General features: G+C 33.9%; 1 protein-coding gene across 1 annotated transcript; it reads right to left on the bottom strand.

The window, feature by feature from the left end:
- Window positions 1-11448: 11448 nt before the first annotated feature.
- LOC129219055 (G1/S-specific cyclin-D3-like) lies at window positions 11449-42230 on the bottom strand. The gene is made up of 4 exons (XM_054853375.1): window positions 42195-42230; window positions 38650-38809; window positions 19126-19271; window positions 11449-11586 (listed from the first exon to the last, which is right to left on the bottom strand). The coding sequence occupies exons 1-4, from the start codon at window positions 42228-42230 to the stop codon at window positions 11449-11451; spliced, it is 480 nt and encodes a 159-aa protein (XP_054709350.1).
- Window positions 42231-72089: the final 29859 nt, after the last annotated feature.

Consider the following 72089-nt stretch of genomic DNA (forward strand, 5'->3'; position numbering starts at 1 on the left):
TTGAAAAGTTTCAAAATTCTAATGTCTTATGATTGATGATGAGTTTTATTCTATAAAATGAAAATGTTTGTTTATAGAAGGTATACTGTAGATCACAACAGTATTGTAGTTAGCTAGTCCTTTACACTGCCACTTTCAAAAATTTTATATCCTAGTCTGTGTGGAACAGGTGTATTTGTGATAATATATAATAATTTAGCCAAGTAAAATATAGGTTAGTTCTGATGCTGGATTGATTACATCATATATGGTGTGATAAGATTTGAAGAGTATATGAAATGAGTTAAGTCTTAGAACTAAGGAATGTGTATCTCCATTAACAAATTTATTAATTTTAGTTTTAATTTTATTTATTTGCCATTTAAATATGGATTTTGTTTATCATTGAGAAACTTCCAATATACTAATTTGTTTGACAGATATATACACCCAAACCTGTTTTGTGTGATTTTTTTTTGTGCGGTCCATGAAAATTTCACACAAATTGGGACTGAATAACCTATCTTTAAAACAAGTGATTAATAGTGTAATTTTGAGCGATTTTGTTTATGCGGTCCCTATCTACCACACAAAAACAGGTTTGAGTGTATAGTATAAGCCTGATTTAATGATTATTAAGAGACTAGAAAAATTATCGTCAAATCAAGGATATCATTAAATCAAGGAGCATAGACATTCAATGAAGTCAAATCCGGACCAGTGAAATGTATCATTAAATTGAGGAAATACTTAAATCAAAGTTATACTGTTGTTTATTTACTGTTTTAAGTCATTCTCAATGTATGCCTCAGAAAGTTTGGTAATTATACTGACACATTACGTGGGGTGTGGGAAAATAACTATTGTTAGTTTTAAGTTCAAATGCTATGCAAAACATTTGAGTGTGTAGGTGCACAAAATGTATTCATCTTCATGAAATTTGGTTTAACTTTACAATCCTATTCAAACTTTGTTTACAAACCTATTTGAGCTGTGATGTATTTTTCTTCTACTTTCTCTTTTTCTTGTTATACATAAATGAAACCAAATGAAGGGCTTCGGGATTATGATAGCTCTTATTCTTTTTACGTAAATCTTTAAGTTGTGTTGAAGATTATAATATTCAAGTCATAAATATTATTCATATCAGTAATACTTAAAAGCTTAATATATTTTGCATTCCTTTTTTCTAATACTTAACATGGAGTGCCTTACGGCTTCATACCCATTATGATAGCCAAGAGGCGTGTTTGAGCTTAGGGAAAGCAGCAAAGCTTCTTCCTTCCTTATTTGTATTTTATGTATATTATTAAGTGTAAATTTTATCTAGAATTTATGTATACATGTTTTAAATCTTTGTTTATTTGTTTCTGCAGTGTTGTATGTCATTATTTGTTCATCTTTTCTATATATTAGTGGGTGATAACATGAAAACAAGTGAAGTTTTCACATTGACTACGTACTTTGGTATATATGATTACAGAGTGCGGTTAGATTATGCAAAGACAGAAAATTAGATAACTGATAATCACTTTCATAGCTTTTAGAAAGAGCAAGTAGCAAAGAAATTATTCCTTTTTAATTGGTTCAAAATTATATTAATTCAGTAGAATCTTGATTATCCAAACGTCATTTATCCAAAAATTTTGGTGTTTAATTTTATTTATTTTTTTTTTTCTTTTTTTACTCCCTTTTTTAGGCAGAAACTTTGTTAACTGAAGCTCCTTTTGAAGCAACAAAAAAATTAGCAATCCTAAAGTTTTTTAGTCTTTTGAAAATTGTTTGGGTGTAGTTGAGGTAACAGAATGAATGCAACACTCCTGAGCTAATACTATATTACATTTTATGACAAAGCTGCAAAACAAACACAATTAAAAATGCAACAAGCTAAATTTTATTTCAAACCTTTATTGAAATTCAGTATTTCAACCTTAAAATTCAGGCAACTACACAAGTGTATTTAAATATTTTAAACTTGCTATATTGCTTTTAATCATACATACTATTAAGACACAAAATTCATAAATGTACACAATCTCAACATTTAAGTATTCTCGATTATCCAGAAATTCTGGCTATTGGAAGTCAGTTGGTCCCAATTACTTTGAATAATCTGGGTATTTACATAACTAATTTTGTTAAATGAATTATGTCTAACTCCTTTGTTTTTTTCGTTACGTTCATATACACATATACACATGCCTGTATGTATGTATATGTGTTATACAGTGAACGCTGGTTAATTGAATCAGTGGTAATTGAATCAGCCTCTTTATTGAAGCAAAAGTTCAGAAACAGAACAAGCCCCAGCTTCATTGAATTAGCCGCTTTATTGAATCAGCTACTTTATGGAATTCAAACTGTTTAGAACAAACGTTATTCATATAAGCGGTGGCCACTGTACATGGTTTGATTGTGAATGGGAATTTTTAGTTCATTAAAAAACTGTAAATGTTTAAATATGTTTATTTCATTCTCATCTATTAGAGCTTATAACTGTTTCAACTAATCATATTGTGTTCAAGGTTCATGACTACATCCTTTTTCCATTGTAGACAATTGAGTTTTTGTCAAGTGATATTTTATATAAAAGATTCTTGAAAATTATTTGTGATTAATTTAAATTCTTCAAATTTCTTAATGTAAACAAAATTAAATAAAGCAACAGAAAAATCTAAACTAGAGTTGTGGCTCTGAACATGTGTGTTAGTTTGTATGTACATGCACACACTCATGTTATGTACCGTCGCCTCAGAGCAGCAGTAAGATATCTTGGTGTTATTTCTGAGATTAGATAGCTTACTGTTGCTCTGAGGCGGCGATATATACATATATTAGGGTTAAGCTTCAAGTTTTTAAAAGGAAGGACTTCTTTCTAAGCCTTATGTGTAGAAGAAAACACAAGCTTTTGTGAAGAAGAAAAAGTAGCAAATAATATTGTTTTTTTCTTTTTCTTTTTCTTTTTTTTTTTACCAACAGTCTGAAAGTTCCCAATTACCTTTTGCTTATTTGGCTGCATAAATGGAGCAGCATTAGTAACAGTGCTTAAGTGCAATCACACACTCTATCAGTATGGCATTTGATTATTTTATTGAGCAGGAGATTTTTGCCTTGGTTATTTTCAAAGAAGGGAATCCTGTTCTCAAGTGTGCTCAAAAAGTCTGAAATCTTTTGACTGAGAAAAATATAATTTCAGATTTCTTAATGAAATCATACTTTCTTTCATTTTTTTTTAAATTAACTCAAACCTTTCGTATTCATCATTGGAGAAACTTCTCCCATTAATTTTGTCTTTGTTGCTATCATTTTTCAGATATCTTTTAAGTTTCTTCATTAAATGCTTCATTACTAAATTTTTTATGTTCCGATATTTTCTCTCTGACTGAGTGGCCTACTTGTTCTAGCCTAAAGCTGCACACAGACTGTTATCTGGAGAATAATGGTTACATGAATTCAACACTTTCATTTCATTTTATTATTTATTAGTGAAGAGAACTGGAATACATTTTGTAATGAGAGACCCAGAACATTTATAGAACACCAGACAAAATTTGTAAATGCCTTTACTGAAATTACAAAGCCTCTGTATTTATGTTTCTGCAGTTATCCATCTCTGTTTGACACTTTTTCTTTTGATTTGATTTTTTTTCTTTAATAATTGATTAGTTACTGAAAAATTTATTTACATTTCATTTGGCTGTGTTTGAAATCCTGATTTAATTGTTTTTGCTTTGTAAAATGCTATATTTATTTTCTTTTAAGTGACAAAAATTTTAAAGATTTTTAATTTAATGTTCCAGTTTTAAAGATTTAAAAAAAAAAGTAACTAATTCAGAGCTTTAATCATTTGATTAGTTCTCCCTTTGAAGCTACTTTTTCTTTCTTGTGTGTTAAGTATGTGGGCAAGTCCCTGAATAACGGACTGACACTTTCAAAAGAAAACAAGAAGCATTTTGTGACATTCGTCAAAAATATAAATTACACAGAAAAACTTTTCCTGAATTATTCAATTTTTCAAGCTGAATTTAAGGGTGTAGTTGAACTGTCAAAATATATTTTTGATAATTCTAAGAAAAAATGTTTTGAGCATGGTAACTGACTGACATGCTAGGTTCAATATTTTCAGTCGGTTACCATGATTATAACAATTTTTTTAATAAATTATCCAAAATGTATTTTTGGAATTCAACTGTACCATAGAAGTTTGCTTTAAAAAATTATCCAGGGTGAAAATATCTTTTGTACAATGTACATTTTGCATTGATTGTTTCAAAATACATACAGTGTTGCTTAGAAAATATCAGTTAGTTACATATGGAATTGCTCATATGTACTGAATAAGTTAATAAACTGGCGAAGCAACACAAGGAAAACACCAATGTGATATTTATGTAGTGTAATTTGAAAACTTACATGTTCTAAAGGCTGAGTAGATTTTTGATTCTTTTTTACAATTTAAAACAAAGGTTTTTCATCAAATTTCTTCATAATTTAATTTTGTGATGATACTCTATGCATTTAGTCTTAATGTAACTGGAGAAATGTTTTTACATAAACAAAGTTTTCAAATTAGCTTATATATAATATTTTTTTCTTTTCAAAAATGTGCTTTTACTCATATAGAAGGTCTTTACCTTAACAGAATTAAATTTGTTTATACTCTGAAGTACCTTCAGGGTTTATAAATACTAAGTTTTCAGTGTCAAAAGTTGTATTCTATGCAAATGTTAATTGTGCAGTGGTAGAGCACTGTTTTCATCTCTTAATTTTTTCTCATTAGCAATGAGGAATTTATAGGAAAAAAAGTGTTTGCATTAATCACTTATTTAACCTACATTCTTCATTTTGTTAACAAAAATTAATTGCTCTGTCTTTATGCCCTTCTGTTTCAATTTGACTGAGCTTGCACACATATGCATGTATGTTTTTCTCCCATAAGTTGAACTATTGACTAATCTTGTGCTCTGATAAGGAAAACATTTTTCAATATTTAGAAAATTAAGTGCATTTAATTTTGTATGAAATATTTTTATCTGAAACCACTAGTTTTGAGTGATGCATTTTTTATATATTTTAAAGTATTCTGTGTTTCATGTAATGAAATTCAGTAAATGAGCCATGTTTTATAATCCTTTTCATATTTTACACAAAATACCTTTTTTATTGCATGGGATTTTCAATGCAAGATTTTTGAAACATAAGGCTAGAGATTGCTGTTTAAATACCCGTTCTCTTTCAAAACATGTGGTCTGTCATTTGCATATTTCTGATTGACATACTGTGATATTACTAATTTTACTAATCAAATTTTGTTCAATTTCGAAGGTGTCAATGATTAGGTGTCTCAAGTTGCTCGTCTTTAATCTGCACAAATGACAGCATTATTGATTTTTTAGTGTTGTATTTTATAGAAACACTTTAAGCATATAGTATATATAGGAGTATGTTATATTTTACATTAAATTTGAAATGGTGTGCATGTCGTTTTTATTTCTGCAGAAACATTAAAGACTTTCAGATATGAGTCATCCAGCCTTGGCATACTATGCAATTCATATGCAAATTATTATAATTTTGATTGCTTTAATTTTTTTTTTTATTTTTTATTTTTTTTTTTTTTAAGAAATGAATATTTATAATGAATGTTTGAGATAAGTTTCAGAATGTTCTAAATGCCACTTTTCAACTTGATGTCACTAGAATTAAATTATAATTTTGTTTCTAAAAATGTTCATGTCTTAGAACTGGATGGTTTTAAAACTTTTCCAAGTCATAAATGCATAATCAATATAGTTTTACGTATGTGCAATTAGTTTTCTCAGATTTGTAAGAAAACGAAGGAGTAAAGGTAATTTTTGTGTCAACTAACATTTTAAAACTTAAATTTACAATTAATTTTGCTAAACTATTCTTCATATTTAGACCCTTTTACAGTGGGTAAATATGGGAGAAAAATTAATTGCTTTTCTGTGTATCCATTGCTATACAAAATTATTTTTTCATGAAATTCAAGAAGTTTAGCCAATGCATATTCTAATCTTAAATCAGTAAACAGAAAATTCTACAAGAAATCTGACCTTAACCTAAAAGTTGGGAAGAAACTGGGAATGCAGATGGAGAATTTTCTGATATTTATAGGAAAATGAAAGAAGTTAAGCAATCGAATTACATAACCACTACCCTCCAGTATAAGACATGTAGCTTATTTTTTTTTATTGAATACTGAACAACTCAGGTCTGCAACTATTGAGGATTCTGGTCTGGCCAATATATCACTTTTAAAAGAACGTTTGTGCCACACTTTTGGGTAACTACTATAATTTGTAATATTTTGATCCTTTATGGGAAGTGTTAGTGTTACTCCAATTTTCATGGGCTACATCAAAATTCAAATTAGAAAAGGAAATTGGAGCCAGTTTCTTACTGAAATCATAAGAGAAAAATGCATTCTTGAAGAACTTTGAGAGGTTTTGCCCCCACATTTGAATTTCAGTTCATAAATTAAAAAACTAAAAAAACATGCTTTAGTAGCAAAATGAGCTAAAAAGTTAAAAATAATCTTTGGATGACAAGTATATAGAGTAATTGACTAAAAACTTAATTTTACTGTAATAAAAAAAACGTGGGGGGCTGCCTATTTACATTTCGGCATGGATAACAAGTGGAAGAAATTTAAGACAACTGATAAGAAGCCCCCCCCCCCCACGCTTTCTATTACAGTAAAATTAAGTGTTTGGTCAATTACTTTATATACTTGTCATCCAAAGATTATTTTAAACTTTTTAGTTCATTTTGCTACTAAAGCGTGTTTTTTTTAGTTTTTTAAACTATTATTTTATTTTTTACTTTTTAGTTCATTTTGTTCGTACGAATTATTATTAATGATTCACGAGGGGGGGAGGGATTACGCAGACTACGCTATAGACATTTTTAGGGGAGAGGGTATTTTAAAGTGGTCTTTTTTGGATGATTCTAATTCGGAGGAGGGGGGGACTCTTAGAAGGATGGACACCTCCAAGATTGTGGATTTACAATTCTAGTTCTTGTACTCAAATGATCAAAAATTAATTGTTTGTATTTTTTATTTCTGAAAAATATAAAGTCCTTATTACTGTTTTTTTTTTTTTTTTCAAATAAGATGTAGATACTAAATATTGCTAACACTTGCAACTCTTACATGAAATCTTTGTGCATGTGTTCAATTTTTATAATGAATGTACAGTACAACCTTGATATCTCAAATCTCTCGGGACGGGAAGAAAATTTGAAATATCGAGTTCTTGAGTCATCAAGGTTTTAAAATAATTACACTAGTAACTCTCACAATTACACACACGTACGCTATATGCATTTATATAGGTACTATGGGACAACTTTGAATTACGATCAATAAAGTAGTCTTCAATATTTTATTAGATTTGAAATTTCATAATTGTCGAAAGTGCACAGGATGAGATTTTAAAATGAACAACAATTTCAACTAGGTTTTTTCACCGAAAAATTTAAAATTTCTTATTTTATCTTCAACCAGTAACTCCACATTAAAAAGTTCTCAGCAGCCATTTTGTAGGAGTTAAAAAAGCAAAATGATGAAAATGAGGAACGCATTTTCCGTTTTCGCTTGAAAACTGATGGACGAAAAAACAACCCCTATCCTCGAAGTGGACAACAAATGCACAAAGATTCTAAACTCTGGGGGAAACACAGCACCTTCATCATACCAACACTCCCCTATTATCTTGCCCCAACCCTCTGTTCACAAAATTTCCAAGAAAAGGGATGAAAAACGTTAAGCAATTATCTCTGGAACTGGTTTTACTGCAAAAGTTGCCAAAGAAAAATGACAATTGAAACTTGCTTCTATGCAAAAACTTCAACATATCAAGGGTTTCGAAAAATAAATTTCGAGATAACTATGGAAAATACATAGGAGTTTTATAAAAAATGCTGGAGATTTTTTTTTTTTTTTTTTTTTTTGAGAGATCAAGGGTTTCGAGATAAGGAGGTTCGAGATATCAAAGTTTGACTGTATCTTAGTATTCTATTGCATTTTTTGCATCAGACATTTTGAATGCTTTCTGAACCCACAAACATACAAGTTAAGCTAATAAAAGTGTGTTAATTTGAATAAACTAATAACTTATCATTAATAAATTAATTTGATTATAGAATATTGCATTGTCATCGAGTCTGAGGTTGCATTTCAAATTTTAAAAGAATCCAATCACAAAAAGTGGGCGAACATTGAGTTGCAAGCTTATAAATTTAATATCAGTGTAGACGGGATTAGAACGACGCACGCCCAATGATTCTCGGAGGTGGACATCAGCGAAGACCGGCGCCTTAGGCCGCTCGGCCATGAACGCGCATAAAGTGGTGGAATATACTAACAGTAATAAGCCACTAGCTCTTAGTTCAAAGGAGAGTTACTCACAAGCATACAAGTGAAGCTAATAAAAGCGTGTTAAAAACCACCCAGATTCAAGTCTAACAATTTAATGAGCAATTTACACTAAGCACCTCAAGTCCTCCTTTTTTAAAAACCACAACCATAATCTGAAACCTTCTATTATCAATTAATATATAAATATAATTTAAAATATAATTTAAAATAATGCATGATGTATCCTAAACGTTATTGCTTTGCTTCGTAATTTTGCTTTACTATAGTTGTCTGAAAAACTGCACACTATTTACAAATTTATTTCTAGTTGTTTTAATACAAGTTGTATTTAGTGATTCAACAGTAATGGTCAAAAATTAATTATTAGACCTATTAATAAGCATTTAATGATGTGTATATGAATGTAGAATGGTTTCAATTGTTTGATGTTGAAGGAAACTTTAAACACATTTATTACTATGATACTATTATATTACCATGAAATATTATTAGTTTCTTGTGTGGTGAAGCATTATACATGCCTTTCAGGTTATTTAACATGTGGCGTGTGAACTATATGTACTCAATCATGTCAGGATTTTCAGATAATTTTTTAGAAATTTTATTTTATACAAATTTTGTATAAATCTTATAAGCTGTATTGAGGTTAAGGCCTGCTGAATAAATAGAGGCAATAAATAGAACAGGTGCTTTTTTTGAATGCATTTACTAGTCTTCTTTATACATATAAAGTTCTGATTGCATGCAGCAAACATAATCTGATTTATCTTCTCTATGTTAGCGCAAATTCTTTAAAAATGATGTAAAAATACCTCCCCTTAATTTTGATAAGTATTAAATTATTAAAAATGATTTTTATTATGTTTTGCACTTGTGTTTTTCTTCACGTGCAATTCATAGTTTCATGTGTCATTTTGATTCCGATCATTCTACCTCTTGTAACATCTATCAATGACAGCAATACTGTTGTTCATTGCTGTCATTGCATGCATGTTTTGTAAAGATTTTATTCTTAATTTTCACATTCTGTACAGCATTGTATGTTTCTTCTGGTGTGTTTGTAATTGTACCTGCTCCTTGTAGTTTTATATAGCACATAAAAATAAAATTACAAAAAAAAAAAAGAAATATGTGTACTGTTTTTATTTTTTTTTTAAATAAAAAAATTCTTTATAATTTATTTGCATGTAGAAAGTAAGGAATATTTTTTAGAGAACTGCAAGCAATTTAGAATGCTTATTTTCAATTGCAGCAAGTAACTCCGTTTAGCGTCATTCGTTTCGCCTTTTTTTTTAAATTATTTTTTCATGAATTAAAAGGTAAGAAAATTTTGTTTTGAATTCGGATGATAAATCTGTATATTATTTGAAAGTGATATGTGCCTTTTAAAAAGAAAATCAGTTTTCATCAAAATCATAAAACACACTAATGCTGAATTAATTCTGAAATCATTTATTGAATCAAAATCATACATAAGAATAATAGAACCACAATAAAACAAAATAAATGTAGTAAAATGAATAGAATAGCAAACAAATTATTCAAGGAATTCATACCATCATACCCAGAGATAGAATTTATAAAAGTATTTCTGGGACTTAATCATTCATCATATGACATGAAAATTGTGACAGTAACAATTTACGCAAAATGAATTATGTTTCTATAATGATAGGTATGGTGACTTACATAACTTGAATGTGAGTGCATGTTTTGTTCCCCAAAAACTGTTTTTAATTTTTAAAACTGTTGAAAGACTAGACTTTATAAAATGGGAGGGGGGGATCTAATTTTTTGTTCATGAAATGTCACTTTCCTATGTAGCTATTATGTGAAAGTTAAAGCTACTTAGAAAAGAAACTTGGAAAATTTTTTAAATCTTTTCTATTAAATATATTGCAAACGTTTTGAATTTCGTTTTAACTATTATTTGCTGAACATTGAACATAACTTGTACTGTTGTTATAAATATTTTAGTTTTTACTCTTTCTCTTTTTCTATTTGTGAAGAAAACGAAAACTTATAATTAGCTAACTTATTGTTGTTGGTTTACATCCCTAATTAAAGTTTGACTTAAATATATATATATATATATATCTATAATAATAAAATTTGAGTTTTCATATTTTTACAGTGAATAAATATTAGATATAATCAAAACAGGTAAGCAGAAACCTATGTGCTGATAATGAAGCAAAAAAACTTATTTGTGACGGAAAAATGGCAAAATGTGCTGCTGACGTATTTCGGAGTTACAAGAGCCTCTTTTTTAATGCGAAAAAGTTTTGAGCTTCGGAACAAAAGTGGCATCACTGCCGGCATACCAAAGGTCCTTCTTTTTCTGCATTAAAAAAGGGGTCCCTCGTAAGTCCGAAATACGTTTCTACAACATATTTCACGATTTTGTGCGTCACAACGTTGTTCTTTTACATTTAGTTTAACAAATGCAAAGAAACCATTAAAATACATACCCTGTCATTACTCGTTACAATAATAATAAATCTTTCTACGAATAATCCAATTTTGATTTTTCGGGAGGAATTTAAGTACAAACGTATTTTTGTCTAGCATTGCACAAATTTAAAAGAAGCAGTTTTTATTGCGAAACTTGCTTATCTCTTTTCAAAATATATAATTGCACTCTACAACCTTTTTTTTTTTCCGCCATAGTTACTAAAGTAACAATATCAATCTTTTGTCAATTTAAAAGAAAAAATACATTAGTCACAAAAAACATTCATGGCATTCAGTATTCTTTGGTCAAATGTCACACCTTGCATGTACACATTAACTTTCTAGTAAAGCTTGGCCAGAGAGAAATGGCGGATGACCTGGAAGTGAAAACATCATTTGTATTATACTATTTGTAAAAGGTAGCGTCTGCTAGAAAGTGCCGAGTAGTAAGAGGCAGGTTTTCGCTGATCCTATCTATTACAAAACAATAACAAACAACCTATTACAAATAATGTTTCCGCTTCCAGGTCATCCGCCATTTATCCGTGGTCAAGCTATAAAAGCTCATTTTTAATTAGGATGATCAACACAACAAAATTTCAAAATTTGAATCACCAGAGGGACTTCCCATCATAAGGAGCTTCAATAGTAGCTTCGTCTTCCGCTTGTTGTAGTTTTGCGGTTTCAAGTCTTATGATCTGAGTAGTGACGAACCTCTCTAAAATTTCTACTCCTTGTTCCAGCATAGCCTGAAACAAACAAATCAGATTTAGGGGCTGTCCACAAATGATGTCACACTTTTACAGGGTCGTGAAATTGTGAGTTAATGATAGGGGGGGGGGATAACAAATGATGTGACATCACGCCTTTTTTTAATAAGAATATGACAATGAAAAATATCATGACATGTGACAAGGGAGTGCGAAACTTTGACAAAGGGGTGGGGAGCTTAAAAATGTTGAAGAAAAAAAAAAGTGACATCATCTGTATATATACGGACTGCCCACCTGATCAGACCCGTCACTTAAAAACGTTCCGGGGGAGGGTTCTATCATTTTGTAAGGAAAAAACAACAAAATATATACAAAAATGCGTAATTACTTTACGTTTCTAAAATCGAGGAGGGGGGAGAGTTGCCCCCCCCCCTCCTGACTGCCCAAATGACGGAACTGCATCTGACCAGCGAAGGGTTAAAACAAATTGCATAAGAATGTGGGTTACATGAATATTGTTACATATGATTACAGTTTCTTTGATGAGGTCTTGCAATAGTTCATATTGTGCAGTAAGTTACCGACCCTAAAAACCGACTCAAGGGCTAAGGCAGAACTACATGCAATACACCAGACAATATATTGCATGTAATAAATATTGGTTCGAAAAATTGAAGAGCGGAGCACAAACTATTGAAGTCGGAGGGTAATGACTGTACCTCAGAGCCAGAAGGACATAAGACCAAAATTAGCGATTTTCCGTTTATTAGTGTATTGTATGTAGAAGTCTATTCCGCATCGAACGATGTGAACGTCCTTCTTTAAAAAAAAGAAAATCCTTTTCAATTTTTTACCAGCGATAAAAGAGCGCCTGTCTCATCCTTTTGCATAGGCCAGTAAATACAGTCAATTCGCGATAACTCGAAGTCAGATAACTCGAATATTACTATAAATCAAAGTTTTTTTCAAGTCCCTGCCCCTTTGTCTTCAATTCCATGTAATTATTCGCAATATCTCTAAGTTAACTTCCTTTCACTCGAAGTTTTTTCAAAGTTGACTCGAAATTTATTTTGAAAGAACGGGAAAAAAAGAACAAAGTGACTATGAGAGAAAAATTAATTCACCTTCACTTGCAATTCCTGCACAATAGACCTCTAAAGCAAAAGGAGCACCTGTTGAGCCAATGTGCGATAAACGAGTTACACGTGCGGAAATGAGTTAGCTTGTTTTCTTTTGTTGTACTGTACTGTTTACACTTTGCCATGTTGCTGGACTACAAATTTGCTTTTAAGCTGTCAAATCAACTGATTTTACCTTTATTCAAAGGCTGACCCGCAAGTTCAAGTTAAGATGCGCTCTTCCCCCCTCGTGCCCCTTCATTCTTTAGTTCGATCATTTGCTGATAAGTTCCTGAGAGACAGAGTGAGTTTTCTTTACTATTAAAGATGTCCAAGCAAATACTCTGTCAATGATATTAAAAGAAAAAGTGAAACTTCTAAAGCGATAGAATCCATGAATCTGAATTTGAAACGAATGAAGATGTGTATCTTTCCTGAAGCAGAATTAGCTCCATTCAAGTGATTGCAGCAGTATCGAAATCAAAGCCATGCTTTTGATTTTTTTCTCTCAACATGTTTGGTTAAACTGTGCATATTGTCCATATTGTGCTTTAAAACTTTTAAGTTCTGTAATTTTGTCTGTTATATGTACATACTAGTTCAAATAGTCCATGGTTTTTACTATTAAAATATCAAAAACCAAAACTAGCGGTAAATCGAACTTCCGATAAGTTGAAGTTTTTCGTCGGTTTTTTTAGATTCGAGTTATTGCGAGTTGACTGTAGTTCTTCCTCTTTCCTGTAAAATTATCATAATGTAACTTACGTCCTTCTGGCACGCATACATTTGAGTCCAGTGGCTAGTGAGTGGGATGAGTAAGTTAATATATTTTTTTTTTCAGACTCTGGCATAACTCAGTTTCAATACAGAGGTTTTCTTTTCTTTGTCAAAAAAATTAATGAATAACAGAGTTTTTCTAACCAATGTATTTCAGTACTTTGTTCAATTTTGAATCTTCATGTGATTTTCAAAATATATTTAAAAATCACTTTCTACTTTATTCTAACTTCAGTTCATTTCAACTCCGTAAAATATGCTCTAGTTTTAGTTTCGGATTTTGAAGGTTTTCGGTGCGATTAATTGAAGTTTGGACCATCGATACTTCATATTTGAAGCCCTTCGTTTCATGAGCATGATATCGACAGCATGGACGAAGTCATGGACCCATCAATCAGCAAATTTTCGATTCCGATGGAGTTTATAGCGTAAACAAAATTGCTGTAATGATTCGTGAACGTCTGTGTCTCTTATGTCCGATAACACTACTCTTACGGACCTGTGGCACCATGGTTTTGTTGAAACCAATAAGACACATATGAGGTACCCGCAAGTTGCCGCAGTCTACTGAAGGAAGAATTTCAAGAATATTTCTTTGGTGGCTTCGTAAAATCTGTCTACAAAACGGACACAGTAAGTAATTTCTTTTTTCAACAATTTCTGGATAAATTGTCGTATGTTCATTATTATAAATCATAACAAAAATGCGATAGTGAAATAAAGATTGGAGATAGTGTGTAACGTAAACCGAATTTAGTTATTCGGATCAATTTAAAAGCAAGCATCAGCAAAAAAAAAAAAAAAAAATCAACTGGGTGGTGAAATATGTTGATTAATAAAAAAAGTGCATATTTACGACTTGGTGGGGGGGGGGGGGATATATTAGAAAGTGAAAGATATGTCTTAACATAAATTGAAAGATTGAATTTCTATGGATTTGAAAGATGGTATGAAGAAATTTAAGCGAAAAGAAATATAATGAATAAATGAAAATCTGACGGCAGTATTCATGTAAGTTTGAATGGTTTGTTTATACGTGAATTGATTTTATATGAGGTAGGTGCCTAAATAAAAGTTAGAACCTTTAACACTTAAAAGTTTGTCAGAAAATAATGTGCTCGAAAGGAATGTGTGTGTGTATTGTTCATACTAAACTGAAAACGGCTGTTTTACTTTTTTTGATTTGTAACTTCAAATTGCTTTGTCTTATTTACATATTGAAGACAATAAAGACCTTTGCTATTGTGAGATAATGAACATTTCTTTTATAACTGATTAATCTCACTAACACTTATTTTGTAGTTATAGACAATACTTCATTTAAAAACTGAAATGCTGTGTCTGTTCTATCCAAGAATTTACTTTGGTGTAAGCCTTTTTTAGATCCTCTTAAATCCACTACCGAATTCGATCGAAATTGAGACAAATATCCCTGCATTTTGAGCAAGTAAGACAAAACCGAAACAGAAAGGAAAACGCGTTCAGCGATTGAGATGTGGCATTCATTTTAGGTTAGTGTCGTTAGCCTATAACCAGTTTGCGTCACGAATTTGATTATAAGTGTAAAGGATGCCTTGAACTTGAGAAGGTACATTAATGCTGAAATATTTCTTCCCTGATGCAAAAATAAAAAAACCCTCATCCGCTCAGCGAGAAATTCTTCTACGTTTAGTCCCCTCCCCCATTGTTTATCCCTAACTAAAACAAATTGAACATGATGTTGCAACTAGTGTTTACTTCTACCCTATCATCCCACGTAAATTTTTCTTCTAATTTCCTTAAGTTTTGTCCACCAGTGTAGACGTGTATTGTGTACTGACAAAATTTTTGAAGAAAAAAAAATTGAAAAAAATAAGCGAGTTTATGCTTTTGCTTATTACTTAAATTTTGCACTCATGAACAATTGCAAAGTACAGTAAAGTTTCATAAAAGCAATCACTAATAGGATGTAAAATACGTCGTATTTCCGTCTTCGTAAAAAATGCATTGATGACAGCACGTTCATCATCACAATGAAGAGAAGCTTATCGTTAACTTGAAACACTGTTGGTTGGTATGCATAAAAAAATAATTTAATTTTGAAGATAAAAATTATTAAATGCGTTTTTATCATCTTCCAGTTTTATGTTCTTTTGAACAAATCAGTGACTCTTTATGTGCAAAGAAAAAAAAAGTGATCCGTGGTCAGGGATCGACAAAGACTGTAAAATCTCAGGAGCCAAGAACAAATTTTAGGCGCTACGACTAACTACTTCTCAAAGATTCAGTGTAATATAGCCGGATAACGAGAGGAGGTTGGCCTAGTCGGAAACTAGGGGCCTGGCTCTTAAGGGTGACTTCAGGGGAGGGTCAAAGAGTCAGCTGACCCCCCTGTGACAATAATTTTACTATGATTATTATCAAACTTCAATACTTTAGCTCCAAAAAAATAGTACATGGAATCAATGTTAACCTCTTTTTTGCTTGGTTCTGTAAGGTATTTCTTCTCATAACGTGACCAGACTGTCGGCTTAGAGAAATATTTTTGATGAAAGTTTGAGGGAATATGATCCATAGTGCAGGTTGAAAAAAATTAGAGGGGGGATTTGAAAGGATTTTTTTTATTATTATTTGGGGGGAGGGGGTTACTCCGTAGCATATGAGGGGGGGGGGGCACCATCAACTTTAGTGGGAATGACACCCCTGCTTAACTGATATTTCTTTACTCAGGTGGTATAACACGTTGGCTATTGAAACTTGACCCCCATTACAAAAATTTCTGGATCCAACCCTTCTGGCTCTTTGGGTGACCAGGTTCGGAATCAGAGAAGTATAAATCTTACGTTTTAAGACGGGATGGGGGAGGGCGGGGACCAAACTGACAAGGAGCCCACCTTGGCTCTCTGCTGCCTGGTGCCCGGTTGGTCGGATTATGTCCGTGGAACAGAAGTCTCTATTAATGAACTTAAAAGTTAGTGTAGTGAATGGAAGGAATAAGATTGTTCAATTTTGCTCTACATAGAGCTATCTAATGTCCGTAGCACCAAACTGTTCAGCAAGCTTAAAAACTAGCGTAATAAATAACAGAGGGAGAGTGTTCACTTTTGCTCGACATGGAGCTATGTGGAGTACATAGCTTCAAACTACAAAGCAAGCTTAAAAATTAGCATTATTAAAGAAATGAATGAGATCATTTATTCGCCCCCGCTAATGGGAAAAAGGTTTCTGCAATTTACTCTTCAAAATTTCGCGTAAGTACATGCATTTGATCATAGTGTAGCTTTGAAGGCTTTCGAACATATTTAAAAGTGTTTCAAAGTATTTTGATTCTTCAGTTTGCCATTATGTACATTTGCTATCTCTATCATGCATAAATTTTACCAAAAAACAGCTATCAGCACTGGATAAGTAACAATTAAAAAACAAAATGCTTAAATTAGATGATATTTGAAACTTTAATTCAACTATTAATTTTGAATATGTGATTTTACTTGCTTGTATATTATCAGGGATCTTGTGGATTTTTAACTAAGAGATTTCTTGTTAACAATGTGATGCAATCAGTAAGTGAACGGAAATTTTAACGGTGCTGCGTGATAAACAAAACAGAAGAGCACGAAAAAGAAATTCCTTCTCCGTCTCGATTTTTTTATTATCTCATGTCAGCGTTATTGCTTGAAGCGAATGACTGAGCTTTATTCGTCACTCTAGTAATAGTAAAGAATGAATATTTCATTAGAATTAGTTTTGGCTTTTAATTTGTCGAAAAATTTCACATTGAAAAAAGTGCTTTTTTTTATTCTATACGGATATTCAAATGTCGAATCATACCTACGTATTAAAATGTTGCTCTTGATTAAAATTTTGAACGTCTATGAAACGATTTTAGTTTTCCATGATTGCAATATAATTGAGTATTTATTGTTCGTGTAAATGACTTATAAATAGTACCTACGCTCTTCATTTTCGATACGATCGTGCTGCAGTAAATGTCAATAACATACTAATATTACTGAGAAATCAAAGTGGATGAACGAAAATTAGTGCACGAACAGACAAATTAAAGTCATGAACACTTCTAAACCTTGTTCGAAAGTTGAAATGTGATCAAATGCCTTAAAGTACTTGTTTTAATCATTTTAAGAACTATTCACTGTGGAAAATGTACCAAGACGTAACTTTTATAACTCAAAACATTAAATAATAATGTACACAATTGTATCCAAGAATGCACACAACACCTGGGGGGGGGGGGCAGCAACAGGAAACAGAAAGGGTGCCAATGTTTTGCCATAGGGTTCAATTTTTATACGAATACAAATACAAAAGTGACGACCAGCAACAGGCTCTGGGTCCAGCTAGACTGGTCCTAGTCAATTTACAATCCCCAGTGAAGATCAATGGCCCTCTTAAAACTATCTACTCCATTACTCATTACCACCTCTTCCGGTAAGCTGTTCCAAGGTTCGCTACCCTGCTAAAATAATAATTTTTCCTAATATCAATGTTAGCCTGAGATTTAAATAGCTTAAAACAATGACCCCTTGTCCTGTTTTCAGTGCTAAACTTCAGCCCCATAACATCTTTCATTTTAATAAATTTAAACAACTGAATCATGTCCCCTCGGTCCCTTCTTTGCTCAAGACTGTACATTTTTAGCCTTCTAAGCCTGGAATCATAATCTAAGTGAGAAAGTCCATTTATTAGCCTTTTAGCCCACCTTTGAACCCTTTCCAATACATTAATGTCTTTCTTAAGATAAGGAGACCAAAACTGAACAGCATACTCCAAATCGGGTCCTACCAAACTTCTATATAAGGGCAGAAGAACTTCTTTAGATTTGTTTGAAATAGATCTATTGATAAACCCAAGCATCTTATTGACTTTGTTACTAGCAATGCTGCACTGTTGGCTACACTTTAAATCCTAACTTATTAAGACCTCCAGATCAGTAACTTTGTCTGCTTGACTAATGACTGAACCTTGCAAATAATAACTTGTACACTTATTTCCATGCCCTGAATGTAGCACTTGACATTTCCCAACATTAACAACCATACCCCATTTATCAGCCCACTCCGTAATATGATCTAGGTCCTCTTGCAGCTGATTTGCTTGTTCTTCATTTTCTACAGTCCCCATAACTTTGACATCATCAGCAAAACAATTCATGTTCCCAGAAATATTTTTGTGAATATCGTTCATAAAGATAATAAACAAAACAGGCCCTAACACTGATCCTTGAGGAACCCCGCTTATGACCTCACTCCAATTAGAATAATTTCCCCTTACAACTACCCTTTGTTTCCTTCCGGTCAGCCAGTTTTTTACCCAAATGAAAGTTTTCCCTCCTATTCCTATATCATCTAATTTGCTAAGTAGAGCAACATGCGGTACCTTATCGAAAGCTTTTTGAAAATCAATGTAAACAACATCTACAGGCTTCTTATTGTCCAAAGCCATGGTAACTTTGTAACTTTTCACCATGGTAACTTTTTGTAACTTTTTACATGGTAACTTTTCACCGCGGTGAACACTGGGTTAAGGGTGCCAGTTTTTCACTCGTGTTAAGGGTGCAATTTCAGCACCGTATATAGTGCCGCTGGTGAACAAGCTTTTCACCCTCGAAAAGCGACAAATGCAACCTGTAGTTTTAACAGTGCACGTAGAGAGTGGATGGAAAATAACCAAATTTACTTACCGGATTTATATCGGTCATTTCACTGATGAATGGTATAAGTTCCTTTACTTTCGGCCATTTTACCTCAATTCTAGGAAGGCCTCTTATTGCAGCCCCAATGGCGCCTACAGCCAATATTGACGGTTTCATTGAAGCAACTTCAATTTCTAAAATTAAAATATAATAAGTGAGTATAAATTAGTTGAATCAATTGGAACTTACAGTTACCAATTTCTATTGTAATTTCAAACATACGCCACGTCCCAACTAACGGTGATGATAGAGTGGACGTTCGAGAGGAGAAGAGGATTTGTACGCATTTCTCATTCCATTGGCACCAGCAACCCCCCCCCCCCCCCCCCCAGGAATTATATAAGATCTTTCTGTTTGAAATTTCTAATAACGTGTGGTTTCTTTTTTATGGAAACGAAATAATAAGGGAGCGGGGGGGCGTTATTTTTGCGTTAAAATGTCCATTTTATTGCAAGTTTAGACGGAAGCTTTAGAAGTGAATTATAAAAACAACAAAAATGCTAAATGGAGAGCGCTATTTTGCTGCAAAGTTATTGGTAACTTATCCCTAAACTAGAAACTTAGTACCGATGGTTTTTAATATACTGCTTGGTTTAAAGACGTTGCTTGTTTTGAACGTACTGCTTTGTTTCAACTCTACATCTTTTTAGAAACATATAAAGAACCTGTAGTGTTTATTTTGCTTATTTTCTAATAAGTATTCATCCGTTTTGAGCAGTTAAAATCAGATATACAACACAACATTTCTTTTTTTTTTTCTACATACAGATTGTTTAAAGTTCCAAATGAATACGTGTTACTTTTCTTCTTTTGAAATTGAAAATAAATAATAATAAGTAAAGAAAATGAAATGGGAAAACGATTTTATAAGGTTGCTATGAGCCTGGGGCAAGAAATATGCACATTTCTAGAGGAATTTCCCATAGATTTTTTTAAATATAATGCAATTTTAAAGCATAGCAGCATTAAAAATCTGATTTTTCTAGTGTAAGGTTTGACCTATTGGCGCGGGGGGGGGGGTGCAGGCCCCCTCCCGGAAAGGATAAATCAATTTAACTATTTTATAGATTATTTTTAGTTGACTTATATAACATAAAGAATTTTTACAAGTTATTTAAGAAGAACACGAAGCATACAAAGCATAGCATATTTGAATTAAAGCATATCTGTTTGTTAAAGAAGTATACTGCATGTCCGAAGATTCTACTGCTAGATGCTGTTAATAGTTTTAAAAAACTAGTTTATGTTTTCAGTTATACCTCCCCCCCCCCTCCTGCACTATTTTCGGACTTGACAGCATCCAAGTTCGTTTTCCTCATGTCCTTTTCAGGTCCTCATGTCACCTTTCAGGAAAACTTAGCAACATCCTAACTAATTTTCCTCGTGCCAATACCTTTCAGGAATACTAACTCCATTTATTGTATCACAAAAAATGAACGGAAAACCACTTGCCACCCAACGCAGTTATACCCTCCCCCCCTTCCCCTGCACCATTTTCTGGATTAGCAACATCCAAATTCGTTTTTCTCGTGCAAATACCTTTCAGAAAAACTAACTTCCATAATTGTATCAAAAAAAATCGCTCCGGAAGCAGAAATTTGACCATTTGCTGCTCCACTATAAGTGGAGTTGTTTGTTGCACCCTTGCTTTAGAATTTGCAGTTTCGCGCTTTTGCGTAAGCAGATGGTAAGCAGCTACCATTCCATTCTCAGTAGTGTCGCCATCTATAAATGCTTGTTTGAACTAACCATTACATGCTCCACAACGGTATCTCCCCCCCCCCCAGCTAACTTCTTTAATTTTTCTAATGGAAAACACAGATATTCAACCTAGTTCTTATGTTAAACATGTTTTTAAATTTATGTATGACACAGCAGTTAAAATTAGAAACTAAAAAGTCAACTCCTTAGCGTTCAGCATATGGATACATTTTGAAAAACTTTAACTTTGTTAAGAATCAACTTCGATTAGAGGAACAAAAACTTCGAACCTTAATTAGTTTCCAGAAATTTCTAATTTCGGCCAAAAAAAAAAAAAAAGATTGAAAAGTACAATTCCGCATTCTCTCATGTTGGCCCGTCATTTCGAATTTTTTAAAAGGAAAGAGGGCAAGCAATGCAAATTTAATTGGAAAAACAGAAAAAAACACGCTCACTTATGTAAAACATTAATTTTTCAAAGCCAGGGGCGGCGGAATTAACCCCCACAACCCACCACTGACCCCACTAAATGACGGATCTGCTCTCATGCATCAAGCTGCTTTTGGTTGGTATCGGGATAATCGGCTTCCTAGTTTGCAATCTGCAGTATAAATTTTTCATAAAATAATGAAAAATTTTAATTAGATACACCTTGACGATTAATACCTATTTAAAGTAATTTAGTTTTTCAAAAACCTTTAAAGAAATACAAGTTGCATTTTAAGTTTCGGTTTGATTACACTCGCAGCTTCTTCCATAACTTGCATGCAATGGCGGCAATGGGTGGGCAAGGGGGGGGGGGTGCCCCTCTTTTTTATGGTTCCATTTATTATTTAATTTTCCAATCTATGAACCAAAACTAGAAATTAAAAAAAAAAACTGTCAAAATTTTCAGATCCTAATTATTTGTTTTACTTTGTATACCTGTTTACGAAACATTACTTAGCACAAACAGTAACTTGGAGTTTATGTATTCCTTGCTTAGATATTAATAAATCCATTTTTTTGCTTTAACAAGTCACATTTGTTTAATGAAATTATTACCAAGTGTTTGTGACATCGCAAAATACTTTGGCATAAATGATGTAAGTCTAATTCATGTCTTTCTTTGGGGTGTGGGGTGTGTTGGTTTCCCAAGTGTTTCTTTGGGGAAAGTTATTGCGTACATAATCAAAATAAGTCTTAAGAAAACGTTGGATTAGATTTGCATCAAACACTACTCATACGCTCTCAAAGCCAGTCTAAGGAAAATTTTGTAATTTTTTTTCTCTTTTTTTAATCTTTCAATTTTTTTGCTGCTGCTAAAAATCCTACGGCTTTTAATGGTATCCCCCCCCCCCCCGCCCCACGTTTTTGTCCCAATCGCCACCTTAGCTTGAAGGCGGTTTAGATTAGCGGTTAATTAACGTTTTCTCTAACAATAACATCCCCCCTCCTCTTTTTAAAAATTTGTCGTGGTGAGCTCGATTGAGACACATTACACAAAAAATTTAAAACAAATACACATCCACAAAGATACTTAGATTATACTGTGCTAAAGAAAATAACATTATTTCAAAATGCTAAAAATTATATTTGGATCTAAGCAGTTCTTATTTATTTACTTATTTAAACCCCACCAATCACCACCGTACGAACCCTGGTGAGGGTTAAACCGGATGTGGTGATTGAGGGGAACAGAACAGTTCTCGAGTGACCAAGCACTCGCTGGAACAATTTGATTATACAAAATAAAACATACAAAAGCATAAAACATACATACAAAAAACAAATATACAAAAGCATAAACATTAAAATTCACAAAGTATACAAAAAAAGATATTAAATGAGAAATGAAAAAGAAGTTAAATGAGACTGGGATGGCTGGTAAATCTATACTAATAATATAAAACTGAAGAGTTTGTTTGTTTCAACGAGCTAATCCAGAAACTACCGGTTCGAATTGAAAAATTCTTTTTGTGTTTATTAGTCCATTTATTGAGGACTTACAGGCTACAAGCTTTTTTTTTTTTTTTAACATCAGATTGACCGAAATATTTGTATTTGCAAAAAAATGTTTAATTAATTGTTTAGTTCAATGAATTTCTAATAGATGGCGGGATAAGTTTAGTTCTATGAATTCCTAATAGATAGTGGGGTAAGTTAACTCATCGAGAGGGCGCTGGCCGACAGTGTCGATAGCTGCGAGGAACCATGGCGCGCGACTCAGACGCTACGCTATTTTTTTGTTTCGATATTCCGGTACATAATTTGATTTTGTAGGATTTTTCTATTGAGTTTTGTTTTCCTTTTTTCTTCAACATTTTTGTTCTTATAGTTGAAGATAGTTATTTATCCAAGTAAATATTTGATTTACCGTATGATTCAATTGTGATTGTCCTTTACAACGTTTTTATTATAGTAGTGTTTATTTGGCGAAACATTTTAAATTTCAGAAGAAAAAAAAAACCCCCGCTTCACTCGCTAAAAGGCAGGGTCACGGTAGCGTGGTTGCTTGGCGCATTAAACGATGAACTAAGTACAGTTGAAGAATTATTTTGAGTTTTAAAGCTATTGTTGATCTTTTTATGTGGCGAATAGTTTTAAATTCCAAAGATACTTGAACAGGTTTTTTGAAAAAGTGTGTACGCATTTTAGTGGAACAAAAATGATCATTTCACATCGTGAGGTGGGGGGAGGGCGTGGATTTTTTTTTTTTATATATATATTCAACGGACTTCCTTTAATCTCTTAGCATGGGCGTCACCGTGCGGGTACTGCTAGTACAATATAAACGGCAATAAAAGTTCGTTGAAAGTTACTGGGCCGGATATTTAAAGTCTTCTGCTTGTAATATGTAGGGACAATATTTTATGGATATTCTTGAGTGGAACTGGATGAGAAAGAATATGTGAAATATTTTTGGGAAAAGAAAGGTTGGAATTGTTAGTGCAGTGGGAAAGAGGTGGTATGTAATGTTTAGGAGTTCCTGGTATACAGTATACATATGATGGTGAGCTAATTTTATCTTTGAATCGGTATAGATACGAAGGAAATGGTCCGTGTGCACTAAGAAATTGTACTTCTATCGGATGTTTGTAGCGTGGCTTTAATTTAACTTTTGGCAGAAAATCATGAACTCTCCAACCAGTTTCTGCAGTGTCCCGGATTTCCTGCAAATTTTGAAGAAATTTAGACCAAAGGTGATATTTTAGGAGAGATTTAGGCAGAGGGGAACTTCATATACCAGTGAATGTGTAGGATTCATTTCTCCGGTTTTAGCTAAAAAGTTGGCTCGTTCACTGCCATAGTGGCCCATATGAGCTCTAACCCATGCTAGTTTTATGTTTGGGTGTTCTCTGCAGAGGGGAATATGGTTCCCTTGAGCTGTATAACTCGCAAAGCAGTTCTTTGCGGCTTATGTATTGTTAAACAATCAGCCATATCGAAATGCTCTAAAAGTTTTAAAACGCAATAAAAAAGCAACCTACTGAAACGCTGCGTTCCCCAAGAAAACGAAACTCAATCTATGTACTAGGATTGCTTTGCCTGTCTTACATGAGACATTTGCACAGTAGCTTTTTCCCCGAGTCAGATACGCTCACTGGGATTTGTATGCTACAGCTAGGATATATTTATAGTCGCTCCCAATGTGTATCGCTGTTTTGTCTCTATTTTTGACATTGTGTTCATTTTCGCAACCAAGTCAAATCAGGGGCCCTCCAGACTTGAATTTTAGGAGGGGGTAAATTCTCAATTTTCCCATTGAAATTCCAAATTTCCCTAATGATTAAATTCGAATGGACTAAGAGACCCTACACCGCAGTTACGCTACTACCAAAGGAAGCTACACCTCTGTCTCTTTTCTTAAGAGAAGAGACAGAAGTCATCACTAAAAGAATGCAATAACGCAATACTATCTCCAAATTTTCCAACCTGTTAGACAAAATAAGCCGAACAAGGGAAAATTTGGGGAGGTCACAGTGAACTCCCATGACTTCCCCTGGGGGCATCCATGAGTCAAATGTGCGTCTTTTTTTTTAATTTTAATTCTTCTAAACGAGGCATTTCTCCGCCGAAAATAGGTGTTATCTTGAGGATAAAAGTTTGCTCTGAAAGATTCATTTTAAAATGTTTACGCTCGGCGTATTATCGCCCCCTCTCGCTACGCCACTAATATCAACCTCAATATCAATGATGGCGATATATCAGTGACGAGCGATTCAACTTGCATCTTTTGTGATGGATTTTCTCTGGAATCACTTACAGAGGATTGTGGGTTAATAGTGTAGATTGGATAGCGGGAAAATGTTTTGATGTTGCATTGTCGGTAAATTATTTGTAGTTTCTGTGAGTTTTTTTTTACTTCAGTGAATAAATTCTTAACCATTTTGTATATTGTTTAATTCTGTAAAACTTAAATTGTTTTTCGTGACTTGATTGTTTTTCGTGACCGAAATACTTGATACTAATTTCTCCTCCTCTCTTTTTGTATACTCGTTATAGGAGTCAAAAATGAAAAAATTTTCAAACTGAAAGTAATTTCAAGTCAAAAACAAAAGAGGGTGCCCATATTTACAACGCTTCTATATATCGTCGCCTCAGAACAAGAGTAGAATATATCTTACTATTATTTCTGGGATTAGATGTCTTGATTAGACATCTTACTGTTGTTCTGAGCCAACGATATATTATATATGGGTTAATGGTGTGGATTAGATTGTGGTTGAAGAGTGTTCGAAGCACATTTGACTTGGTTGTAAAAATGATTGCAAGGTCAAAAAAAAAAAAAAAAAAAGACAGTACAGCGATTTACGCTGAGCGATTATAACCGTATCCTAGCTGTAGCATATCCTAGTGATCGTATTCGACTCCGGAGTAGGCTAACGATATTATACCACAATTCTATCAAACCGTGACAGCTGTTTTTCATGAGTGTTTTTCCTCCTCTCAATTAGTAAACTTATTATATCAATTGATGAAAGTTAAAAATCAAGAATATTTCAAAATGAAAGTAAGTTCAAATGAAAGACAAAAGAGGGTGTCCATATTTACACCTCCTCTCTATATAAACAATTATACACCACCACACATGCAATAGCTCATCCAGGCGCGGATCCAGGATTTGTCTCTGGAGGGGGCAAATTTTTTCCAATTTTGGCGCCCCCCCCCCGGGTCAAATGAATTCATAAGGAGGAAAAATCATTTTTGTTTGTTATCCACATCGTCTTTACTTTTGAACATTCAGCCATTTTTTTCGTTAGGGGAAAAAAATACAATAAAACCCCTCTAATGCAGACACTAAGGGACAATATTTTTTGCCCTCAATAGAGGGGTGTCCGCAGGACAAGGGTTTAATAATGTTACTTGCCTTGGAATCGGGGAATTAAAAATTGTCCGCATAAGAGGGGTGTCCGCACTTGAGGGGTGACCGTTAAGAGGGGTTTTACTGTATTTAGTAAAAATGCATTGCTACTGCAAGCGAAAAAAAAGTTAAAATAAACTAAGGGTACATAATACGATTGTGTGTGTAGGACATAATACGATTGTATAGTGGAGTTTCCCAGAACGGGTGACACCTCGGATGTTAATTTGTGCCCCCCCCCCAACTCGCCCAACCAAAGAAAAAGTATAACAAGGTATTGTGATTTATTATTGAAATAAAGGTAATTGATGCGCATAACGTTTTCAATATAAACAATTGTTAAAGTATAGCCTTAATAACAAAATGCAAAAATGCAAGCGCGGATACAAGGGAGAGGCGATAGGGGTGATCCTTTGAGGGACTGTCCACCCGCCATAAACGCAATTTCAGTCGATTTTCGATGAAGTTAGCAAAAGGGGTAATGGGGATTTTTCAAAGATGTTTCAAAATTGTAGTCTTAAAACGCGATTGCACTCTATCGTTATTGACGTAAGGGAAAGTAGAGGATTCAGGACTCTCTCCGGAAAGTTGAAGTTCCAAAAAGAGCAGGTGCACAACTTGAAAATAATTTTTTTTTATTTAAAAGGGGGGGGAGGAGGGAGAGTATTTTTAAAAATTTTCCCTCAGACATATAGTATATGTAATATATATACACACATACAAAAACTAACAGGACCGTTCGGAGGTCAAAACTGGGAGATGATCTTTGGTTGTGTTGAAGGAAGCAACTGTTCGGGAATTTTTCGGAGATTTATGTCGAAAAACGGGATTATAGAATGCATTTGTGGACTTTAAAGAAAGAACTGGGGTTCAGGAAATGTCGCCTATGCAAATAGACTATTATCAAACGGTAAAAAACACACTAGAATACCCAGAATTCTTGAACTACTAGAATACCAAATTTTTTAGTCGATTTACAACACTCACCCAATGTTTCAAAATTGAAGCTCCAAAACGAAATTTTTGACAATCTGAAGATATTAAGGAGAGGAAAGTTCCGCGAGGGGGGGGGGGGGCGCTCTTCTCTGGAACTTTTTTGAAAGTCCTTAAAACCAAGGTTTTAGACTTTCTTCAATGATGTTAGAGAAAAATTTAGAGGTTCGTCCCCTTAAAACTAGTGAAATTGCAGCTTTAAAAACACAATTTTCTTCATTCTTTATTGATATTAGAGGGACGGATTTCGAAAGCCCCTTTCCAGGAACTTTTCGAAATTGAACTCTTAAAAATGCGGTTGTAGGCTATATTTGATAAGGTTAAGGGCCTGGTACTTTTTCGAAATTGAAGATTCTAAATCGCTACTTAGACGATCTTCGGTGCTGTTAGATGGCAAGGTTTTCGGGGCTCTTCCACCTGAATAATCTACAAAATTAAAGACCAGGAAATAAAGTTTGAGACATCTGTAATAATTTTCGATGGGGGCTGGGGGGTTTCGCACACAGCATTGTTTTTTTTTTTTTTTTTTTTTTTTTTTTTTTTTTTTTCAGAAGGGAGACGGAACAATTTAGCTGACCAAGAGTCTGCTACTGTTAAAAGTTTTTAACTTAAAGATTTCTTTTGAAAATAATTAAGGTTTTTTTCCTAACATTTCTTTTTCTTGCTAAAACAACTTTTCTTTCTCTAAGACATGTTCATTTCTTCCTTTCAATAAGAAAGAATACTTCTGAAAAAAAAAAAAATACAACTCAGCACTCTGGGGTAGGTAGGGGGCCTGTGGACCCCTCCGCTGGTTGCGCATAAGAAGAACGTAATTAAAGACAAGATTGTCTTTGATGATATTAGGGAAATGAGTTGTTCGGCTTCCTACTTCCAGATATTTTTGAAAACTTAAGTCATAAAAACGCTATTGTAAATTATCTTTCGTAATGTTCATGTGCATTTTTTTCAAACAGTTTCATGAACGCAATTTCAGACGATCTTCGATGATGCTTCGCAAAGAGAGGTTAGGCTCTCCCTTGGAAATTTTGTCGAAATTGAAATTCTAAAGAGTAATAGTAGTATCTCTTTGGTGACGTTAGACGTTAGTGGAAAGGTTTGGATTTAGAACTTTCTCCCGAACATTTTTCGCAATTGAAATTTCAAAAACGCAATTTTTGACGATATTCGGTGATGGCAGAGACGGAAGAGGTTCACCCTTTATTCCGGACATTTTTAAAAACTAAAATCATAAATAAAAACACAATCGCAAGTCAGCTTTAACGACAGACGAAAAAATGGAATTCTGAAACTTTTCGAAAACCTCTCCCGAATTCACGAGAATTCGGGAAAAAATCCCAAAATCTCTCCTCCCGAAATTTTTCGAAATCGAAGTCCCAAAAATGCGATTTTTTACGATCGTCGATGATGTTAGGAGGATGAAAGAGGGCCGCCCCCGCTAGGAGTTTCCTCCAGCGCAGTTTTTTTATAACTGAATGTTAAATAACGCAATTTTAGGTGATCTTTGATAATAGTAAGGGAAAGGGGGTGGGGGGTCAGATGTGTCAGAAATGTTTCAGAATGGAAGACCTAAACCTTTGTTATTAACATGTGTAACCAGGATACGTAGTAAAGGTTGAATGATTAAAATCAATCGCTCCTCACTTGAAAAATTTCTGTATCCGCTGTTGAGAACAGGCAATTCTCATGATATTGCGCCCCTAAGGAGACGCAGACGCGCCCCACTCTTCGCTGGTTGAGAAACGGTGAATGAAGTTAAAAAAAAAAAAAAAATATCTTTCTTTTTCACCCATTTCCAAAACTGCACCTAAATTTAGAAGGTCACTCATAAGATGCAGATATGCGCCCACAAGGGGGCGCGGTAGCGCCACAGATTGAGAATCGGTAAATGAACCAAATACATTTTCCTAATATCTCTCTTTCTTTTGTACCCAATTCCAAAACTTTCCCAGTAGATGTATAGAGAAACTCATAAGTTGCAGATATTGATCCTCCCGGGGAGCGCTGAGAACCTGTGAATGAACCAAATAAATTTTCGAATCTTTCTTTTGTACCAAATTTCAAAACTTTTCCCCTAAATTTAGAGCGAAAACTTATAAGTTGCGAGTAGTGCGCCCCCTAGAGGGGGGCGGAAGCGGCCCACTTCCCACAGGTTGAGAATCGGTGAAAGAGACAAATAAATTTTCCAAGTATCTTTCTTCTGTATCTAATTCCAAAACTTCCTCCCTAAACTTTAAAGGAAAACTCATTAGTTGCGGATATTGCGCCCCTTAGGGGAACGCGCCCCACTTCCCACAGTTTGAGAACTGGTGATTTAACCAAATAACTTTTCTGAATGTCTTTCTTCTGAACCCAATTTCAAAACTTTCCCCCGAAATTTAGAGGGAAAACTTATAAGTTGCTAATATTGCGCTCCTAAGTGGGGCGTGGAAGCGCCCTACTTGCTATTGGCTTAGAACCGGTAAATGAGACAAATAAATTTTCTAAGTATCTTTCTTTCTTTTGTACCTAATACCCCCCTCCCCTATATTTAGAAGGAAAACTCATTAGTTGCGGATATTGCGACCCTAGGGGACGCGCCCTACTCCCCACACATTGAGAACTGGTGTATGAACCAAATAAATTTCCCAAATATCTTTCTTTCTTTTGTACCCAATACCAAAATTTCCCTACCAAATTCAGAAAGAAAGCTCATAACTTACGGATATTGCGCCCCCTCGAAGGGCACGGGCGCTCCACTCAACACAGGTTGAGAACTGGTGAATGAGACAAATATTTTCCAACTGTCTTTCGTTCATTCTGTTTGGTATTAAATTATTCGTCCGGGGGCGCCTTCGGCGCCCCCTTTCTACTGGCGCCCCTGATTTTTCCAGGGAGGGGCAATTGCCCCCAGTGCCCCCCCCCCCTTTGTATCCGCGCCAGAGCTCATCATTATATAGCGATGGTCACGATACAGCAGGGGGGGGGGAAGCAGTAGCACCAAGCTTTTAAAAAATAACAATTATTTCTAATCTAATGTAAAAGTATACAATCGCATCTATTAAATTGTATTTTGTACTTACACTCCTTACTCCTCGTCAGACTTTCTGAATAAAGCGGCAGCAGAAATTTTACTTACCTCTTGCTCTTAACCTACTTATTGACTTAAAGTTAAGGCATATCTATAACTTTCCGAGACACATAGGAAAAGCACCATATATCCGACTGACTGAGCGATTAAATTAGGCGCCATATAATGAGGGATTACATAATTACTCAATCCATTTGTACAAAGACACTTTTACGAAAAGGAGACTTTTTACGCATAGATCACAGATTTGCACTTTACTCCCAAAATTTTGAACTTCGGCATGTAATTGTGATTTAAGGAGCTAATATGTATCATAATATGAAATAACTAGTGGTACCCACACGGCTTTGCCCGTAATAGAAAAATTAAAAGGTCTTTTGGTTTGCCTGTATATTTACAAATAATGTATGGTGAATTTTCTCGCCAATTGGCTTGTACCCATGTTACGGTTTCACGTTATGATGATTTCATATCTCGCCAATTGGCTTGTGCCCATGTTACGGTTCCACGTTATGATAATATCGTAATTTACTTGTCCATCTTATGATAGTTTTGTTCTTAAAATTGGAATAGAAAAAGAACCACATCGAATTTTCGAAAAATTGCTTCGAGATGCACACCCCCATGCTACAAACTAACTTTGTGCCAAATTTCATGAAAATCGATTGAACGGTCTAGGCGCTATGTGCGTCACAGAGATCCGGACAGAGAGAGATCCTGACAGACAGAGATCCCGACAGAGAGACTTTCTACTTTATTATTAGTAAAGATAATTACCAAATTTTTAAAACGTTTTCTTGTATTTAAAATATAAAAATTTGTACGTGTTGTGGGGCATGACTGTTTAGTTTTCGAATACAATTAGCTAATCAAGTACATTAGTTTTCAAGTACAAATTTTTTTTCGAAAGTTGATACTCCATATTATGATACATAATGCTTCCTTACGTTCGATTATATCTTAATTAAAGGCCAAAGTGTCGAAATTCTGGAAATAAAGTGTAAATATCTGCTGAAAAATGTCACATTCGTGTAAATGGATAGAGCAATATATCTCGGCGCCTCAGCGCAGCAGTAATACATCTAATCCCAGGAATAACAGCAAGATATCCTACTGTTGCTTTGAGATGGCGATATATAGTACGAATGTATTTCCAATTTTTTATATGTTGTTTAAGGAATATTTACATGAAACTTAATTTGGCTTATTCAAGAAAAACTGTTATAATTACTAACAGTGTTTTCTCAATGTTGGTTTGACATTTTTATATATATTTTTTACAGCCTAAAAAAATATATATAAAAATGTCCAAATGTTTTTTAAAGCGTATACCCCCTCCCCCCACAGAGAGCAAAGTTGGAAAGAAGTTTTAAATTCAGTGAATGGTCGTCAATTTTATATTACACGATCAAGTGCAACTCAATCTTACATAATTATCTTGGAAGGTAATTATAATGAAACAATAGATTTTCTATCCACTCTCTTACTTACGAATACTACTTTATTGCGAAGAGTTTGAATATAGACAATACAAAAAAAACTAAAATGCTTACAATGGGAAAGGGGGGGGGGAGAGTCTTATAAAAAATGCTTGAGAAACGGAGGGATTTTTTAAAAAATAATAATTTTGAGCATTGAGGGTTTTTTTTTTTTTTTTTCATAAAACAATTGATCACTGGTCAAAAAAAAAAAAAGTTAAAAATTCTGAAGATTTTACAAGTTTAATATTTCCTGCAAAAACGCTAGGTACTTCTGACAGATTTGAAACATTGGCAAGTGGTTCAAATAATGCTTGTCCCTTGGGGATCGTAATCATTACTCAATCCCCTGTTATTATATATAGTTGAATTCACTACCTCAATTCCTCCTTTTGCCCCTGAGGGCTAAAAGGAATAGTGCTGATTTTTTTCCCCATAAAGAGAAAGGTATTGAAGAGCTCTAAAAATGTTTTCTTTGTGTTAAGTCTCTTTTGAAAAGGGGAATTCAATTCTCGGGTCCGAGATCAACATTTATTAGCAAGTGACGTCATTGGGACACACGCAGCGATGACGGACGCCTGGCAGATTGAATCCACCGCGCACATGCGACTTGATGTGTCAGATCTCAGAAGTACTTGACGGTGGTAAATAAAATATTTATAACGTCAATAACACGTGTGGTGGTCAGAGCTAACAATAAGGAATTGTGCAGAAAAGCTCTTGCGTTACGAAGCGCGTGTCAGTTTGATTTTTGAAAGAAGAGGCAGGATAAGTTTGATTTTTGAAAGAAGAGGCAGGATAAGTTTGATATCTAGTAAACGGAGCTATATACTAACTTTCTTGAAAGAGCTTTCATTTGGTTCCCCCAGGCCAGGCGACATCTTTGAAAATTTTACCATGAGTAGCCAGGGTCACCCCAAACTTAAATTTTTGGGAGAGCGGAAATTCCCAGTTAATAGAATGGGACTCCTAATTTTGCCGAATAGAGCTTCAAAGTGCCAAATGATAATTTTTCCGAATCGTCAGGCAAAATTTGCCGGATAAGGAAATTTTTGGAAGGTCACAGTAACCTCTTGTGACCTCGCATTTGGGTGACCCCACGAGTAGCGTCGTGGGAAGAACTTTTAGTGAGAAATAAATCACATTGTCTTATACGGTCGAACCCGCTTACAGGAATATCCGTTAAATGAATATCCCGCTTAATGAAAAACATTTTCAATGTACCAAACCGTTGTAATTGGTCATTTTGATCCCGGATAATGGAATATCCTACTTTTGTTTTTGAAACAGTTTTGTGGCAAGTTGACTATTTCATTGCGGGCTGTGATGAAAAAGATGCTGACTGCAAGATTATTGAAAGTTCATAAAGCTTGCAATCTGTCGCTTTTGGTAATTCCTATCATTCACACAGTTACTAAAATTGTAAAGTTAAAAACATATTTGATGGGTTTGAAAAGATAAATATGAATCAACGAAAGAAAAAAAAAGATAAGAAAAATCGAAATGACACACACAATCACACATGATTTTTTTTTTTTTTGGTCAGAAGATAGTATCAGAGGTGTATTTAAATTGCAGTTGCCAAGGAACATAAACTATCATGTGACTGTTTCCTTTTAACCATTATGGCAAAAAGAAAAATTCATTGAAATTAAAAATAATAACAATAAAGAAAAAAAATAATATTTTTAGTTGATGACGAGAATGGCTTCTATTGTCCGTTTTTCAGCAGTTGAGACTTGGCCACGCCCCCAACACGTGGGTATCGGAAGATTCTATATGCGTCTTTCGGGGATGAGGCTTCAGACCTTCAGACCAACACTGAGAAAGGTTGCCAGTTGGTCATCGTTATCGCGCTGGCAGAAGACGAGTGTTATATAATTTTCAAAGAAATGACCTCCCACCTTTTCGCTTGAAAAAAGGTGTGCTACAAAGACAATTGTTCGACTTAAAAGTATTTTAAGGTTTTGCAATGTATTTCTATACGTTTCGGGTTAATTTATCATTGATTTTGCAAAGGAAATCCTAAACTTTCTGTTTTTCACGCTTTCTGAAAACAATGTGAACAGTTGCAGGTGAAATTGAAAAGACAATTTTTCCTTCTATTCTGCTGAAACCTTCACAGCTCTCAAACGTGGGTTTTTCACAGATTTTCTAATTATAAATCTCTAATCGCATATTGTTAACTTTGCTGGTCAACCACTTTTAACTTTATTTTCGATCCAATTTTCTTTTTTAAAGCGTTTATTAAATATTACACAGTGGTATAAGATAAATGAATTACTTTTGCGCTATTTCGAACTGTTTTACTTCGACTATAATAAAGAATTAATACATTTTCGAATTGTGTTTGTTGTTACTTTGCGAATACGAGCCATTAAAAAAAAAAAAAAAAAGACAGACGATAACTTTAATTTTGAAAATATTATTAATAATTTTTCTGAAAATATTTCTCTGTCACCTCATTTTTGGCCCATTTCAAACAGTCAATATTTTGTAAAAAATGTTGGGTTGATAAAATCATGTAGAAACAGTATGAAAAAGTATTGAACTACTATTTCAATTCCTAGGCACTTCATTTTTAACCATACACATTTCAAATGTACAAACAATTTTGGAAGCCACAGTAGGTAAGTTGCACTCTGTGTGACACATTTCAGTACTTTAGTAGGCACTTTTTTTTTTTTCAATATGGCTTTTATTCTTCAAAAATGAAAAAAGAAACAAAACAGAAGCTATTCACATGCCAATATGGTTATTTGCAGAATAATTGAATAAGTGCCTGAAACAACGTTTTATGTTACTGTTTTGACCCATTTATTTTTGTAAAAACAAACAATATATTGTTTTTTTTTTTTTTTCGAGTTTTTTCGATTACTCTAAAAGTAATTCAGTTCCTCCAGTACTTTTACGGAACAGCGTTACGTGGGGGCATAAAATAGGCAAAAGTTTGTTGCCCGTATTCTAATACAGCTCCGAACAAGGACGGAAACAAGGGAGGGGTGTTGGGGGGCGATCACCCCCTCCTTGAGTCGAGATGCAGAATCCTTCCACGGCATATTTTAATACTGAAGTTGAAAATTGTTTTAGCCTATCTTCAATAGTTTTACGAAGCTCTTGCTGTCTGGAAAATGAAATCGTAGCACATATTTTAAAACTTTAGTGATAGGGATCCGAACTTTGTATAGGAAGTATTTCAAAGTTCCAAAACTCAATTTAGACGATTTTTTTAGATGATAGTAAATAGAGTTATAGGATTCAAGGGCTCTTCTCAGGAAAGTTTCAAAAATTGGAGTCCCCCCCCCCTAAAAAAAAGAGAAACTATTACGGGACACCTTTGATGGCGTTAAGGGATGGGATTTGGTACACTCCTTCGCAGTTTTGCAGAAAAGGAAGTACCCCCCCCCTCCCAAAACAACTGAAATGGGACGATCTTTCATGGTGTTTAGAAGGAGGGGGGGTTGTGAATTTATAAAAGGGTAAGGGTGTGAAATCAATCACCCCCTCCTTGAATAGTTTCTGGATCCGTCCTTGGCTCTGAGTGTAAAATGCGTAATTTTTAGCAAGAAACGTTGCTTTCGTCAACCTATTCAACATATCTCACATTGGCAAGAAAACTGACTCAACCAAAAAAAGAAAAAAAAAAAAAAACAGCAATGGAGAAAATTTAGGTTTGACGCAATAGCAATTTTAAGCGATTTAGTCTCAAATATTACAATATGCGCTATCAATTTATTATGTGATGTTTGTCAATTAGTTTTTGAAATATAGATACATAATGCATACTTTAAGCTCGAAAAATATTCTTCCAAATTATGAAATTTTAATGATGTGTCACTATTGATGAAATAGTTTCTACCCCCCCCCCCCTCGCACCATTTAGCTAACTTTGCGATTTTTGTGTCGAGAAAGAGCATTAAATTTAGATTTTAAATCAATGGCCGGTACGGTTTTCCAAAATTTTGAATTGTGTCACTTTCCTTTCCGGGGTGCGATATTATTCTTTGTCAAAAACAGACATGATCATAAAAAAATTGTGACTAGCGCTATCCAGGGGGAAGAGGGGGGGAGCCGGTCTTTTCCCTTAAAGCAATTGTTAGTGCGATTTTGGTGACTTAAGAGCAAACCTAAGGAGCAGTTCACAAATGATGTCACGCTTGAAAGGGGTAGAGAGGGAGGGTTTGGGGTTCATGAACTTCTGACAGTTAGTCCCAAAGGGGAAGGAGGGGATCACAAGAAATGTGACTTCACACACTTTGGTCCAAATAAAAGCGTTCGTTATAGCAATATATTCATCGAACATTGCGTGAGAGGTGACGAGGGGAGAGTGTAAGATGAAGTGTAACATCCTTTATGGACAATCCGTGTGAACGTTCAGCTACTGTGTACTAAAGTGTTAAACCAAATTCCTTTCTGCCCCCTCCCCAGAAACGAAGTTGGTTAGCCCCCTCCCCGCCCCCGCGCTGGAAAATACTCGCCCTGGGGGTAGTCGTCATCTCTTAAGACGGCCCTACCGATGAACCTATAATTTTAAAACAGTATTCCAATCAAAGTCACATTTCATAACGCACCGAAAATTATTACATATTTCTAAACATGAACATTCATGCAATACTTAGAGAAATAACCTCAATTTTAATACATTGATTGATTTTTTATTGTTTCCTCGTTTACTTTTATTTCTCTCATGTAAATCCTTTCCGGAACAATTGGCCAGTCCCCCGCCTTTGTTTCAACCATTTTTTTTTTGGGGGGGGGGGCTTAATGGGGGGAACTTTTGCTCGAATAATGTTTTCAGCATTTTTTAAAAAATAACTGCTATTGTAGATCTACTGACTGTATATCCACTCTATATGATCTGAAATTTTGTACAATCCATACAGATGCATCAAAGACGCAACCCCTAAGAGCTGCTGAGTAACCCCCCCCCCCCTCAAGAAAAGAGAGAGGGAGATAGAAATACTAAGTCTTCAAAAAGAACGCAACCCTTAAAGCATTTCAATGCCACAGTCTGTGTGGCAATAAAATTTTCTTGCTTCCCCCCCCCCCTTTTTTTTTTCATCAGTGCACTTGCAATTTCGAATATAGAACGTTAGTGTTTAAAAGGATATCGTTCAAAATTCAGAAAGCCTATCCTTAACAGAAATGTTTCATTCTGAAAACAAAATACCTTACTTTTTTTTTTTTTTTTTTGTAAATATAATATTTGTAGTTCTGAAATTTTCAGTTTAAAAAGTAAAGATTCCCTGTAGACGACAATTACGCGAAGCTAGAAACGAAAGAAAAGAGCACAAAGACATTTTCGCAAATTTAAATGCCCGCCAAAGTTAGGGTTGTCTCAATTGCAAGCAGTAGCTATCACCCCCGCGCTAAAATTAACTCTGCTTTCGGGAAGGCGTTCCGAAGTGTCTTCTCCTCAAGAATGCACAATAATTATAATACATATCTCTATTGTATGCTTAAGACTTGAAGAAAATACGGTATTGGGCTCGCTGAAAAAAGTAAAGTAACACTTTTAATTTTTTTCTCTTGTTTACTTGCATGATACTACCACTACCTGGCTGATATATACATAATGGAAAATTTTTTGACTATATTTCAATTTACGAAAGACTTGGAATTACTCAAACGATAACATTGACCTTCTGCAAAATACAGCAAATCCTAAGTAGTCTAATCGAACAGAAACTACCAAAATGGTATAATTTTGTTTTTAATAAAATGAATTTTTACAAATGATTCAAAGGAAATCAAGAATTAATCGTATAGCAACATTTGAGCATGTTATGTTTTAAGAATGCATTCTTATTTTAAAATACGTATGTCAAAGATGTGTAATGTTAATAACGCGTGTGTAAGTTAGAATATACTAGGCTCAGATTCGCCATGTAATTTTTACCCTTGATCTGGCCCGCGATTGCAAATTTTTCACGAGAGGGACAAAGGACAGTGGCGGAACTATGACGGGGAGGGGGGGGGGCTGGGACCCCGAACCCCTAATATCATCGCAGATAAACTCAAATATTGTTTTTAGAAATTTTTCCGGGAAAATATCCGAATCCACCTTTTTAGAAACAACCAAAAATTGATTCAGTTTCGAAAATGTTTTCGGGAGTGAACCCCTCCCCTTTCCTCTACCTTTCCGAAACTTAAGCCTAAAGTCACATCTGTAAGACATATATTTTGAAAAATTTTCGGAGTAGAGCCTTTGACTTCACTTTCGCGACGTTATGACACCCCCCCTAACGTCGGCAAAGAAAGCTAGCTATTGAGTTTTCAAGCATCAATGTCAGCAGCAAATTTCCAGAGAGAACCCCTGAACTTTCCTCCTTTCTAAACGCTACCAAAGATAGCTTAAAATTGCTTTTTTAAGATTTTAACGTTGAAACATTTTCATAGAGAACCTAGAAACCTTTTCATTTCCGGAACATCACCAAATAGCCTAAAAGTGGATGTTTCCAGGCTTAAATGCTGAAAAATTTCCCGAAAGGGCCTCCGAACTTTTTCCATCTCCTAAACTTTACCAAAGATGTCTTAAAATTACGTTTTCAATGTTAGAATTCCTGGAAGAGAGTCACGTAGTCTCCCGAACGTCCCCAATGATTACATAAAATTGTGTCTTAAAAGCTCCAGTTTTGAAATTTTTTCAAAGTAGATCAACAAACCTCACCCCCCTCTAATGTCACCAAAGATAGCCTACAATTGTGATTTTTCAGAGTTCAAAAACGACAAATTTTTAGTAGAAAATGAAATCTGTTCCTGATTTTTCATTTAGAAAAAATTATTTTTGAATATTTTGAAAATATTATAAATTAAAAATAAAATGAGTTTTACATAGAAAAAATTGAAAGGAAGAAGTTATGTTATCAGTTATGAAGTAGAAAATAACAGTTTGGCAAATTAATTTTAAAATTGCGTAAACTTACTTAGCAGAGTAATGTGAATCAACATTGTAGCATGCCTGTGGACCATCTCTCTGTACTGTTCGAAGTCTGGCAAGCGGTGGAGAATAGGATCCAAAAAGTCAGTTGCGACAACTCCAGCTACGTCCCATTTCAAGCCATTCAGAACCTCCCCTTCCCATTCCTAAAATGAGAAATTTCAACAATATATGAATAAAGCAGAACAAGGTAATATTAAAAATTGATAGAAAGGTAAACAGATAAGAAACAATTTTTATTTATTCCAAGGGAATAAATAAATGTATGATGTTGCAACATCTAAGGATGTTGTTAAAACCGCTCAAGTTCTATCACCATTCACCAAATGCCGAGAAAAACAATGAGATTTTTTGTCGACTCGGCTATCAAAATTGAGAAGTGGTAATGGGGTTTATTTGTTTTCGTGCACATACACAGAGAACAGCTTTATGAAGTAATACTCCTGAGGGTGACTCAATCAACCGTTAGAACAGTGTGAATAAATTTAATTTGTAAGGTTTTGTATACCGCACCTTTCTCCTTGCTCTTTGATTTCTTCGAACTACACTGGTGTAAGAAATTAAGAGAATTTTCAGATTTGGTCAATTATATCCAGAACTACTTTACCGATTTTAATGAAATTTGGTATGTACATACATTAAAACAATACAAAACAAATAACCATCCAAAATTTGAAATACACACGCATGATCATAAATAACACTTGTTAGAGTCGGATGATATGACACAGCGGTTTGCAAAATTGAACAATAAAATGGGTTAGTAGGGAGTATGGTCCCCTCTAACAGACATATAGGCCTTGCTTCATACTTAAAATGAAGCAGTAATGGGATCCTGAGGCAATCGTTTCCACTCGTTCAACAACGCTGTTGTCAGGCTATGGATGGTCCCCGTAGGGGGTGTTGCGAGTTACTATTGCCCTCCCGAGAGCGTCCCAGATATGCTCTATAGGATTGAAGTCAAGACATATGCTTGGCCAATCCATATAGTGAATATCCTCCCTTTCCCAAAATTCGTCGACCAGAAGAGACGAAAAACTCCCCTCACCCCTCTTCATTATCTGTCATTAGAAAGATTTTTTTTTTTTTTTTTTTTGGCACATGAGGAAGTTTGTTCCATTTCTCTCAGTACGCATCTAATTTAGCCAACATTCAAGGCTCGACTCGATTCGGTCGTGTTCGGATGCAGCTTATTTGATCCACCGAGTCGTGTTCAATAATAACTACCGGTTAACTTGGGATCAGTACTTCGTTTTGTTTAATAAAAGATACGATTTTTTCTCTTTCTTTTCTTTTTTTCCTTTTGCTGACTACGAATCTGAAAACTATTTTCGGACGTCTCATGTGATTTGTTTTCCCTTTTTTCATACGATAGCTTTTCGCATATTTTCCAGTTACTTTTTTTAACATTTAGGCAAAGTTTCCATTATTGGTATCATTATTGGCAGGAGGCAGATATCATCTCATTGAAGCTGAGAGTCTCAACAAACTGGTAGCTAAATAAAATTTTGCACGCCAGCGAGAGTCCGCAGCAATGGTGCAGTTCAATTGAAGACAATGCCAACGCTGAACTACATGCAATACACCGACCACATGGTTATAATCTTCCAGAGATTTCAGTTTCGTCTTTGTTTCGTCCTTAGCTTTGCCTTCAACTGACGCAGGTGCGAATATAGGAATTTGTTTTCGGGTTCAAGTCAAAAAATATGAGAAACTTGCAAATTTAGACTTCAAATTATTCACATCCTGATTCAAGCTGAGTGGTTTTGAACTCATTTTGAGAGGGTCCAGGCCCCCCCCCCCCTATTTACACCCTTGAACTGACGAGTTGAACCGCACCACTGCTGTGAACTCTCGCTGGTGTTCTAAATTTAATTTAGCTACTAGTTTGTTGACACTCTCTGTTTCAATAAGATGACATCCAGCTCGGTTATTGACTATTCCAAATTGACGAGTCCGTAACAACGACGAAACTGCAGTCTCTGGATGCCATATCCGGGCTGTCGTTGCATTGCATGTAATCTCTTCTGAGTCTATAAGTATTTAAAAAATGTGAGACGAAGCTATGGTAAAAACACTCCAAAATCCGTGGACTCGATAGAACTCTCCATCGATATTTAAAAATAAAGATTATAGCTGAAAACCACTAGAGTAAAATCTCACTGCAGCGAATACCAATACAACGAAGCATTTGTTTCAACGAAATAAATGTTGAGTCCCTTTTAATTGTCATTATATGGCTTGAATTCCGTTACTACGAAATTCCCGTTATAACGGACAAAATTTGCGGTGAATTGAAGTTCGTTATAACCGGGTGAACATCGCTCCTTTCAAATTGATGTCTCCGCTCTGAGACACAATAATAATGAATGGGACTAGATCTGTGTTAACAAATCCACCTTGACGACGTGACGACGAAACAAAAACTAGTCCAGTCCGTCAGTCTCCTATGTTATCATCGTTACCTTAAATTACTAGTTGAGGCCAAAAATACGGCGGTACGTTTACGTGGCTCAGGTGGGGCTAGTTCACGAAACCGAAAGCGGTGAATGGTGTGTGGGTCATCCCTCTTCGGAACTCAACAGCCGTGAGAAAGGGGCAGAACTACTGGAGGCTGATAGAAATATGGGTTTTGGGAAGACTGGTATGCGACAGATTATTCATTCTCCCTTTTCGGGGAGATGCCGCTTCTGAGAAATAGGGGTCACTAGACTCCCCCCACCTTTTACTTCCCTCGCTGCTTCGATATCATCACTAGCGGAATACGTTGTTTGGGTTGCTTTCGTGAACACCTAGAAAATGTTTCAACGGCGGGATATCAGAGAAGGAACCAGAGCCCTAGCAAATAAGTATGCACTATCCAAATCGCGACCATTTTTGTCCAAAAATGAGTAGCTTTATAAAGAAATTTAAAGCATTTCAAGCAGGCAGGGCTTGATTCCTGAGTAGGCCGTGGCCTAAGGCTCCCACTATTTATGGGCCCTTAAATGGCAGAAATTGTTCTAGCCAATGGCTAAAATTGTTTGATTTAAAGGCTAAATTTGTGAAATTTAATACAGGGGGCCCGAAAAATTATTTGGCCTTGTGCTCCCCGATATCTCAATCGGACCCTGCAAACAGGGCTGATTCTCATCACAATTTGAGCTGCTGACTTAGCATAGGTGGCTGGTGCACCAAAATTGTGGGGGTTGGGGGGGGGGCAAAGGAAATACAGGAAGACAGAGGTTAAGTAGGCGGCGCCCCTGAAGCTGACTTTTGAAAAATCAAACTAGTGTTGAGTTTCTACACCGTTATTGGTTAATTGACCTTCTCTAAAGTATTCGTGACACAGCCTCAAAAATCGAGAGAAACATTCTCAGTAGACCCCTCCTTTCAATTCAAAGTTCCATATAAATTCTTATAAAATAGAAAAATATAATACTTATTATATCAGTTCTTTCTTTAAACGCGTGAATTCATCAACAAACACTATCATTTTTTGATCGAGAGTTAATTTTGAATTTAGAAAAGCAAAGGGGAAACACCCTTTACATTTGGAAATAAAGGTGCAGCTGCTCCCTCCCCCATCTAGAGGCACCTATGTGTGTCTAAGTAAGTTGGCCACTAAAGAACTCACTGCCAGTGGTCAAATTACACAGGTTTTACTGTATCTGAAAAACCTAAAAAACCTTCTGATCTCCTTGTTGAAATACACAAACATATTTTAATTATTTTTCGTGTGGGATAGCAATTATCCGATCCTTACAAATTTAGTGAATAAAGTGAATATAGTTATTCTCTATTCTGGTAAGGTGGACATCTTCATCTGAGTTCAAATAAGTCATGTTGTTAAAATGACACTTTATTTCAACGTTCAGTTTTAGGTCATGAAATATTTTGCTAAATTTTAAGTCTAAAAAATCAACATTAGATTAGGCATGATAAAATGAATTGTCTATTTTTTGTTTTTAATATAATTTTTAGGATATTTTATGCGTGTAACTCCTTTTTGGATTTTCTTCACACGAAATTTAACCAAAATTTAGAGCGCAATATTTTTTTGCAAAATTTCGTCATTTATGTCCTATCTTATCGCTCATCTGCAGGTTACGGGAAACCAAGCTCCAAGATGGCCGCAGCATTAGCTCATGTTTATCGTAGTAATAAAGATCCACGAAACCAGTAGGTGCACGAAGACGGAGTATGAAGGATGGGGGCTTGACCCCCTTTTGGTATTTTGAAGTTCATTTAGAAGCGAGAAAATTGCTAGCGAACAACTCAGATCCTCGCCGACTGGGGAACGTAAAAAATAGTTAAAAGATTTTGCATCGCTCAAGAAATGTACGGAATATCCTTACGAAACTAGTACAAATCATGTCCGATATTTTTGATTATTTTTTTTATCAATACTAGTAATTATGTACCACTAATTAATTATATTTTTTCATCGATTCTCATTGTGTAATCGAGTATCAATGGTTTGTACATAAGTGATTTATGAAGGGTTTAAATAAATTTTTTTTAATTTATTATTTTTTGGAATAAGAAGGGGAACATTAGGTACCCCAGGCAGCTTCAAATAATTATGAATTAAAAAGGGGATTTAAAACAGTGTAGAAAAGCAAAAAAAAAAAAAAAAATTAAAATATCAGTGAAATTATATCTGTCACATAAAATTTAAAAATACAACTAGACAAAAAAAAATATATGTATGTATATCTAAATAAATGAACAAATAAAATAAAACTTCTTTTTTTTTTATTTATGTCCCAACATTTTCTGTAGTTCATGCTGTCCACTCGGTTACAGCCATTTCAAAATAAAATAAACAGTAACATTGAATCAAGTAATATTTTTAAGACTAAGTAGTATACTTCTATGTTTGGTACTCACAATTGAATTCTACGGTCAACAAACATGAACGAACAGACGTATTATGTTTTCTTATAAAATTGAGTTATTGACTGTGTTACTATCTAACGTTTGTATAAATTATTTTAGAAAAAATTTCCTTTTTATAAAATTGCCCACAGAATAAGTTTTGGAATCATTGTTTTATTTTATGTTTGTTTTGTAATTTGTAAATTTTTGGAGTGATTAGAACAATTTTTTTGAAGTGTTTGTTGTCCACACTTCTACCAGTCTCTGTTATACTCGCTATGTAACAGAGTGGTCGGAACATTTTTAAATCTTTTATAAATTACTTATGTGCAATCCATTGATATTATACGCAATTAATAATATATAATCAATAAAAATGATCTAATTAATTTGTGATAAATATTTAATTTGACTGAAAACTTCCTAAAATGTCGGACACAATTTGTACTAATTTCAATTCTACCGTCAACAAACATAAACATACAGCCTTATTTTTTTTTCCTCATAAATTTGAGTTATTGAATATCTATTGTGTTACATTTATATTACTTATTTTTTTTAAATGTTCATTTTTTTCTAAATTGCCCACAGAATAAGGTTTGGAATCATTGTTTAACTTTATGTTTGTTTTGTCACTTGGAAATTATCTGAATGATTAGAACGATTTTTTAAAGTATTTGTTGCCCACTTTGCTTCCAGTCCACTCTGTTACACTCCCTACGTAAGAGAATTGTCAAATATTTTCAAGTTAATTTATATGTTCATAATAAAACCTCCATTGAAATCTTATTTTTTGTTTTTGGCAGTAAATTTGCAACCCCCCCCCCCCCAAAAAAAAGTGAAATTTCTCACTTTTTTTTTATAGGGCAAAGTGAAAAACAAAGTATTTTGCTAATAAAATATTTTTTATTCGATTAAAGATATATTTGATCAAATAAATCAGTCAAAAAAGAATGAGTGAATAAATGAAAAGTAACTGAAGCAATAGACGAATAAGTCAATGTATAAACAAGTTAATACAGGAGAAAAAATAAATCAGTTAGTACAATAGTGAATGAGTAAGATAGTAAGTGAATGAATGAATAAATATGGGAATTATAAAATAAAGGAAGGAAAATGAAATAATTAATAAATAAATACGTGTGTGATTTGATAAAAAAAATGAATAAGAAAATGAAATGAACTATTTCACTTTGCTCCACTTTGCTTGGCATGCACTTGACCAATTGTACAAAGCATTTAAACTACAAATACGCTTAGCATTAAACAAACAAATACTGCACTGAATATAAGTAGGTCTCATTTAATATTTAAAATTTTAACAAGAACTTTATCACTTTATAGCAACAAAAATAATGTTTTGCCTTTCAACAAAATATCAAAATATGAGCATCCATTTTTTAAAATAGCTTGTATTATCAGATTCTTTGATTTTTAGATGAAATTTTTTTCGACTGGGATAGAAGACTACATGTGTTACTACATAATTAAAATATAACAAGTTAGGTGTCGCTAAAAGCAACGTAAATGTATCACCCCTTCACTTTGACCCGATATTTCACTTTGTTTCACTATTTCATCTTGCCCCACATTCACCTATATGGCGTCAATGAAGCTTGCTATGTCACGAAAGCTTCTGACTGACTATCATCAACACTTTGAGCTCGTTTGCACTGACCAAAAAAGCCGGTATATCGCAGGTCCTCAGTGGCGCACACAAGGGAAGGGTCCAGGGGGTCCGGACCCCTCCCATGATCCTTGAGTTTTTTTAATTGACTATAACCTTATGTATGTAGTACGTAAACTCATTCCCAAGCAAAGGTTACAATATCTTCAGATCTAATAAATGAAAGAAATAAAATTTATTTTCTCTCTTTTTTCCCCTATAAAATCGAACTGTATGTGAACATAAATTGTCTTAGAATGATGATTTTGCTTCGCGGTTTTTATTTTTAACTATGGGAAAAGTAAATACATTCATTTTTGTACTTTCTAGTACAGAGCCTGGTTACCGCAGGGGCACGTGGGGCACAGGCTCCTCCTCTTAGATTTCAGGGGCTCCAAAATCCTCCTAATTTATCATAGTAATTAAAAATAAATGATAATTTCACTCAGAATCTAGAGTACAATGATATCATTGATATGTTTGCAAACGCCAAGACAGGGAAAAAATCTCTTATTTGTGGATAAAATTTTCTCTTAAAAATTTGATTTCTTTTGCAATCCCAAAACCCACTCCCAGTTTAGTCTGTATTTACTATTAAAAGTTATATCATAGATAATTTTTATGTTTACGGTTAGGGGCAAATTTTAACCACATCTTATATAATTATAATGTATTATCTCTTCTACTTTTTAAATGTACTTTCATAATATATTGTGATATGAGGTAGCACCAAATTTAGCACAGATGTGTTAATATGCAAGTATTGATATATTTTATAGCTTCTTTAATAGCAAAAGGGAGAATATATTAGGGGGGGGGGGCACAGAATGAATTTTGTGTGAAAGTGTCTTCAAATATTTTGAGTCCCTCCGGGGGGGGGGGGGGGCTGAAATAGAAATGTGCTCCATGCCCAATATCAGAATGATCGGGCTCTGTTCTAGTATTTAAATTAAGTATTTGTTATTCATCAATTAAATATTTCTAAATCTAAGCTATTCATTTTTTTTAAAAATGTTTATTGTTCCCGACAATCTATAAAATCAAAAGAATGTGTTTAAATGCGCTTTGGAGTATGATATGAGAACAGTGGACCTTCGACAACTGGACTCCTCTTTCGAGAAATTTCTGTGTGTGCCACTGGATCCTTTAAAGCGGAGGGAAAAAATACGAATTAAAAAAAAAAAAAAATGAAAGTATGAATGAAATATGTCGATGAAGGAGAGAGGACGAATTGAATGGAAAAATGTTTTTTTTTTTTGATGAAAAGAAATATAAAAGCTTGATTATGCTTATGCACATATTGAGCATGCATCATAAACTCCGGACCAATCTAAGAAACAAATTGGAAAGTGTCATTCAATAGCAAAAGCGAAGTTCTTGTATATTGCGATATCTATATATCGAGTAATTTAGGAAAGGTTATTAAAATGATTAAATTAGGATTAATCATCGGTTTACTTATGTCCTATACTTTCAACATAGAAATTGTTTCAATACTAACAATGGGCCCCCAAATTACAGTTTAAGCACGACTTCTTGGACAAACCTGTTTTTCATTCATCTAAAGGTATTTTGACCTAAAATTTCATTCGGGAGGTCACCTCAGAAAAAGGACAAAATGGGTTAGATTTTTGGAGCGGCAATTAAATCTTGACTATTCTAAATATCAAGCACTCCCCCCCCCCCATACTTATTGCTTTTTTTTTACTTCTTCCGATTAATTCTTTGAATAAAATTTCGATTCTATCTTCTTGAGGTCAAGTAAGGTTCATCAAATTTCATGCAGCGTTGTGAGTACTCTTTCACTATTCTGTGATTAAACTTTTATTTCCTTCTGCGTTGCCATCGTTTGCTTGCTTATGAAGTTTTCTTCTTTTTGTAATACATTACATTATTACTGAATAATGAAAAATTTAATGACTGTGTTTTTTTTTTTATCATGTTGGATTTGTAGAGATCCTGCATGCTCAGTTACTGAATTTTTTTATCTGCAGGAAAACATGTCCTTCAATGGTTTAAGGAAAATAATAATTGCAAAGCAGTATCTGGTCACTAAATATGGTACACAGCATAACAGTGTCAAATGAATAGCTTGTAGCCCAAAGAGCAGTGATAACCTACAGAGACTTCAGTCCAAACATCCTTCATGATTTGAATTGCGCAAATTGCAAATCATCAATCGCTGACCACTTGGGGGGTGACACAAGTCAATGGGAGCCTGCGTCCAACCATCGTGAAACGTTTAAAACGACAGAGCTGGGAAAACATTCGAATTACACTTTTATCGATTATATATTCTTCTATAAAATTTTTTAACAATATAACGTCGCCTCAGAGCAATAGTAAGATATCTAATCCCAGAAATAACACTAAGATATCTTACTGTTGCTCTGAGGCGACGATAAGTATAAAAAACATTTGTGATTTTATAGGAAAAAGATAACATTTTTCTGTACGTTGAATGATACGAGTGTTATGTAAATGCGTTCAAAATGGTGGCGTTAGAGCTTCTGCTTAAAAATCAAGTTCAGAGCTGTGGCAGAGGGGGGAGGTTTGCGCTCACCAACAGTTTTTCAGGAATAGCCAACAATTTCATTTATTGATGCAGAGAAAAATAGGAAAATCGTCCAGTCTTAAAAAAATAAACTAGTAATAATTAATGAAAAAAAATGAACAAAAGTGATAAAAAGTATTTTTTCTGAAATTTTTTAAAAGGAATAGCAATTGGTTAATCTTATATTCGAAAAAAAAAATATTCAGCACGATTAAGATTATCAAAGAGCAACCGCGCCGTCGACGAACTTATAATTCTAGTTTTTTTTCCAATAAAAATATCATTACGAGAATCAAAACTGCATAGAGAAAAATCTTTGTTCCCTTGAAAAATATTTTAAATAGAAAAAGTTGAAATACAGCGAGATAAATTTTAAATATTGTAATAATTAGTCACACCAGTATTTCTAAAGTGTTTAAAGGCAAAAAACGAAAGGAAACCGAACTTTATCTAAATATTCTGGTAGCATGAGTTTTACTACGGAAAACCAAAGCAGTTAAACGGTTTTGGATAAAATAAACGTAGCCTAGAGCGAAAAGAAGAAGTATTCCCGAACCTTATTCCTTTATTTTATGTCACCAAAGGTGGCCTAGCAGTGCGTTTTTGACACTAATTATGAAAAAATTCCGAGAGAGTCCCTTAATTCTATTTTTTCCCCTAACGCTAACGACCTCTAACGTGGTCTAAAGTTGCGTATTTAGAACTTCAACTTCAAAAAACGTCTAAGAGCTTGCCCCCCCCCCCCCTTATCCTTGAGAAACGTCTCCTCTTCACCATTAAATATCAATTAAAATTTCTTTTTTAGGACTTCAACTTCGAAACATTCCGCATTTCCCTTTAGCCCCCCCCTCTCCCTAATATCACCAGAATTCTCTTTAACATCCTGTAACATCGTCAAAGATTAACAATTTGTTTCTAGAATTTCAATTTCGGAGAATGCCTGGGGACGGCACCCGAACCTCTCCCCCCACTAACATTTCTAAACTATAATTTCTAGGAAAGCGTCTGTGCCATAAGAAATATTAGCAGTGGCGTAGCTGGAAAACAAATTCGGAGGGGTGTATGGTCATATTTCGGATAGGAGTGCGGTTAGTGTTAGTCCTTTTCTATGGTCAAAAAGGAAAATTTCTAAGTTTCGGGGGGAATCTCTCACTTGGCTTAGTCCCCGATTGAATGTGGAAGAAACCCTCGTCATAGAGGGAGATTCATAATCAAGTTGTTCACTATGACTGGAGAAAAATTCCGTGGGGCGACGGAACATCACGCTTCGACCTCACGAAGCACTTCCTGTTTCTTTCGAGGATACCCACTTGCAAACAATAATTGCCCATTCCCCTCAGCAATACCACTCGACTGATCATCATACCCTTGGAGTATCTTCCGCAAAGGCGGGTGCTAAGCCCCAAGTTACTACTAGTTTCAATGCCAACGAGCAAAACATTTTTATAAGCATTTTTTGTTGGGGAAAAGGGAGCTCATGTGAACACGGGGTACATGTGAACATGGCATGTTTTACCAAGATCACTTCACGCAAAAAAACTGGAAAAATTCTCAAATAAGGACAGTACTATTTGTAACTCTTGGACAAACATTTAGAGGAATGCTCCATTTTATGTTTCTGCGGTGGAAACTTCTTTGTTTTAGCAGGTGTTGAAAAAATTTTAGCACTGTCTTCTCTCTTCACGTGATAACATTTTAAAAACTAACTGCTAATCTAAATCTAAGTATTACGAAGCATTGTATGAATATTCAAGTAAATTTGGGACAATGTTTACATTTTTTATTAAATTAAAAATTCTCTTTTTGCGAGTTAGCTCTAAAGTAGACGATGGGGCACTTGTGGACACAACATGTAGGAGCACAAGTGAACAGTTTCCCCTAGCCGCTCTCCTTAATATTATTTTTGGCATAGGATATTGTAAGTGTTAAAAAATGCGTAAATATTTATAATTATTATTTTCCTATTATTAGTTTGTAAATTTATAGTTAATTGCTATTAATATTATTAAATATTTATTTATTTATGTTTAATATTTTTGTTTTTAAATTTTTTGCTAATAAATAGTTGATAAATAATTTAGTGTTACATATTACTTACAGGACATAAGACAAAATATTTTCCTTTATTTTTAAAACTGAAGTTCAAAATCATTTTATTTAAAATGCATTATCAAACATTGTATGAAGCTTAAATGCAATATATATATATATATATATATATATATATATATATATATATATATATATATATATATATATATATATATATATATATATATATATATATATATATATATACCGTAAAGCCATAAAGTGGGGCTACTTGAATCCATGAGAAAAAAAGTGTTTAAAATCCGTTCTGGTCCTATATAACTCAATGTATTGACTTAAAATACTTTCTCAGTGACAGGTAGCAGTACTAGGGTAGAGGCTCGAGCATGAAACAAAGTTTCTGCTATTCCAGCCTTTTTCTGATTGAGGTTATGATTGCAAGTTGTCTAAACAGTTTTTTTTTTTTTTTTGTCTGCAAACTTTTCACATGTAGGTTCATGGAAACATCTGATATCATCAAGATGAAGATAATCTTGTTTGCATTCTATTTCTTAATAAAATAAGTGTTTTAAGGTTATAGCTATATAATTAACACAGTAACTAATATAAGTTAGTAAAAGTGTACTGGTTGCCTTAAAATGGGGCTACTTGAACCCAGCGTTCAAACAGTTCCAAACCACATTTCATCACTAAATCATGTTGAGTAAGGTTTGTAATCTTTTAAAATAAAGGGGTTAGTTACTATTTATGCCCGTTTTTTGCAGATCTGGGGATAAAAAGGGTCCGAAAGTAAAAGAGAACCCCTTGAAGTAGGAAATAATGCGGATTATTAAGAGGAAAAATTACGATTTTGTCCAGATTCAACTAATTCCGGAGAAATGTCTTAGAAAGTGGCATCAGCCCATTTTGTCATATATCAACTCTAAAATGAAAATTAAAACATCGTTCACAAAACAAGTCTGGGTATCCTGTAGTATTTAGTAGCTAGGAAGAGCAGGTATTAAATAATATCAGAGAAAAAAAATCCATCCAAGTCATTAAAGTGAGGGGTTTTCATTCTTTCTAATGTTTAAATAATGAGCATTTCAATTGGTTCTAGCTGTAGTTAGATTATGTTTCTGCTTGAGAAATAATGTTTGCCTTAAAATGTTTTTATGCATACGTTGATTTTATATTAACTTATATAAATAATTTGAAATTTTTGTAAATAGTTTGCTCACTAGAATGTACGTTTTGAGGTTTTCCCCCCCTTCAAAATCATTGGTTTTTCTTGATACCACCACCTGTTTTACAGCTTTTTTTAATGGTTTTGCTGAGTGGGACCAAGTAGCCCCAGCGCGGGGCTACATGAATCCAAGTTTTAAAAATAGAAAAAAAAAATATATATATATAAAGAGTTAAAATTGTTGTTTAGAAAGGCTTTAGATGGTAGCAGAACGTCTGAAAAATGGTAAAAACAAGGTTATCAGTTCACATTATGGGTTTAACAAAGCATTTAGTGTAAAACTCGCAAAAAGTATGAAATTTCAGCCCCAAGTAGTCCCACTTTCCAATATATATATATATATATATATATATATAGAATAACCCTTACATAATAAAAAAATATTTGTATTATGTAGTCACAAGTTTTTTTCTAGTCTATTCAGTGATCAGAACAGATTATGAGACTTTAGAATTTGACAGCGAGCAGTTATATATTCAGGAAAAAATATTTTCCTTAGAGCAACAATTACTGTACAGTTGAAACTGACGCAGTATAGGTTACGAACCCTTCAACGTATTTGTTATTTAGGTACATGTTTCATATTGAAGAATTTTCCTTTAAAATAGGATGCTTTTCCTGCATTTTTTACCCGTGTTCATATGTGCCTCCTCTAGGGGCATATGTGAACAACTACAGACGTTTTTTTAAAAATACCATAAAGTAAAGAAATAATTTTTTGAAAAATTCCAAAAAAAATCCATGACACAAAGAAATGTGTATTCAATCATGGGGACATGTTTTCGTTGAGAAACTGATAATAATTTTGGAAAAATAAAGAAATGAAAAAAATTGTTCACATGTGCTCCTTTTTCCTGTACTCCTATTTAGTCGATATTTTCGATTTCAGCTTTTATGCGTTCAAATTTTGGATCACCTACATTTTTAATACAAATAATACCGTATGACAATCACTGATAATCCAAGCGCAATTAATTTCTAAAAGTTCCTACCACCAAAAATTAATTTATAATGAACACATTTCAATAACAAAGCTACATTTTAAAACTGTGATTCAGTAGTCAAATGCATACAGCAGAAATTTGCAATGTTAAACTGCATTGCTACAATGAGTTCCTTTTTCAATATAGAAATTGAACTATGCAACAAATATAGCACAATCCGAAGTAAGTATTCTCAGTAACTCCGAAAGGCTTGTAGATCTTCTTTGAAAATTAGTAACCTTTGTAGTAGCGTATTTCTCCAACCTACAATCTCCAATCTACAATGGTAGCATTTACTATTTAAAGCTACAGTGTAAATTCACGGTTAACACATGAGAAATTTTTTCGAAAGTCAAGTAAGTTTCAAACTCACTGTTACAGTAATCTACTGGCATACTAGCATATTACTTCGGAATGGATTTCTATCGACAGAGTATAGAAAAGGATTGTAGGTGAAAAAAGCAAAATTTGGAATTCACTCGGATAACAAACACATCATATGAAACATATTTTTTACGTTTACAAAATAAATTGAACATACAACTTCAGAACATAGCAACTTCAGGTTTGGCAGTCCGAAATGTTTTTTTTTTTAATAATAACACGATAATGGTGTTCTAATGCTACCTTATGTTCATTCACAACCTGAAGTAGAGTAAAATTATGAAGTATTATCCATCTCGATATACGTTACCTTTTGTCTCATTTCGTACTTCTTTTCTCGGAATAGTTTTTTAAACTTCTACATTAATATTTTTTTACTTATACATTATATATTTATTGCATAAAATTAATAAATTGATAAATATACGTTAATTAAGAAAAAAATGGGGGTCCATATAAACCACACCTCAAGTCAAAGGCACCACTTGTACTTTTTTCTTAGTTCAAATTTTGCTCATTCTATGGTTGAGAGAGTAAATTCGAAATTGATGGGCTAATAAGAACTGTTGAGAGCAAAAATAGTGTAAGTCAATAAAACAAGATTTTGAGTAATTGGGTGTTTTAGTAGTCACCTTTGCACAAAATACTATTACTGCTCCGTTTTACGATTACTATCTATTGGCAAATGGTTGAATCTAGACTTACAACACTTTCGCATGAAGTAGAATGATTTTAAAACTAATTTCTGGTGGTGTAAATACAAATTATTATTATTTTTTAATTATTTTCCCTCTCAACGACTCATATAAAGCAAGCAATTTCACAGTTGAAGGCAATACAAATTTTGAAATTTCTAGCACTGTTAAGTCAAAAGCAAAATATAGTTCCATATTACCGCCACTTACTCTGATATGTACAAGATTTTCAGACTAAATTAAGATGCTTTAGCAATAGTTAGCTTCTTTACCAATGATGTTCTATTGGCTATAGGTCGTTGTCCTTCAAAAGTTCTTTTGCTCTGACACGAAATTCCAATGACACGAAAAATTGCTGAGGTTGATCTTAAATTTGATGCAGAATTCTCAGAAAACACTACGAAAAATGGAGGATTGAGGACCTAATGCCGGAAAACGGAAAAGTGCTACTATTAGCAATAATACTAGCTTGTAAATTTGGCAGAGTAAGGAAGAAACTTTATACTTCCCGAAGGGGGGAGGGGTAGAAACGAGAAAAAAAAATCCCTAGTTTTCCCACTTAGGTCCGAGGTTAGGGAAACCACCCAGGAGAAATTCACCCAAGAGGTGAGGAGAAAGGATTTATGGGCTTGTTTGACGAAGAGAGTTGTTACCAACCTGTCTGTGGCAGTTGGAATGTAAGATAAGAATTGCCGAGTTGATCTTTCCTCGGGATTTCCCGTAATATGTCATTGTTTTCCCAAAAAGAAAAAAAAAAAGGAAAAAATAAATAAATAAATAAATAAATGTAAACAATAAATAAATAAATAATGGAATCGTTTGAAATTTTCTGCTGTAAATTTACTCGTACGATCATTTCTGGTTTTGAGAGTGATGATTTAAAGTAAAGTAATTGCTAACTAACACGCATCGATTAATTACATGGAAAATATGATTGTTTTCAAAAATTTTCATTAAATAAATAGAATTTTTAAGCTTGGCTGAAAATTTCCACGAATGGGCTGCGTTTAGTCTGTCAATTTTTAGTCAGTCTGTCTTAGGGCATATAGTCATTCTTTTTCAGGTGTGAAAGTTTCAAAAATTCTCAAAATGAAATTTTCACGTGGAAGTGTCTCAAATTTAGTTTTTAAGTAAATAAAAGGATTGAAATTTATTATTTTATTGTCCACGAAAAGTGTTCCAAATTCAAATTACTGGCACACATTAGAGCTGTGATGATTGCATGAGAAATAAATGTGAAATTAGTAGTATTTTCCTATTTAATGTGATTGTATGATAGAAATTACGTAAAAGCAAATTCAGTGGGAGTTTTCCCAGAGTTCACTCCTTCTCTGATTATTTATAACTTTCAAACTTTTAATTTGTTCCGTCTCATTCCGTCGGAATTAAAAAAATAAATAAATAAATAATAATAAAAAAAAATCGAAAATCAGTCAAATGATAGAGAACTACTCCTATGTTTATTTTATGAGAAAACGCCCATATAATTTATGAGAAATGCTTTCACTAAGTGGTGATTTCTTAGTGACTTAATTCCTCTAGAAATACATGAATAAAATATAAAGGGATTTTTTTTTACAGTAAATACAAATGAAAGCGATTTCTGATAATCTCCATGAAATCAAAAGACTTTTTTTTTTTACATATTCCATCGAGAATTTATTTATATTATTTGCTAATTCGATAAAGTTTTATCAAATCAGTAATAAGAATTAACATCTCATAGAAAGTGTCTATATAATGTACTGAGAAAATCCACGCGATTTGCTTTTTTATGGAGAATTCAATACCGAAATCGTTTACACAAACTATGGAAGATGTTCATGAACAGGATAAAGAAGTCCACAGAATAGGTGCAAGATCATTTATAAATTCGATAACGAAGATCTTTAGATGGGATGTTAAATATGATAGCTGGAATCAGTATGAAATATGTTGCAGCTATTTAAGTCAGCATAACTTTCACGATGCACAAATCGGATTAAAGCATTTTTTCTGGAATAAGTAATGCGCTTTTTCAAGCGGTTACTTTCATCAGTTGAATACTTTGAATCCCATGTGGTCTAGTGGCTAGGGCCACTGTCTTCCCCCAAGTTGATCCGAGCTTTATCCCCAGCAGCATGGGAATAAAGCCACCACAGATATCGCGCTACAAGAAAATCTCAAAGGCTGTGTGCCCATCAGATAGTTAGGAGAGAAAATTTGAAAACATGTAAGGCAGTAAGTAGCTTATTGAGTTGATTTGTTTTAGCGTCTGTATGAGAGAGAGATAATCAATAAGGTAAGTGATGATTCATCCCTTTGTAATTATGACTTTGTTAAAAATATATCACAAACAAAGTGAAACAGTTCAATTACCTACAGGGGCGCCCCCGAACTTAAATTTTCGGGAGGGTAGAAATTCTCAATGTGCCGAATGAAACTCCAAATTTTGCCGAATGGAACCCCAAATTTCGCTGATGATGATAATTTTACCGAATGAAACTCGCAAGTTTTGCTGAATGATGATAATTTTGCCAAATCGTCTGACAAAATTTGCCAAATAAGGAAATTTTTGGTGTTTTCTAGTGACCTCCCATCGGGGCACCCCTGATTACAAACTTTGCATTTAAATATGCAAACTATTTATACAAAACTACCGTGATTGATTAGTTCACACCATGAAGAGCAATTGTTCATGTAGAATCTTTTAGGAGTTTTCATTATATTTTAAAGTTATGTACCAACTGAGATCTACAAAAAATAAAACTTTAGAATCCTTGAAAAAAAAAAAGGCACCAGACAAATTATTTCTAAGAGTTTTTATTAAAATTCAGTCTTTTTTTGGCATGGCTTCTGAATAATTCTATGTTCTGAAAGAACTAGTTTCCAAGTAAGGTATTTCATGCAGTCGTTTGGGTTCCTGGCGCCGCGATTTATCGGACGTTATGCATAATTGTTTGATGCTCAATAATACAGCATACTAATAATATTCTCAAACAATGATAAACACTATTTTCGGAGCTCTAGCTTTCCGCAGAAAATGAAGCACTGGAAATTGCAGTTGTTAAGTTCATACAGAAACGCGATAATAAGCGCAAAAGGGGAATCCTTTGGCCTTGAGTCCCTTTGTTGCTTTGATAAACCTAGATCCTTTTCGTCAAGGACTTCGAAAGTAAGGATTTAATAAGGAGCAAAAGTAATTCTAATACTTTTCTGTACATAACGGAGAGCCCCCTCCCCCTCTCTCCCTCTAAAGTGGCATCACGTAAAATTGTTGAGTTCTACTGCGAGAAGAGCCCATTAGGAAGCATGCATTCAAAACAAAAACATTGATAAAATCGCTTTCAGATTTCTATGGAGAAAAAACGGCGCGCCCATAACGGATTTCAATGACTATATTTATCCGGATTTCAATGACTGCATTTACTCCGCATAAGAACACGTTATGTGTAACGAGATGGCATATTTCGAAGCTTTGCAACCCCCGCTTGGGGGGTTTCATCGAGAAATTCTTCAACATCGCAACCTAACAATACCTCCAAGGTTAAGTAACCTGAAACTTAGGCCCTATGAGGGCATAGTCGTATCATCCCCACCCCCACAACGATGTAGTAATGGTCTGAGAGAAAACGAAAATAAATAGAGGACAGGTTCTGCTGGCTGTGTGTCCTTTACCGACGCGGTGAGCAAAAAAAAAAGCAACCACCTGCTAAGGGCCGATTTAGGTTCCACAGGCATTCATTTTCTTCATTCATGCTTTTTCATTCATTCATTCCCTTTTCCCAGAAATCAGAAGGGGACCTCTGCTTTGTGAAATGGGGGTACCTGATCCTTGGTCCATTCCAAGAGGTTTACTACAAATGGAAGGAATGCTTCTGATGAATGTACACTTAAAGTCTTTTAAAGTTAGTCCATTTTTTGCTTAAGTCTGTATTTTTGTTGCATTGTTTTTATTCATTTCTCTTCATGCAAATTATAGAAACAAGGAGCTCAAGAAAAAAATTTGCTGATCAACATTTACAGCTCATTTAAAATTTCAGATTTAGGAGAGAGTGATTGATTTAGTAGATGCCATTGTGATTATGGAAAAGTAACAACGATTATATACATGAAATACACCGCCAGCTCAGTCAATTCCAGCCGAGTACTACAGTTACTTAGCACACATCAGCCCGGCATAGGAGTGGATTATATAGTTACAATTACCACAAACAGTAAATGACAGACTATGATAGATATTTGCTTTCGTAATTAATAATAAGCAGGATTACACACAGTTTTGATTACAAAGAAAACTGAAATGAACGAAATAAAATGATGAATAAAATGGTGACACAAACAAAATATTATATTAGCGTTTTTAAAAAATTGGATTGCACAGGTCCGACTGCTTTCTCACTAAGCGCTTACGTACAAGCATTCACAATTGCCAGTAGTAGTTCTGTTACTTTTGCTAATAATGCCACTTCGAATACTTAAACTCCTTCCCTGCAGCGAGTGGAAATTAGGGCAGAAAGGAATTGCTCCTGAGAAATTTAGGTCTCCAAATGAGGAGGAGTCCCACTTGGTCTCGACAGATACCAGCTTCATCTCCTTTATTGAGGCATTTAAATGAAAGAATAGGAAAGTCTCCGTGAACTCTGCGCCCATGGTAACTGCTTGCGACAGACTAGGGGACTTTCACACCCTCGGATTTAACTAGCTTACTAGCACATACTCCGAATGTACTCGGGGGGTATTTGGTATGGCCGGCCCTGACACCGGAAGCATCTGATTCCGAGTTCAGTGCTCTATCCACTAAGCTTTCCACATTCACACAATAAAGAATTCTTTATAGTTGCTTTCATAGACACTTTTAATTCAACTACAGCATTATTTTGCGTAATCGTCTCTAATGAAAATTGCCCACGGCATTCGAGTTAAAGAAAGAATAAGCAAATGGTAGATTACTAAGAATTAGTTTAGGAATGGTAAGTAAGAGATCGATCGTGTTTGTTTAACCATTCCATTTATTAAACTAAGAATTCCTATGGGTTATCACAATGTTTTCTTTCAAATGGGGTTGCGTTAAACGCTTTCTTTTGCAGACCAAGTAACCCCGATATGGCATCCAATCTTTCATTTGCTGCAATTAAGGCACAGATGTCAGTGACACAGAGAATTTTGACTCCCAGTTTCTCTACCAGATGGAGGCATCTAGACTCTATTTGATGCGAAATTGATCTAGGAATTTTATTTGACCATAAACACTTTAAGCCAAACAAGTGTTTCGAGGGATCTTTAACATACCACATAATCATACGACATTGACACTGTCAGATTTTCTGCATCTTGAAAATCCACCGACTGGAGCCAGGAACGAACCCGCGCCTTTGGGCGTAAGACACCAGCGGCTAACCACTACACCACTCTATCGGCAATTTTACGACATGGGCGCTGACAATTTCCTTCATCTCGAAAATCCATCGCCTGGACATGAATACCTGGACCATTGATCAGATACCGGAACCAATGGCGTATGAGGCGAACTCCTGATCACTGCACCACAAGGTTTAAGTTCTAGTTACTGTTCAAGGTTTAAGTTCTAGTTATTATTCATAACTGATAGTGCCTCATATGTACAATTTCGATGACAAATCTCTCTGTTTGTCATATATCCCGAAGAAACCGATCTTTGAAAAGTGAATCGACAAAAATTGGCTAATTTTGAACTATTGACACTCCTGGACTGTTAATGATACTTCATTCAGTTCCGTATTTTTGTTTATTGCCTGGAGAAGTGCGTACTGATCCATTTTGCATTAATACTTAAAAACATTTATAAATACAAACACAAAAATATATTGAATATATAATTAGACATCAATCACTAATTATCTCTCTATTTTACGAAATAAGTCAAGAATTTTTTCAAAAAGAAAAAAAAAAAATGCAGCGTATGTATAGCCAATCAGCAAGATTCAAGTATCTCAATGCAATTAAATTATTTATTAATTTATTGAGAAATATCTTGTGAATAAAACTTCATACAAGATTAGAAAAAAAGGCTTACTTTCTAATTCCAGTAAAAACAGAAAAAGAGATAATCATTAATTTCTTACCAGAATCTTCTTAAGCTCATATGCTCTATCACAGTAAAGGTACATATCACTGGGTGTCACTTGTATAGATTGACGTATTTTGGTCGCTATGATAAGGCAGACTGCGGTACAGGCTTGGAGCTCACCCTTGTCAACTTCAAATTTTGCTAAGTAGCGATCGAAGAGATTTGCACACAAAGGAAATATACACGGCTCACATTTTTCTACATCACATAGCTACAAAAGAAAAAGAAAAGAGAGTTATATAAACATGTATCAAATTATAATAAAATATCCTAGAAGCACAGCATCTCACAATAAAGTTAACAGAGACGTCCTTGCAAGTCACAACAGTCAAAGTTATAAACTTGGCAGCATAGTGCCGTCTCACTGGGATCATGCTGTGAAAATGTATGACATGTTTCCTGTGAATTCACTGTGACAGTTTGTGACCTGTCACTTTGGGACGTTGTGAAGATATCAGAGCAATGTCCTTTTGTGACATTGTCGTGAACTGAAGTTTGTAAGTTGCTGCAATCTGTTCATAAGTCAAAGTTACAAATTTGACAGCTATGTGCCGTTTCACAGGAATCACGCTAGCTGTGACACATTTTTGACGTGTTTGGTGTAAATTCACTGTGACAGTTAATTTGTGATCGGTCACTTTGTGACGATGTGAAGATGTCACTGCAATGTCTCTTTGTGGCGTTGTCGTTGACTGACACATTTGTAAGTTGTTGCAATCTCTTCATAACTTTACAGTGACGTTTCGTGATCCTCACGCAACTTTCACAAAATAATTCCATTACAGCCACTGCGTACATAGGGATGCTACAACTACATTCAACCTTGACTGACACATTTCTTGTTAAATCTTTCCTGGTAATTTCATGAGAGATGATCTACTCTTTTAAAATCTCAGTTCAGCCTCAACAGTCTGCTTTCTTGAAAAGATAACCCCTTCCAATATTTACTTTATCATGTGCCCTGGTGTTTCTTCAATAATGCAGTTTGAATGCAACGTTCTAAAAATGGTTTACTTGCAATAAAAGCGGAAGTTATTTCAATTAAGTTATTGTCTTCAAAAGTAACATCAAAATTAGCCCACATTTTCTCAAAATATTTTTAACAGCTCAATTTAAGCTAAGTTTTCTTCAAAGTTTTAATTTTTTGTAAAACGAATGGTAGTTATTTTATTATCGCAGATCTATTTAATGCTTTGGTTTATGAATAGTTTGCACTGACATAGTCGAGTTTCACACATTGATTGTAAATGAATTTTTAGTCCACAACTCATTTTGGTATTTTCTCTGCTGTTTATTCGGAAAATACTGGTTTAATAGCTTCACTCAAACATTTATATCAATTTTATACAGTAAAGAGTGCGTGTTTTGCGGAACCCTTACGCGATCTCCATAGAGCCCTGAAATTCTGTCGAACGCAATGTAAGAAACGCTTTAAAGCTCCAAAAATATCCAACCACTAAACTGTCCAAAATCAGAAAATAGTTGAAAAAATGGAAAAAGATATATCTTACGCAATTTTTGTACTGGAGGACGTTCACAGGTCTGAATTTGATATCTTTGAATATTGGTTAACACGGAAGGGTGGCACCTGAAGTAGAATTGCAAGTTTTTGAAAAATATGAAGCTAAAATGCATTTTTCAGACAATGAATTTGAAAATTGTCCGGAGAAAAGCTCCCCACTCCCCCCTTTTCTCCACTCCATATCAAGAAGGGAATACTATAGTTCGGTTCATATAGTCAATGCTTAGACCTAGTAGTGACTTCCTCTTATAACAAAAAACTGGAACCCGTTATCTTTCAATGTGTTTGCGATACGTTTGAAGGACCATCAATTTCTTGCACCCCTTTATTTTTTGACCTCCCGACGCACGCATGCGTCTAGTGCAAGTTACATAAAAAGCGTACACAGTTTTTATTTGTCTTTTATTCATTATTCCTCTTCAAGTTTCGTAAAACACAAATGTAGTTGTTTCTGAAAATAATATGAATTTCATGTTTACATAGAATATTAAAACTTTTTTTTCTTTTTTGCGTTTTGTGGGGGGGACGGGGGTTACACCACAAATTACTGCTCCGGGTGTCACCCATGCGAGGTACGCCACTGATATATATATATATATATATATATATATATATATATATATATATATATATATATATATATATATATATATATATATAAACAAATAAAGAAATACTTGTGTATATATATATATATATATATATATATATATATATATATATATATATATATATATATATATATACACACATATACACATATACAGTAGAACCTCTCAATAAGGGGCACTAATGGGACCGGACAATTTGTCCCTTAAATAGAGGTGTCCCTTATTCGGAGGAACATGAAATATTGCATATTAACTCAGAATATTTCGTAATATACGTAAACTAATAACATTTAAGATTAATTATTGAAGATGTTTGTTATACTAAATAAAACTCAGAGTTATTCAAACTGGAAAAAAAAAATAATAATGATGACGGGGTGAAATTGTAGCAAAAATTTTGTATTATCGAAGTTTTGTAACTGATTTTCATTAATTACTATCTTGAATTAATGTATTACATGGATTTGTTTGATGTCGTGTAATTTTCAATGCGGAAAACAATGATTATATTTAAAGTTTTTTATGCAAAGCTTGTCATGGTCGGCACACTATCTATTGGGGCTGAGCCCTTTTAAGTAAAAGTATGAGAGGGGAAAGCATGAATGTAGGAATCAGCAATAATTTAAAAGTATTTATTTGTTTATTTGCCTTTTAATGTCAAGATAAACTTTCACCAGTTAAATTTTGGAAAAAAAGGAAACCTTTAATTCCTATAAATTTGATATTTCTAAGGCATTTATATATATATATTTTTAAATAATTTTTCTCTGTGATTGCCCCTTAAATTGAGTGTTCCTTAATAAGAAGCAAATGCATTAAGGTCCCTATTCAAAGGGACTGGGACCAGAAAAAGTGTCCCTTAAAGGAGGTGCTACTATATATATATATATATATATATATATATATATATATATATAATACAATGAATTTCCCTTCGTCACAGCGCGTTTCAGTATGTTTGAAAAAGTAGCCAATGTGCGCTTGGACTAATTTGCAGTAACGGTATTGGTTATAGAATGAACTTAATTTTTATTTTTTTGCACAATTTACGCTTTAGGTTTTAATATTTTTGTTGAATATGTAAAAAATTATTTAACACCTTATCCTAAAAGATATTCGTATATAGTCAAAATTTGACAGAAAATTTCCGTGAGGGAACGATGAAAAAATTTACAAAAATTATTTAATGACAACACACTTTTTTATGTTTTTAATTACTAAATTTGATGGAAACTGGATGTTAAAAAGAATTTACGAAATTTGAGAAACTAAGCACATAAAAAACTAAGTTGGAAAAGACATGTTTCTAGAGAATAAAATATTTTCGAATAACACTAAAACATATTATCCCCCTTCCGACTGGGGTAATTAAGCTGATACTTCGTTTTGCTTCTCTGAATCCTTATATCAGCAAAGTGAAAAAAAAAAAAAACTTTTGCTCGAAATATAACATACTTCATGAATTCTGAACATGAACATGCATGGCCATTGGCTTCTTCAAAGGGGGAAAAAAGAGAGGGATTCTATTTCTTAAAGCTGACGAAAAATTTGAACAAACTAAGTTATTTCCTGTGAAAATTGCAGTGGAGCGCAATTGACAGATTGATGCACGCAATAATGTAACAAAAAGAAAAAAAAAACCCTTAATAACGTATTCTCGAATATTGTAACACATTCTCTGAGATTCTTGATAACATATTCTAAGAGATGGAAGAGTTTCTGGATGTTAGTTTCAAAAGCACTCGCTCAGTGAGAGTTAAAAATTTATGAAAAGAAATTGGACCAAAACACCGAAAATATAGTAATAATTAAAAACACTGCATATAGAAATCAGTGGCATTGCCGGCGGAAGGGGCGGGTAAGGCTGGCGACCGCCCAGAGCGCCAGTATCAAGGGCGTGCCAATGGATACCTAGATTTAGATACTTTCTATATTATTGATCTCTTTTTGTTTCTCAAACATTTTCTGTTTGAAAAATAATTATCTTTTTGGTTTGGAACTATACTCTCTTACGTGAACTTTCTCAATGGGTAAATTTCTGCAGGTAAAAGTGTCTATAAATAGGGAGAGGTTTATAAAAAAGATGCAAACGAAATAAACTATTCGATCTTAAATAAACTCAGCTTTTCTGGTGAAAGACATGATGGGAATAGTTTTTTTTTTTTTTGGTTAATTTTGGATACAAGCATTTCCCTGATTTGTTTCCTTATATTCCTGGTACAGGGCAGCGACTATGAGTTCAGCTACTAAAAATAGTTGCGTTAGTAAAACGTAATATGAAAAATAGTTGCCAAGTATAGAAATAGTTTCTAAAATATCCTCCCATTTAAAAGAAAAATAGCATTTATGTCACTTCGATAAATAGACCTTGGCTGCGTGGTACCACTTAAAGATTGGGACCAGACCAATTGGAGGGGCAAATTTTCGAATGTTCCTTAATCAACTCTTTGGGGGTGGGGAGGGGGGACTGAAAAAACGTTTTCCAGACTTTTGTCCAACCTTTTAAAATGAACACTAAAGAAACAAGTACTGACGCATACTGTTGAAATTTCAGTGACTTCATTTTAATCAAAGACAACAGCAAACCATTGCCTCACACATTTATAATCGTAAACATCCTTATTGCATTTCGTTTTCTTACTTTTTAAAACGCATATTCTCAAAATAAATAAGATAAAAATAAACAAATAAATCAACAGAGGCTCTAAAGCACTACCCCCCCCCCCCCCCGGGGAAGTAAAGGACAAAATTTCAGGCGAATTTTAGATTTTAACAATTTTTTTTTCTATTTTAGTCGTTTTTTCATAAAATTGTAACCGTTTTCTAGCAGTTGATTTAAACAGACTCGTTTTATTCACATTTTTGCTAGAACAGTCACCATAGTAACCTTTGCTTCAAAATAGTAGTTGTAGTCGCATTTTAGTCCCCAGTGGCAGTCCTGCTAGAACAACGGAACAGCTGAGTAGGCAGCTACCTAATGCGGCAAAATTTTGCTTTAACCACGTTTTTTTTTTTTTTTTTTTAGCAATCACGATTGCTTATTGTTCTCACTTGACCGTCCTTGATATTGCGGTTCCTTTTTCAGCTTGGACCAGTGGCCTCTGCAGCACTAGCGTCCCACCGGCCGGCGCAGCTCTTCTGGTCCTGAGCACTGTCCCCCGGAATCCACTACTCCTGGGCGGTGGCGTCCATGTGTGTGTCCTAAACACGCATGCTCATACACACTCACACACGTTCGCGCGCCTTTACACACACACACACGTAAGTCTACACACACACTCAAATATACACACGTAACTACTCAAGAGGAGGGATATACTTGGGGGAAGGGGGGGGGCATTTCTAGAAACAATAACTGCAATGCGTAGGGTCTTGTCGCAACTCGTGATTGCGAAAAACACAATCTGAATTCAAATTAGAGTTGATTGGGGAAAGTAATACTCTTAAAGTGAACTACTAGCATTCTTTGTTTTTCCATAGTGACATCATTTTCTTGTAATTTAATAATGTTTACTTTCACTCATCTTTTGAAAATGAAATTTTTCGAGCATAGTAATAGATGTGTGTAAAACAATAAGTGTGAAGATGAAAAGCGATGTCGATTGAAGAAAAGCAAGTGTCTTTGCGTTTGACCAGAAGCTCCAACAAGATTGGAGTGGACTAAAATTTTTAGTGCCATAGTGAAGTTTATTCAATTATGATTTCTTCAGTCATTGACGTGTATTTTCTCTTCTACATTATTGATATTTTAAAGTACTTTTAATAATAATATTTAAAAACTTTTCTGTTAATAGTATTAATTCTGGGCGGCAAATGAAAATGAGTGTCGAGCGAAAAAGACTGAATGATTTTAAATGAAGAAAACATGCTTGGTTAAAAACCGATGAACAAAAAGGAATCTTTAACAAGTTTTTAAAAAGTGATACATATTTTTCAAATGAGCAGTTTTCAAAAGCAGAGTCTTTGAACTTTTTGGAATGTAATCTAGTGATAATTTACAAGTGATAAAGTGATATGCCATCGAGCAATGAGGACTGGTAAAAAACATTAAGTGAGGGAACGTAATAACACAGAGGAAATTATTAAATCCTTGATTCATAAATGAAAACAATTTTCAATTGCCGAATGATAAAAGACTAGCATGCCCGAATATCGTACATTCATAACACCTAATCGGAAGGAAAGTTAAGCATCATTGAAAAACAAATAAAACTTTTTTTAAAAGAATCTCAATGTTGCAATTTTGTCTCCAAATTGTCCAAATAAGGAATTTGTCACAGTGACCTCCCATCGGGGCACCCCTTAAAAAAATGCCATCATTTCTTCATAAGCTTAACAGTTTAAATTTCGAAAACCCTATTTTTTGCATTTTTTTTAATCACGGAAATTTTGTGGAGCTAAATTTGGCTCTGGTATTGTTAAGGCTGGAAAACATAGGGGGAAGGGAGCTATGCGGAAGTTATTACTATTGCTTAAGTTTTAGGCCAGTTTTCTTTCTACTAAATGCGGGACAAAACCGGTCGGATAAGGAGAATCTCCCACCACCTCAGTCTAGTGTGTGGTCTTGTTAGTTTAATCGTTTAATGAACAGTGTTTTTTTTTATTTATTTATTTATTATTTTTTAAATCTTAATTTAATTTTACTTCTGAGCTCGACGCAATATTTTTCTTTTCTTTTTTTTTTCTTTTACGAAAGCGGATTTTTTTTCTGCATGTTTTCTTTTACTAAAATATGCTTTTTTAAAAATTTTTACTATTTTTTTTTTGTTTTCATTTACTTTTTTTAAAAAATGAATGTAGTTAAAAGTGTTTGTTGACCTTTTTGTTTTAAACCAATAAAAAGTATGAATATTACTTTAAAGGAAAAACGTAAAAACGTTAAAAAACGAAAAAACGTTAGGAATTAATTTTCAAATGAAAATTGTATTGAATTAGACATCATAGTGTGTTTTATGTATGTATAAGAACGCCTGTTTAATAATCATCAAATTATCAATATACAGTAGACCTCCGTTTTACGCGGAGGTTACGTTCCACCGAAATGTTGCGTAAAGCAAAGCTGCATAAATTAAAACTTAACTGTATTGTTAAGATAAAAGTTAGGTTCCATAAATGAAAAAAATATTTAATTCTAGTGATAGGTAAATATATATAATAAGTTTAATGTGTACGTATTCCGGTTCGTATGCACGACGTGTATAAAGAAAACAAAAATTAACTTCGTGGGTATCATAACCAAGAGCTGGTTATGTTATTCGTTTCGCAGTCATTAATTATTCTTTGTACTTCTTAGTGGGGCATTAACGCATGCATGATCACTCGCGTCATTTCCGTGACGGAATCTTCCTTTACTAACAAATCAGAAAGATCATTTGAGGCAGTGAGAAGTAAAGGTATGTAAGTGAACATTTTCAAGTTTTGAGTAAAACGCGTTTAAATATAACATCTTAAGTAGACTTTCATTGAATTTTTTTTTCTAAATCATGCTGTATAGCAGCAACTACCAGGGCTACTAGTACCATCTCATGCCCCAAGACAGAGGAAAGGTTCACCTACTCAAGTTATCTCCAAATTTTTAATTTTGCCACTTACATCCCTTTGCTTCTCACTGCTTCATTTGTCATTGTAAAGAAATGGCTCCAAATTTGCAGTATGAAAGCTTTTAGTTGTATGTCATTGATGTCGGCATCCTCGATGGTTTCGTTCTCCTTTGTCACTTAAAGCTCTTCTTCCAGTGAGCTCAGAAATATATGAGTTTAATAATTTAACTTTTGGAAAGAGCTCTGGTACTGGTTTTGATCACACACACACACACACACACACACACACACACACACACACACACACACACACACACAAAAAGTCTCCAGCGGCCCAAGCTCGTTTATTAACACGCCAATATGCAATTTATTACATGTCTTCTGCAATCTCTGTAGTTTTGATTTTGAAAGAGAGGAAAACTTTACATCTTTGCAAAGCCGCATCCACGTAAAATCAAATCTTATTCTCGCAAAATAAAGTAAAGGTTTCAAATCTTAAAACGGGTATTTTCAGATCCGGGTAAAATGAGCGTCTACTGTAAATCTTATGTTTTACGTAGAAAATATTCATACTATATCTTGAAGTGTCGTTTTAATTCTAGTTTCCTATCCAAATTTGGAAGATTTTCAGAGAAATTGAGTTAAGAAATAAAAACCTGTGTGCAAAATAATAATTATACATTTTTCATGTTATTGAGACTTTAGAATCTTAATATGAGCATCAAAAAATAAATAAGTTATTGTTTTAAAAATATGCTCTCTTTTAAAAAAAAAAAATTCCCCTAATTTTCCCCAAGGGAAATTTTTTTTATCAAATTGGAAGCTTTGTTGATGTCACCTAAGTCAAAATTAATTTGAAGCTTCTAAGTCAAACACAACTAATTAGTAAAATTAGTATTAAAAGGAATAAAACCTTCAAGCACTGTAATGGCGGAACTAATTCACTTGATGCCATCATTATATAACTTCAAGAAATGTTTTGTTGCAGTCAAATTAACTTTTACTTTTTAACACAAAGATATTGATTAATTAATTATTTACTTTGTATTATTCAGTGGCTGAAATTGAAATACTAAAATTTCTACTCGGAAAATACATCACTATAAAATATATTGCAATCCTCCTATAATGGTATGGCGCTTACAACTTTTGAAAATGCATTTTGAGCATTTAAATGTTATTTAATGTTTACGAACTCATTGTAGACCAGGGGTTCTCAAACGGTGGGTCGCGACCTCCAGGGGGGTCGCGAAATGTGAATGAAAAGTTTTAAGAAAATTAATTTATTGCTGTATTTTTTTTTTTTTTAAGAGCATACACATAAAACTTTTAATACACATACAAGTTGGTTTGTGTGTTCTATTAGTTAGTGGGACACATGAGCCTGTTTGAAATTAACCATAATAATATAATGATAGAACTTGAAGGAGCGCAGGGTCAATGACAGTAACAAGTAACTGTCATAAAACTACTACAAGAGTATAAAATCAGTAAAGTCTTCTGCTGTCTCTTATTATAAAATAATTTAAGAGACAAAAATTCATGTTTATTTTACTAGTTACTTGTGTTTTTAAGGATAAAACTCAACCATTTTTGTAGATTTTAGTTATTGTTTAAGGTTTAGACAGAGTTAAAACTTGGGGGTCTAAAAAGGGGGTCGCAATGTCTAAAAGTTTGAGAACCTCTGTTGTAGACAAATGAATGTCGATATCTTCAGAAAAATAAAACAAACCCTCACATCAGTCTAGCCCAGTAGCTCTCTTTCAAGAATTTTTAATGGTTTCTCACTACACACAACAGTAATCAATGGTTACTCTTCTCTTTTCTTCAACCCGCTTTTTTTCTTCCTTTTCTCAATTTAAATATAATTCTCACCTTTGGCTAAGAAAGTTTCTGTTTTTGTTTGCGCCGGCTTTGTGTGTAATTACAAGTTAAGTTGCGCCTTTGTATTTTTGTACATTTCTGCTTCTGCACAGTCAGCTAAAGAACTTTCTATTCTTCCAGGGTTGTTGAAATAGTTCAATGAACGGGACCGCCAGGAAAAAAAGGAGGGTGGTCCCCACCCAGTACGTCTCAAAATCTAGGGGGTGGATAGCTTTAAGAGGGCCATTGATCTTCATTGGGGACTAATAAATTGACTAGGGCCAGCCTAGGTGTGCCAAGAGCCTGTTGCTGGTCGTGACATTTGTATTTGTAAAATCGAAGGATACTTATATCTGATTTAAAGTTATATTTATTATTTTTATATTTTTTAAATAGTTTTCTACGTTTGTGTCATAAAAAAATCAAGCATTTTTTTTAAAAAAATGTATCTAAAAGCAAGTATTTGTTGGCTTAAGACATCGTTTCTAAACCTAGGGTATAAGGCTAAAAAAGTAAGATCCTTATTACAACTTTTCATCAAATAACTTTATTATAATTTAAAGTTTCACAAGATTGAGTACTACAAAGTATGTAGCAAATTTAATCTCTAATTACTCTGGGGAACAGTAATTTGGTTGGACTAAAACTGAGATCAATTTTGGACTCGGGGCCAAAAGTTAATCAGAAACAAGTCACCGCTATCTAGGATTACCAAATCACTACTCCCAGTGTAATTAACGATTAAGTTTGTTACGTGCTTCGTAGTATTCAATTTTGTAAAACTTTTTAACAATTTAGATCGGTGGCTTGTTTATGACTAACCAACGAGTCCAAAACTGACCTTAATTTCAGTCCACCATGTGATGTTTTTAAGTTACATAGGGATAAAGCGGCTAATTTGCAGAATATCGGATGATTTTGAGAAAATGTTTGCCAAAAAAAAAAAAAAATGTACTCCCAATATTAAAAAAAATTACCTTTGTGTATTGTTTCTGACACTGTTCGAACACGGAATTACCATACATTCCTAATTGGTCACTTATTTTTTTTTTCCGTGACATTACAGTAAATTAAAATTTGTCCCAAATAATAACAATAATAACGTTTTAGAAAGAAATACTTTGCTGGAAGGTTTATTTCAGTCCATATCGAAAAGTGGTCGATTCACACACAGCTTGATTGATGAACGGTCCAACTAGGCAGTGGCCAAGAGTTTACGATTTTTAGAGCACCCCAGGTAACTAAAATTGCTTGAGTTTTAATCTGTTATTTAAGAATAAGTAAGCAATAAGATTTTATCCTTTACTTATTTATCTTTTTTTATGCTTAGTTAAGGTATGGGAAAATACATATTTTGAGAGAATGGGCTGAGCACCACAACATCGTTGAAGTAGTTATTTTTTGTTCTCGCGAATGTTTGTGTTTAGACGATTTGACTACATAGGTCCCCGAAAAAGTGTTTGACTTAGGGCCTCCAATATCTTAATCGGACCCTACATTCACATCAGGTGTAGAAAAAAAAAAACCCTGACATTGTAGAAGAAAATTAACTGCAGGTCTGAAATCAGCATACTTATTTTGCTCCAAAACTACTCAAAAACCCTACTCACCAGAAATTATGTTGAAAATCGTCCTCCAGTGTTATCCTGTGCAATATCAAATGTTAGCTTTTTTTTTTCACTTAAAAGTTGTTTTTTTTTTTCCTAACGAGGATCATCGTTGCAAACACATATAAACAAAATATTCCCATATGATAATAAGCAATTCTTGCAAGTTTTTGAAGTTACCATGAAGGAGAGCTGTTCGAGTAAATATGAAAAACGCAAATTGGATTAATGTTTTCGATGTTTCATCTACTAGTCTTCCCAATGCATGCATTGGATATGAGTAAAAGTTTTTGCCAGCAGATTATGCTTCGTCAGTTTGGAGATGTTTGTTCGAAATTTAAAGCTCGATGTAATGATGCTAATCATATATATTATTTCTCAAAGGTGTTTTTTTTATGGGAACGCTATAACTTCCTTATTACTTTATCAAATTTCAATGTAAAGCATCACTTCTAAGACTTTTTTTTCACCGCTGTCGGGAAAAAATAAACAGAAAGCTCCCACTTTGGTATTTTTACGAAAAAACCCGATTTTATTTATTTATTTATTTTTTTTTTATATAACGCATTGCTTTAATGTATTGCAACTCGAAATGGATGCCCATTGATTCGGTTAATTAGAGAGTTGTGTTAATAATGCGAAGATAGTGAGCTCTAATCCCCATGGGCCAAAAAATGTCGTCTTGATGACTTCGATTCTTCGAAAGAATTCTGATCTCAGTTTTCCATGAATATACTATCTAAATTTGGGCTTTATTTGCATAGGATCAAAAATATGTTGAGGGAACTTTAGAAATAATGCACTTCTTTTAATGGAAATTGAACCTTGATCCAAATTCACTGCAGAATAATGAACTACAGTTATGTTGTTGTTGAAATAGAGAAACAAAACATTAATTTTAACATGGCAAATTGCAGTGTAACTTTTTAAAAGTGTTTTAACAACATAGAGGCATCGTTTTCAATTTATTTTGTTGCTTTATTACGAATTGCTTTAGTATTTATCATCCAGAGACGGAGGCCTATTAGCTCAGTTGGTAAAAATGTCGTGATAAATAACGCAATGGGCCATCCTCGTATGAACTAGAAAATAGTTTTTGAGCAACTAATTTTCGTCAGCAAAATTCTGGTCCGAATTTACATGAATATGTAACCTTAACTTCATTGGGGGAAGGATTCTGAACCACGGTTGTGTTGTTGCATTGAAATCAGAAAACAACCTGTCTATTTTACCATGGTAAATAGCAGTATTATATACATTATTTTTCAAGGATGTTTTTGTGAGTACGCCATAGTTTCCTTAACATTTCATCAAACTTGAGGAGTAAGTCATCACTTTAAAGATATTTTTACCGATATCAGTTAACAATCAATAAAAATGTCACTTAAGCTGTTATTAGAAAAATTATATTTAAAAACCGGATTTTAAGTTCTTGCAGTCCAGTGCGAATGCTCTGCACGGGTAATTTAGTAAGTTAAATAAGAGAGGTAATTACATAAATATTGTTTTATTTATAATTGTTGCACAACTAAAATTTGTTTTACGCATTATGTGATTCGTTTACACAGATTCTAAAGAAATAAACACGAAAGAATTTCTAAATAATTTTGATTAAGAGCAGAAATTCAGCAATTTAACTTTGATTGAAGAGAGACCTTTCTCTAGAAAGCAAAAATTACATTTCTGCAAACCACGCGTCCAAAAGTTGAAGTTGAAACCGTGCCTCTTCAACTATCGCAGTTGAGATAGCATTATACGAAGGACCGTTTAAAGATG

The sequence above is a fragment of the Uloborus diversus genome, chromosome 3 (assembly GCF_026930045.1).
Source record: "Uloborus diversus isolate 005 chromosome 3, Udiv.v.3.1, whole genome shotgun sequence".
NCBI classification, from domain to species: Eukaryota; Metazoa; Arthropoda; class Arachnida; order Araneae; family Uloboridae; genus Uloborus; species Uloborus diversus.

What these genes read in the sequence shown, in the direction of transcription:
- LOC129219055 (XM_054853375.1), bottom strand. Translation starts at nt 42,230, where the DNA reads ATGGGGGAGGGAGCAGCTGCACCTTTATTTCCAAAT. An exon ending in CTGCACCTTTATTTCCAAAT is followed by an intron (nt 38,810 to 42,194) that starts GTAAAGGGTGTT and finishes TTCTCATTTTAG; the next exon opens with GAATGGGAAGGGGAGGTTCT. An exon ending in AAATGACCGATATAAATCCG is followed by an intron (nt 11,587 to 19,125) that starts GTAAGTAAATTT and finishes TGTTTGTTTCAG; the next exon opens with GCTATGCTGGAACAAGGAGT.